The sequence below is a fragment of the Echinops telfairi genome, unplaced genomic scaffold (assembly GCF_000313985.2).
Source record: "Echinops telfairi isolate 266 unplaced genomic scaffold, ASM31398v2 ScPeMD7_3;HRSCAF=10, whole genome shotgun sequence".
Lineage (NCBI taxonomy): Eukaryota > Metazoa > Chordata > Mammalia > Afrosoricida > Tenrecidae > Echinops > Echinops telfairi.
Window position 1 is genome coordinate 10,041,924 of NW_022103899.1, and position 72,089 is coordinate 10,114,012.

Consider the following 72,089-nt stretch of genomic DNA (forward strand, 5'->3'; position numbering starts at 1 on the left):
AGTTAACTTTCTGATTTTTGCTTCTCTCCTTTGCTTCTTTTATCCTCACCCCATCTGGTTTTCTGTCTGCTCCATCTATCTATCTCATTCCAAAAGATATTGCAGAAAGAGGATTTTAATGGATTTGCAAAGCAACCGATTCCCATGAACTTAACTTTGACTATTAGTAACAGAAGCAGAGGCCTGAGACTTCAATCAATGCTCACAGAAGCAGCAATGAAGAAATCAAATGATGGTACATTGGGCAAGTCTGCCGCAAAAGATCTTTTTAAAGTGTTGAAGAGGAAGAATATCATTTTAAGGATTAAGGAGAACTTGACCCAAGCCATGATATCTTAAATCACCTCATATGGATGTGATTTTGGATAATAAACAGAGAAGACTAAGGAAGAAATGATGCATTTGAATTACCGTGTTGATGAAGAATAGTGAAAGTGTCGCAGATTGAAAAATGAACTAAGACATCTGTCCTGTCTTTAGAAGGGAGCTTGGAGCAAGCTGCTCTCCTGTGATCACAGTAGGTAGTCCTTGGTAGCGGCTCAGCGAAGAAGAGTAGCTGCAACATTGAGTTAAAACAATAACTTTGAGGACAGTGCAGGGCCAGGCAGTGTTTTGTTGGAACCGATCTGATGGCCCCTAACAACAACAAGAAGACAACAGAAATTCAACCACAGCCGCTTAAACGATTGCAGTGGCATTTTTCTTACATAAGAAAAGATTGGAAATCAAACCCAGTGGTGTTGTCTTCCAACTCATAGTCACCTTATAGAACAGAGATAGAAACCTTTGGACAGGAGGTTACTGCAGAAATAAAAGAGCTTCAACACTTATTTGTGCAGGACTAGAGGGGCCACAGTGTGCCCCTTCCTGGTCCTCTTTCCTGGGCAGTGGGTTCTTAGATAGTGGTAAGGCAAGAAAAACCTATAGACCTAGGTAATAATGGCAGGAATTAACTGGCAGCAAAAGCTTAGAAGGGTCCAGGAGGAGAGGTTCAGAAAACCCAGTGCAGGGGTTTTCCATGATCTCTAGGCTTGTGGTTCTTCCCTCAATTCCTCCCCTTCTTACTGAGGGCATTGTGGTGATAGCCCCAGGCAGCAGCATTATGACCAGAGCTTCTGGCTGAACCACAGCACACTTGGTGAAAGACATTAGGTACAGTCTTATGTAATTTGGGGAAAGGGAAGGAGTTTCCCTTTGAGAATCGGTTATTGTTTAATGCTTCTTTTCCATAAATGAAAATGGCTTTCATTTTTCCAACGGTATGTGTCTCTTGTGCCCAGTTTGATTACAGATAAATATAGTACCCATAGAATGATTGATGCTAATGTATTATTCCTTTTCTTTTTTTCATGGAAAACTCCATTATATATTTATTTTTATTATTTGGGATTTATTACATATGTTAGACCACATAGAACAGAGAAACAAATCCAAAGACATGTGTAAGAGAGAGCTTTATATCAAAGAGCAACTGTATATTGAGAAAATATTCCAGTCCAGATCAAGTTTATAAGTTTGATAAAAGCCCATAAGTCCAATATTAGTCCATAAATCCCTCTTCAGACTCATGCAGTCACGGGCAATGATGCAAAATGCACGATCACAGGACGGTGGCTACAGAGTCTTGTGGGTCCATTGGAGGTGGAAGCATCTCCATGTGGCATCTCCAGCTCTCCTAGTGTAGCTCTTCAACAGGAAGGTGAAGCAGAGAGAGAGAAGCCAGGCTCCAGAGACCCATTTATCTTGGTTGCCATCCAATCAAGTTGCAACCTGATTTACAGACTAAACTCCACCCTTTGCTCTTAATACCCTGAAGTTGCATGAGATTTGTAACTACCACTATACATCTAACATATATTGATATATGTTCCATATATAATAATCTCAAGAATTGTAGAATTCACTTCCAAACATTCTTTTTCTACAATGGGATATCATCTCCCTTTCACCCCATCACCACTGTACCCCCTCCGCTGAACCCCTTATTTTACTTGCTGTCCTATAGGTTCATCAATCATGGGTTTTATATACCAAAAAGCAGAAAATCATATAACAGCTTCAAGAGGGTAACCTCCATTGACAGCACCTTTGAGGTATACTCTACTATGAACGAACTAAAAGCAAACCCCGAATACAGAACATTTTGGAAACCAGATCAGGTTCAGCTTGCATCACAGAGGGGATCTACTGACAAAAGTTTTATCTGCTCAGGTCAGATGTATGCCTTTGATCTTCTATACCACTCTCTTCCAAGTACTCTGTTTGGTGAATATGTCTCATTCCTAGCAGTCTTCTTGCTACCTGAAGTTTTGAAGTACAGCCTGTCTGCAGGTGCAATACAGAGAGGCAGACATGTACGTACAGGGAACAATAACCTTCCCCATTGCATGTCTGTAGTCAGGATAAAATCTAGTATTGTAAATCATACAGTGGGTTTGAAATCTCACCCTATTTAAGTCTGGCTCTGTTGATCACTGTTTGTCTTTAAGTCTTAGATTCCTTCCATGTAAAAATATGTTGATTCCTAGTATAAACACTTTATCTCAAAGCACTTAAGCTTTAAAAATGACAGGCACATAATAACTGTCAGACAATTTATTATCCTTTCTTAGGCCATATGAAAATAATCCATCTTATTTTTCAGTAGGGCTATCAACCAACCTGAGGATGTGATTGTGATAGATGTATCCATAGACATTCTATTGCATGTTATCTGGATTTTAAATGTATGTTTTGTTTAAACAGTAAAAGGGTGAGTGCTTTGGCATTTGTATTGGGAATTGTGAGTTAAATAAACTAAATAGCAGTGTAAACAAGTTCTGTTAAATTCAAATGGCTGAATAATTCATGCACTTAGAATTGGCTTTACATACGTGTATAAAGCTTATGAATTTTCATGAAATGAGTATTTCAAAAATTTAAAGGCTGATTACTTTTTTTCAGACTGTGAATAATCAGTTAAATATACATTAGCCTCTCAAGTCATTCTCGGATCATACAAAAACATATTTATAAATATAAGAAGAGATTCTATCGATTACTCAGTATTTCATCCCATTTGTTTTCATTTATAATAACAATCCTTCCTAGCTATTCAAAATTACTCTTAAACAATTATTGACAAAAATGAGATGAGATTCAGTTTTGTGGCTTCTGGTTTTAGAAAGGAACTAGACTATTGATTTGTGTTCTTTTAAGTTTCTTTCTTTATTGATTACTCCATTTTGCCTTAGTCCAATCTTTGACACCATTTCTTTAATTGACGGAAAATAAATACAACCACATTAAATTTAATGTTTGCTCAAAACTATTTTATCATCTTTAATTTTTCCTTCATTTTTACAAAATCTTATTTTCTACCACTTCTGTAATTCATAACTTCCCCCTAAACTTTTATCATTCCTTTCTCAGAGGGATACTTTAGAATTCCAGATTGGTGCAGCTCTAATGATCTATCTGTGCATATCTTGCCCCTCATGTTAGCATTGAAGTGAAAGGTAGAATTGTAAATGACAGTGATTTTCTTTTCTCAGAATGCAAATGTCTGGATTATCTATTTAGAGACATAGTTGTAGGTGTGTTTATAATACAAATTACAGAGACTTTAAAAATAGCGTACTTAATAGAACAGAGCTGATTGTACATCTTAATAAATATCCTAAAGGCCACAAAATAGCTGCTGTGTTTGACACTGAAGTGCACACATTCCCATTGATGGACTCTCCTGTTATTTGACAGTAGCACCTACCACCACAGCAAACATGGAGCTGCTTAGTTTGCGCATTATCCTGGGTTTCCTCCCCACATCCAGCTCCCAGCTCTGTCGCCCAGTTTTGTTGGGCTTTTAACCGAAGCAGAGTTCTCCGAAGACCTATTGCCAGTCCCACCCTCTCCACGTGGGCCATTGTTGCGCCTTCTCCTTGAAAGAAATGAGTGAGGCAGGTTTAAGAAGGGCCCCCCAATAGGCCGAGGGGTCCAGGAGGAGACAGGGCAGGGTGGTGGCTGCTGTGGCTCCCTTCTCCTGCAGCACCCAGGAGTGACCACACCCTGCCCTGGGAAGGGTGCTGGGGATATTCCAGAGGAAACCTTCTACTCCCTCCTTCCCCAGGGCTCAGGTGACACTTCCTCTGAGCAGTTACTAAGCTCTGGCTCTTGGTTTGTATTCCAGTCCCTCCGGGATCCTGGGACACCGTTTGCTTCAGAGGGCTCCACCCCACCTACTGGCTTCCAGCAGGTGGCTGGGGTGCACGCAGAACAACCCCCGTTGATTGACTTGCCCCGTGGCCTGCAGGTTGCCTGAGTCCCAGAGCCACCAACCACCGACTGTCCAGCCGTTGGTCCCGACGCTCCCTTGGGCACTCTTTCTGAGAGCAGGGCCTGGGGGTCTGGAGTGTGGTGGGGTGAGGAGTGCGTTATTTGTATTTTCCCCCATCTTCTCTCTTTTTATGAGTTATATCCCTCTGATAGTAGGTATAAATATGTGATTGTGTGCTTCAAATGTGGCTAATAGTGTTATTCCCATAGGACTGCAGGGAAAGGTACCAGGGGTCAAAAAGAAGAAGCAAAAGTTAAACCAGCTTCGAGCCTCGGTGGTGTAATGGATTAAACTTTGGGCTCCGAACCGAAAGGCCAGTGGGTGAAACCAGTGCACTGCTCCCGGGAGTGAAACAGGCTTTGTGCTGCCCTCAATTGTATAGCCTTGGACACCCACGAGCACGTCCACTCCGACTCTGGATGGACGCGACAGCAGTGATGTATTTAAAGCAAAGATATCACTAATCTAGGAAAATTTCAAATCCTGATAATTTTATATTACTATCCTTTTATCTTTTCTACTCACTTTTTGTCTCTTGTGTAATGAAGTATACTCTGATGTCATATGTTATACATTCTCTTTTTATATCATACTGTACTTTATTAGGGATATATATTTTAAAATATTAGTAAGAAGAGTTGCACACTCAGAGATACTCAAAAAGGAAAGTTAAGAAATTACTACAAATTATTTTGACTCTGAATTTGTAGACTTTAAGTCTTATGGAAAATATGACCCCAGTATTTCTTTAGCTTTTCAAAACCAAGTGAAAGAAAGCTTACGAAAGAAAGAAAAGGAATGGAATAAGAAGGCGGTGGGTAAAACATTATGGAGGTGGGGAATACATAGGGAGGAGCGCGAGAGTTAGAGGCAACAGAAATATAATACGTTTACATATATATCTATAGATACATATAGATATATATATGACACAGACATCTGTACATGGGTATTTACCTTTGCTGCAAAGAGATCTAGGAACATGGCAGAGTATAAAGATCATTTGACATAAAGGTCATTGTTCACAAAGCATATTCTACATCTTACGTAGTTGAGCGGTCACTGGGGGCTTCCGTGGTCAACAAAGTTACAACTGTTGGTTTCTCCCTGTTCAGGGAAAGAAGAGGGGTGCAATTTGAAGACATGCCAGTCTCCACAACCCTGAGACTGGATTTCAGATTCAAATTCTTGTGAACAGCAGTAGCAATGAAATAAGTTAAAAACAAATGTTTGCAGGAACTCAGAGAACATCAGCCATCGAATATAGAATAGTCTAAGACAGTGATGAGATGCAGGTTCGAATTACATTTCCATATCAGTTTCCTTTTCTACGGCCCCCAGTTCCATCTTTCCCCTCTTCTCTCAACTTCAATTGCCATTTTGAATCGTATCAAAACATCTGAGTTTTAAAAAGCAAAAGCGCATTAAACGGTAAAACTGTATAGATTCTTGCATATGCTCTGATTTTTAATAGGAAAGACGAGCAAGCAAGTCTTGAGCCATGAAGAATAAGGGTGATTGCTGCCTGGAATTTAAGCACAGGGGTCCTCGGCCCAGAAAGAAGCTGCAGATGACATTGGAATAACAGCAAAGGCCAGGACCAGCCAGGGCTGCATTCTGTTTCCAGAGTTGCTCTGAACCGACACTGCCTCAATGGTGGCTAACAACAGGGCTTTTTATCAACTTCGGATCCTACACAGTTCATGCTGTTAAGTGCTTCTTGCCCATGACAGTTCTTTTTAAAAGTTGCAGCATAATACAGTTTTTAAAATGTTCTGCTAGGAGACAGTTATGATTTCATAAACAGTTTTAGTTATGTTGTTATAAGACATAATCACATATAAAGTTATACTATATAATACATATATACAAAGTTATAATCACAAATTATGACTTATTTATGCCTCTTGATAGTCCTTAAGCAAATTTAGTTCATTAGGTCAATCCTATATTGTGATTTCTAGAATAAATTAGTTTGTACATATATTAAGGACCTACCTAGATAATATGACTGCCTGATATGTGAAAAATTAATCAATGCTCACATGAATTCTATAACTACAATCTAATGATTGTATCCCTTTTGCCATTAGTGAAGCCAAAGCACAGAAATGTCAAGTTGAAAAATTGGGTACAGGACTAATAGTATGCAAGTCGCTGAGTCAGGGTTCAAAGTCAGAAACTGTGGCTTTAGTGCTTGTGCTCATACCTGCTAGGCATACAATCAAAAACAAAACTATAAGAGCAACAAAGCAAATATACTTTAAACAGGGAAATGTATTCACCTGGTTCTTGTGGTTGTAGGTGCCTTAGAGTTCGTTCCTACATTTAACAGCCTTGTGTCCATCACAATGAGACTCTCAGTCATCCTCACAGTGTTTGCTCCGCTTTATCCCAATGTTGTGGCCATTGTGCCAATCCATCTCATTAAGGGTCTTTCTATTTTTCACTGACCCTCCACTTGACCAATCATAATACCTTTTTCCCAAGGACTGGTCCCTCCTGAGGAAATGTCTAAAGTACTAGTCTCAGCATCCTTGCTAATTTATTTGTTCTTCTGGTTGTCAGTCCAGAGTCCTTCTACTATTCTTCACCAGGACCAGAATTCAAGGGCACCAATTGTCCTCGGGTATTTCTTACTCATTGTCCAGCTTTCATATACATAGGAGGTGATTGAAAATACTAGGGTTAGGTCAGGTGCACTTCATTTTTGCAAAGGACAGCTTTGCTTCTTAACACTTTAAAGGAGTTGTTAGCTGCAGATTTGTCTAATGCAATATGGCATTGGATTTCTTGGCTGATGTTTCCATGGATAGCGACAATAGATAAAAGTAAGATTGAACTCTTGACAACTTCAATCTTGTCACCATTTATCAGGTACAACTGAGAAATTTTTTGTTTCTTTACACTGCATTGCAAACCATTCTGGAGGTCACAGTCTTTGACATTCATCAGTAAGTACTTCCCAAGTTTTCTTCCCTTTCAGCAAGCAAGACCACTTGGTGACCAGCGTATCACAGGTTATTTCATCAGGGCTCAGCTGGGCATCTCTTCTTATGTATGTAGCATCACCTGGAGGCATTCTGAAATTTAGCTGGTAGTTCAACTGGTCGTGAGTATCCAAATAGTGTTATACACATGCCTCATGCCTAGGTTGGGACAGCTAGAAAGCTGAGCCTAACTGGGTCTCTCTTTCGCTCATTGAACCTTCAAGAACTTCCCCTGTGGTATGATAATTGGCACCCATGCATGGCAGCTGAGAACCCAAAACCAAGTGTTTCAAGAGGCAGGAGGTAGAAGCCAACTGTTTCTAATGGCTGTGTCTAGAAATTGTTAACACTTCTGCCATTTTGTTACTCAAAGCAGCCAGAACACTGCTTCCACACATTCCATATTCTTAATTGGATAACTACTAAAAATCTGTGGCTACCTTTAATTTTCTATACTCCCTTCTCTCTTTCTCACCTCTTTACCTCCCTGGTTTCTGACTGTTGTTGTGCTGTGTTTCCATGAACCAAGTAAACTACTTTTTCTAAAATCCTATGCCAGTGTTCATTTCAGGAGGAATCCAAACTAAATAAAACAGATATATAATAGGAAAAAATGTTTTTAATTTATAGAATATATATGTATATATGCACACACGTACATGTGTAGATGTATATGTGCGTGTGTGTACACAATTGAACCCCACTTTTCACATGTCTTTCCTTTCTGTGTGTTGAGTGTGTTATTTCTGTAGTCCCATGATGAGTTAGCCTTTTTTTCTTTCTCCTTAATTAAATCATAGGTTAAAGATGCTTGCTGATTTATTTATCAGCAGTTGGTAGTTGAATAAATATTTTCAAACTCTAACTTAAATGTTTTTCTCTTAGAAATAAGAAGAATAAACCTGAATGCAGTCAGATTAAAAAAAGATCAAAATGAAAAAAAAAAAAAGCCAAGCTGGTTTTTGACTCAGTTGAAAAATCCAACTCAATTTAATAAATTTTCTTTTTTGATATTTATCAAATGAATCTATCAGTTAATTTGAAGTCAAAGTTTCAGAATTGGCTTGCTCAACTACATATCCATATGTTAAAACAGTACTCTTTTATTTAATATGCAGAAGCAATAGGGGAAAAAGGGAAAATTAACTTTGTATACATTTCCATGTTTTCAGAAACAGTTCATTTGCTTTACACATCTCTTTTGTTTAATCCTCACGTGCGAGATAATATCTACATTTCATAGATAAAGAAAGTTAGGTCTGGGTATTAGTCAGGTGTAGTGTAACTGTCTGTTTAGTAACAGAAACAGACAGATGCAACTACACTTCCTGAGTCCTAACCCAGAGAAGAAGACGCTTAGTGAGGCTTTCTCTGAAGGGGCGGGGAATTACAGGATCTTGGGTGCCATGATGTGGGGTACCAGCCCTCACAACTGAATGGGTCCAAGGGGGCAGTTGTATAATTGAGGCATAAAATTAAAGAGACATCAGACAAGATAGGGCATGCGATTGCTCACCTCCAGGACAGCCATGATCTCAGCCCCAAGGTGCACACAGCGAGAGTGAATATATTTCCAGTCACAGTTTATGTTCCTTTTGGGGGATGTGCAGGCCCCTCTGAGTACATCATAATGGAAGGGGTTACATACAATAGGAGGGGGACGAGCAAGGGGTGTACACACAATAGGAAGCACAGCACTAAGGGTACACAAGTGACAAGATCAGGGCAGACCCTAGATTCAAGATGGTCACCTAACCTTGGTCCTCCTTGAGTTGGCTTGACCTTGTCTTTTGGATCTCCTTCAGGGAAACAATCCACCACCCTTATCAGCAGGGAGTGGGCCCTACTTAGAGTCTGATTGCTCTAGATGGCTGATGTCCTTAGGGAGATAACCTCTAAGCCATTAATTAACCTCCAAGTGTACAGTCATATACCATGTGTTGCAAGCAGAGTCTTAGGTTTGGCATGTAATATCGGAGGTGGAGGGGCAGGGTGGGGGTGGGGGCAACCTGGGGACAAAACTTTCTGTATCCCACCTCATGAGACTTATATACACAGCTACTAGTTATTATAGGGCCCTACCAGGGTGGTTGGGGCAATCGTCTTCTGGGGTACGTTCCTGGATTTTATTATTAATTTAAACAACTAGTAGTGAGATCAAGTTCAACATGCCCCAGATTGCTAATCTGCTTCTCCTTATTTTCTGTCACTTTGTTTACTCTGGATTGGTTGCTTTGTTGCTGATTTTCATTTTCTAAATATTCATATCCCAAATTCCAATTATTGCTCCTAAGCTTAATTTACTTTGAATATTTCTTTAGAAATATACAACTAAATTCCATGTAGTTGTGATTGATGTAAACAAGTGAACAAAAGAACACACACACACTATCACCCACCAAAAAAACTACCGAAATCAGCTCACGTCCATCAGTGGATGAATGAATAAACAATGTACTTCACATTGCATAAAGTGGACTACTCTTCAGCCAGTATGAGGAAATGAAGTCTCTACACACGTCAACATATGGATGGAGCATGACCACGTGATGGTGAATGTAACAGGTCAATATAAAAAGAGCAAAGTCTCCAATGTCTATGGAAATACCAGAATTGGCACATTTATATTCCAAAGTTTATTAGTTGCTACCAGAGCCTGAATCAAACAAGAAAAGTGGAGATTATTCTTATGAAGTATTGATTTTGAATTTATGTTGATATAAAAATTGCTTGGATTAAAGGTAGGGTTTCACAGGAGACAAATGTAATTGCATTTAATAAAACGAATTAGCAAAATTTGTCCAATCCAAAGATTTACATCCATGACCAAACAAACCCCCAAAGAACCAAAACAACAGCTCCCGAGGTTGTGCAACCCAACACTTCACGGGACGGCACCTTGGTTTGGGTGCTCAGGCTAAGGGTTTTGTGCTCTCACGGCTTGTTTGGTGCTTCTGTTCTCCTAGCTGGTCACTTTGCACCTTGGATCTCAAAAGCTCCCAATTGGTTGTCAAAGGGACAATCATTGATCACTATTTGTCTGGATGAACAGTGGGAGAAAGAGAATGGGAAAGAAAAGAAGGAATCGAACGTATGGTTAATTGCCTCCAGGAATAACTGCTCCCTGTACCATGAGAAAAATGTAACTTGATGGTTCACAGCTACCATCCAAAATTCTAAAGAAGAATCCTTATCAAATGTGAAGGAGAAGGGGCATGCAGAAAGATATATTCTCAGAGAATTCGGGCTTTCTGAAACCATTGAGGCTGGAGAACTCCCAAAACTATTGCCCTGAGATAATCTTTAAACCTTATATTTTAAACCAATAGTATCTCCAACATCTTCTCAAAAGGAAACAAGTGTTTAGCTTACTTGTTAAGAAATGTCTGCATTGACCATTGCACTTCTTTAAGAACACTCTATGTAACATCCAACCGACCACAGCAACTTGAGAGTTTAGATGGGAAAAGCAGGGACACTGTCAATGAGTATCTGTTTATGATTGGGGAACAGTTTGCATGAGGAGGGTGGAAATGATTGCACATACCACGTGAAGAGGGTAATCAATGTCACTCTGCTATACCTGTGGAAATGGGTGACCTGGTGTATGTTCTGCTGGTATCTTCCCAACAACAGCAACTAAAAAAAGCTCTTCCTCATACCTTTTCTAACACAATAATGTTATGTCTTTTACATTTTTTGCCATTCTTATGATGAAAAAATAGTATGCTAGTATCTGTGAAAGTTAAAGTTTGTGTCAACTTGGCTTGGCCTTGATTCTCAGTGGGTTAGTAGTTCAGATGTAGTAATGCCCCACAATAAAATCTAATATAATACAATCATCTCCATGATGAGATCTGTGAGGCGTCAATTAAGTAAAAGGAAGTGTACTCAGGGGTGTGATCTGTTCTCAACATGTGTGAACATTCTGGAAAGCATTGCTTGTGTTTTTCTGGATCTGGATTCTGCATCTGGATCTGCCTATAACCTTTGGTTCTTTGGGCTTGAGCCACAGGCCTGCCGATCCTGGGGGGCTTCAGCAGCCTGGTATTTTTTGGGCTGACCTTGGATTCATTTGTCTCTACAGTCAGAAGCCTGTTGTCTGACTTTCTGTTTATTGGGTTCATCAGGACCTGCAACTATGTGAGTCAGAAGAAACACCAATAATCCTACAATTCTTCCACCGAAGCTTCAGTTTAAGGGCTACACAGTTCTGCTAACATTAAAGCAAGAACAAAGGTAAAATTTATGTTGAAACATGAGTTCAAGAATGATGAAGTCTTTGATGCTTTACCAAAAGTTTATGGGGAACATGCTTCCAATGATATTAGCATTTTATAATTGGTTATCTCATTTTAAGAAGGGGATGAGATGGTGTAAGATAGTGGTTCTCAACCTTCCTAGTGCTGCGACCCTTTAGTACAGTTCCTCAGGTTGTGGTGACCCCAACCATAAAATTATTTTTGTTGCTACTTCATAACTGTCATTTTGCGGCTGTTATGAATCAGGCGACCCCTGTAAAAGTGTCATTCAACCTCCAAAAGGGTCACGACCCACAAGTTGAGATTTGCTGGTGTAAGGTAAACAGCCACAATGGCAGGCCATCCACATTAATTCATGAAGAAAAATCAACCTTGTTTGTAACCGACAATTGTAGTCTCACAACCATCAAATCAGTTTGACTCATAGTATCCCTAAAGGACAGGGTAGAACTGCCCCTGTGGATTTCCAACACTGTCACATTTTATAGGATTAAAAAGAGTACACCACTGGTGGTGACTACTAGATCACCAGAACTCCTTAATTAACAACAGAAATGACAGCCAACAGTATAGACATCACAATTGATTCAACTTACCCAATTCAAACTGGAAAATAAATGTTACGATAACGTCGTGCTCAGCGTTATAGGGGTATTTTGCCTACTCCAGTCTTTCTTTGTGTTCTTCCTGATACTCTTATCACATATGTGGTGGTTATATACTCTCCTGTCAACTTGTAAAGGGGTGGAGTCTAGCCTGACAATCAGGTCACAGCTTGAAATAACCTTATTTGGAAAAGCTATGGAGATAAATAGCTCACTGGAGGGCCGACAAGCTCTGTGCTTCGACACTCCCTGCTTCATATTCCTGATGACAAGACACATGGAGTTACACTAGAGCCCCGAAGCTGGAGGAGCCACATGGAGGCCCATGCCAGTGCTGAGATGCTTACACCGCCACTGGATCCACAAGACTTTCCACCTACTGGCCTGTGATCTTCCTGCATTGGGCATCATTTCATGTGTTTTGTGTCCAAAGAGGAATTTATAGATTGGAGTCGGACATATGGGCTAATATTGGACCTACGGACTTGATCTAGACTGGGCTGGGATGTTTTCTCAACATCCAATTGTTCTTGTGTATAAAGTTCTTTCTTATACACATATGACTGTCGATGAATTTGCTTCTCTTGTCTACCTGAACCAACACATTATGGTGCCAGGAGTGAGGTATGAATCCACGTGGACAATATATAAATTAGACATTTTAGTCCATAATCATATTTGTAAACCGTATCTGTTTCTACGTTCTGCTTTCTCTACTACCTAGTTTCTATTGATCTATGAGTATGTTTATAATTTCCTTTTTAACTCTGCATTATTAATATGATCATACTGTCAATTTTTCTTCCAGATATTTTTATATTTCAGGTTTTCCATTTCCCTTTCGTTCTTTTTATAACTTCTATTTCTTAGTTGATTTTTCCTGTTTTGTTTTTAATTTCATTTATTTTAACAATGCTTCATTTCTTTGAATACAGTTGCAGTGCCTATTTCAGGATTATTGTTACATAGGTCAACATATCTGAAATCTCAGGGTTAGTTGCTAGTAAATTCCTATCTTTTATTCACAAGTAACATTTTCTTGTTTCTTCCTAGACTTAGTAATTTTGAAATTTATCCTGAATTTCATAAATGATGTTCTATAGAATCCATATTCCGTTAAATTTCCCAGAAGAATAGGAATATATTTCCATATAGGCAATTAAGCTAGCAGCACTTAACTTGCCTGCAACAGGCAAGAAATATCTGCTTAGTTCTGTTAACCTTAGCTTGGCTGCTTGTAAACTATACATTGGAGTTCAAATGTTAGCCAGGCATTTGGGAACAGTTTTCAATAGAATTTTGGATTTTTGCCATTCAATTATCTCTTTTCCAGGATCTCACCTTTGATTTCCTACTGTTATAGTTGCCTGAAATTTGTTGCTTAGTTTTTCTTAGTTTTAGTTAACCTAATTGCAGCTCACCATAACAAACCCTAATGGTGCTGTTGTGTAAGTATTGGATTGCTAATTGCACGGTCAGAGTCAGGATGTACAAGGCCATGAGGGTGTTTGCTAGAGCAAAGTAGATTTTCTTCTAATATCTGTCTGCTTTAAGTTGCTCACCAGAGCTGTAGATGGCTATTTTTATGGTCAGAGTAGGATATACAAGGCCATGAGGATGTTTGTTAGAGCAAAGTAGATTTTCTTCTAATATCTCTCTGCTTTGAGTTTCTCACCAGAGCTGTAGATGGCTACTTTTATTCTTTCCAGGGATTTCTTTTATTAACTGTATGAGGGCTGATCTCTGGGCTATGGAAGTCACAGCTATACAGTAATGATTAATTGCTGTTACGTATAGTATCTTTACCAATTTCTTGGAAATTTCCACATTCATTTTCTTATAAAATAATTTAAATCACATTCTCAAGTTTAAATATAGCATATTAGAATTTAGGTAATAGTTATTTTATTAAATAAGTTTATAGAGGTATATAGATATATACTTAGGTTTTGTTATATGTATATGTTCAGTAAACTTTGGCTCATTTTTTTCATATTAATCTTGTATCATACTTGTTCATTTTATTCTTAGGCAATTCATAGTTTTAGTTTAAATGGTGCACAGTTTTGAGTTCTTATGCTCCCCCTCAATATTTCTGACTCTTGCTTATCATATAGTGGAAAACAACTTACTTTTCCATATTTACTTCCTATGCAAACACATCACTATTTCAATTATTACTTTAGTGGTTTTAATAGAACCTGGAGGGATCACTAAATACAAAACCCAATACAGTGATATCAAAGGAGCTCTGGCAGCATAATAGTTAATGATTGGCTGCCGACTGAAAGGGCAGCACTTGTGATGCCCCAGCTGCTCTGCAGAAGAAAGATGTGGCAATCAGCTTGCATAAAGATTGCAGGTTTGGGATGATCTTAAGTGGTTTTATTTTGTCCAGTAGTGTTGCTATGAGTTGAAATGGATTCAACAGAACACAACATCAACAGTAATATCATCAGAACAGAATGTTTCACACCTTTAAAAACTATATATGTATGGTTACCCCTCTACTCTACCTTCTTACATGAACAAAAAACCTCTTTAATATGTCAGATAATATTTAAGTAATAATTTTTAATTTGATTTTATCTTATCCAAATGAATATATATAGATTATATATGTATGTACACACACACACACACACACACACACACACACACGGAGGATTCAAAAAGTGTCGGAAATTTCCATTATCTTTTAATTCTACAGACAGAAGTCCCCCAATATTACCTATAAAATATAAATTTTACATCTTTTTAGAACAAGTGACATTTACCAATTATAGTTAAAAAGTTGAATTTCTGAAATACTAAGAACTACCATATTGCTAATAAATGGGAAAATAGTTGAATAATTTTTTGTATAGTTGTGTTAGTCTGGGTACTTTAGAGAAACAAATCCACAGAAACTCATGTATAAGAGAGAGTTTTATATAAAAGTTAAGTGCACATCAAGAAAACATCCCAACTCAGTGTTGCCCAAGCTCACAAGTCCAACATTAACCCATTAACCCATATGTCCAACACAAAGTCCTCCTCCATCTCACTAAACACACTCAGTGATGCCGACTGCAGGAAGAAAGCTGAATCAGTGGATGTGTAAGCATCTCAGCATTGGCAGGGGTCTCCACACGGCTGCTCCAGCACCCAGGGCTGCATCGGGGTGGGTCCATGTAGCGTCTCCTTGGGGATGCCTTGCAGGAAGTGAGCCTTGCCAGCTAAAGCAGGGAACTGGCTAAGGCAGCTGCACACTGGTCTGATAATCAGAAAGCAAGAGACCTGAGAACTAGAAAGGCGAAGCTCACTAAGCAATTTATCCCTCCACCCTTCAATTAACCCCACATGTGTTTATCGGCCAAGTTGGCACAATAAACTAACTACCTCAATAGTCAAAATATGAAACATTATACATTCATTAAAATTGGTTATATCTCTGATTTATTCACTTAAAATAATGTGAATGTTATGTCATAAAACAAATGTGATTGGCTTACATCTACATTGTATTAGAGTTTGTTGCAAAAGAAAAAATATATGCATTCATTTTTTCAAGTATTTGCATATACACACACAAATCGTGATGTTGATTATATTTGAGAGGGTATAAAATTGAAGTAGAGGAACGGTAAAGTGTTTTTCTTTATGTACAAAAAAATTACACTCATGCTTCATTTAAGGACATGATTAAATTCTAAACATCAGGTTGTTTTACAAAACTGGGCATTAGGCAAGTGTTGGTGGCTATGCCCAGTGTTCCAGGCTGGTGTCCTGGTTCACTGGCAAAATGGGAGTCTCCAGCATGTGGCACAGTGGCCCCTTCCTCACAGTGCCTCTTTCCCACCCCTCCATAGGGATGGAGTTAGGGGTCAGAACAGTGGTGACCTGAATTTGCTCACTGGCCTCAGGAAAACCGGGGATGCACCATCATCTGGCGGCTCAGCTCTCTAGGACAGTTTATAGGATAGGCCTGTCAATGGATGGCTCTGGGGCCTAAAGGTAGATAAGGCCAGGGCATCTGGCCCTGGTGGATGCTGCAGGAGCGGCAACGAGAGGCCTCAGATCTATGTCCCACCACCAGCCAGGTCTAACAGTCCACCTGATCTGAGTGACACAAATTGCTGGCAGCCCAGGAGGTCTGCTCTCTCTCAAGCCTCACCTTCTTCTTCTTCCTCCACTGCACCTCTCTCCTTGGTTTCTTCTTAGCCCACAAAATAGTTGAATAGTTGATATTATCATTATCATTAATGCAACATATTGCATAACAGGATAGTAGATAAGTGAGGAATTGGTATAGTAGATCTTCACATAGTATTTTTCTAGCTGAAATGTCTGGCAAACATAAAGCTAAGAACCTTATTATAAACATAAATTCAATAAATAAATGCATTTTTGTGATTGGATTATATTCCTTGCTTTTATTTATTTATTTATTTTTTTAAACATTTTATTAGGGGCTCATACAACTGTTATCCCAATCCATATACACATCAATTGTGTAAAGCGTATTTGTACATCATTTCTCAAAACATTTTCTCTCCATTTAAACCCCCGACATTAGGTCCTTGCTTTTATTTTGTAGTTCCCTTTTAATAGCTTTTATAAATATGTATTTCCAAGTTCATCCCAGCATTATTTATTGATATTTGCACTTTTAAATGATTAGGTGCTTGTAGTTTCCAAGATACAATTTTAATATTTGTCCAAAGTATTCATGGGCAACACTCAAAGAGCTTTCAAGTCAGTACAAGATTGATTTTTAAACATATATTGCAGATGCACAAATGTTCCGTTACACTTGACTCAGTTAATTTTGAATATTACCCAGCTGACAGCGGCCTTCTGGCTGGTCTTGCAATTAACCTCAAACCTATTGACGACAACACTTTTCATTATTATGCCTTATGTTTATGAAATAGATGATTTTCCCAGAAATAAGGAAGTATTGATTTGAATCGCCATTCTAAATGCAATTGAAAATCCAATCATTTTTGCCAAGCTACTGAATATTCATTTATTATGCTTTTACGTTCCATCAATACAATGCAGACCCTCTTTCACCCTATAAACTTTTGACAATATTTTATTCAGTATTCAGTAGACAACAAACACTAGGACCTGTCATTTTGCTGTTTAATAGATAGTTGAAAGAGACTGATTGTGTATGGCTTCTGTTCCTTTTTGCTGTGATTCATCAAATTATATTTGAAAATGGCAATTTATGGTACAATATACATCTACTTTAATCATTTAGAATTTCCATACACAGACTCAAATATTGTAAGAGATGTTAGTGTTTTTTAAATGACTTCATGTGCTATATTGAAGATATTGAATTTGAGTAATTTATAGGATCACTGTTTGCTTGAATATATAAAATTTAATTTTATATTGTTCTGTTTATATAGAATTTAAAAATTATGACCTATGATTCCATTCATTTAAAAAGAAATGTACCTCAATTCAATTAATAGATTAAAAAGTACAAGTTTTCAACTTACCCTTTTAGCTAATTGGTGACCCTAGGCAGTGTTCCTTGAGAACTTACTGTAATACCAGAACTTGTTTAAAACTGAGTTAGATTATTTAATTTAATTATAATTTAAATAAGTAATTTTAGTATAGTAATATAAGTAAAAACATATAAATGTTTTTTACTTCAAATTTATCAAGAAATATACAGTAAATCAGAATGAAACTGATATTACTAAAAAGATAAGTATTACTTTATTTTTTAAGTATTAAATATGTGCATAGTTATTTATGATAGTGAAACTGACACAGATTCATTTTTTCCTGTGTATTGAAGTCTAGAACATATGACACTTCTCATCTATTCATGCACTTATATCTATTTGTTCAATAAATATTTACTATGTGCATATTATCCCTATAACACCTGGATTTTTAATTTCATGGAAAAAATTTTGTTATTATTCTTTACTTTCATAGTTATCAATATATATATTAATATATACATTTAAATTAAATGTTATGAAAACATCACACTCAGCGTGCGCTGCTTAAATGAAGATGAATAACAAACTATGGTCTGACAAAACATTATGTCTAGTAATATAAATAGGAAAAATCATTACAATTCATTTGGACAAGTGTTATAATAGTCATAAAAATATAAACATTGAGCATGACAAAAAGGAATTACAATATGGAATGGCCATATGTGATTACTGCCACTTGTAATTAAAATATTCCTAACTAAATGAAGACATAAAAAAGGAATGTAGACAAATGTAATCGTCTGCGAGTACATTTACATATGAGAAATAAGACTTTGTAGCAATAGAATACCACAAACATGTTGAGTCCAAAGGGAAGATTTAATAATCAGAATAAGACTGTACAAAATACGAATGTAGGAAGCTTTGTTCTTCGGTTTTGAGTCTTTTCCAACTTACAGCAGCCCTCTGTACGACGAAGCAAACACTGTCCAGTCCAGCGCCAACCTCACAAGGTTACGTTTGAGGCCTTAGTTACAGCCACTGTGTCCGTCCATCTCCTTGAGAGCCCACCGCTGTCTCGGTGACCTTCTACTTTACCAAACATGCTTTCTTATTCCAGTCTCTCCTGATCACTTGACCAAGGAATGTGAAAGGAAGTTTCTCTGTCATTGATTTTAAGGATTATTCTGGCTGTATCTCAGCTGTATGTATTCGTTCTCCTATCAATCAAAGGTACTTTCATATTTCTTTGCCAACACCATAATCCAAACTCATCAGTTCTGCGACTTCCTTCTTCCCTGTTGAACGTTCACAAGCACGTGAAATGGTTGGAAATACTATGGATTGGGTCATGCACCCCTTAGTCAAAGTGACAACCTTACTCTTCCAGCCTTTAAGGAGATCATGTGCTGCATGTCTGTCCACTGCAATACATTGTTTGATTTCTTGACTGCTGTTTCCATAAGCATTGATACAAGCAAAATGAAATCCTGGACAACTTCAATCTTTTCTGTTTATCATGTTCCCTGTTGGTTCAGCTGTGAAAGTTTTGGTTTTCTTTCCTTTGAGTTGTGATCCATACTGAAGGCTGCAATCCTTGGTCTTCATCCACAAGTGCTGCAAACCTTCTCACGTTCAGAGCAGATATGTATCATTTGTGCATTCCTGCCTGTTGGTAAGCCTTCCTCCCATCCTGATGCCGTATTCTTCTTCATGGAGTCTAGCCTCTCCAATCAGTTGCTCAGCATACAGATTGAATAAGTATAGTTGAAATGAAGTTTACTTGATGTTATTGACTATGCAAAAGCATTTGTGTGTGCAGATCATAATAAATTATGGATAACACTGAGAAAAATGGGAATTTCAGAACATCTCATTGTGTTCACCTGGAACATCTACCTGGACAAAGAAGCAGTTGCTTGAATAGAACAAGTGAATACTGTGTGACTTAAGTCAGGCAAGGTGTCTTTCACCATAGTGGTCCTTTTACCATAGCTATTCAATCTGTGTGTTGTGCAGATAAGTAGAGGATCAGGAAAAATTTAAAGTTATTGAAAATGATTTCGAAAGCACAAAAAGCAATATCCTAGGCATTATTGAACTAAAGATTACTTATATCAAAACATCTGAATCGATCATTTGTTCCACTATACTGGAAGAGTTGAATTCCAAAGGTATCGATATTGCAGTCATCATTAAATGAATATTTTTAGATTTTTCTTGAAGCATAGGTGCCTTGGTGGTGTAGTGGGTTATACATTGGTCTGCTAGCCACAAGATCAGCATTTTGAACCACTGGAGAAAGGTGAGGCTTTCTACTCCCACAACACGTTACAGTATCAGAAACCCACAGGCAATGTGTTTCCCTGTACTGTAGGGTCACTATGAGTTATACCTGATGAGAGAGCAGTAAGTTTTTTGGTTTCTTGAAACACAATGCTGTCTGTGATAGAAGATTTCTATATGCCTACAAGGAAAATCAGCTAATATTACTATTATAGTATTCAAATATTTACACAAATCACTAAAGTCAATAAAGAATAATTGAAAAATGTTACCAATCTAGTTAGTCTATTTCATCAAATTTGTAATCTAGCAATTATTAATCAGTGGTGATTAGAAAAGGAACCTTGATGATATAGTGGGTTCCATGTTGGACTGCTAACTGCAAGGTCACTGGTTCAAAACTACCATCTGCTACTCAGAAGAAGGAGTTAACATATTATCAAGACCTCAGGCTATTAAAAGAGAAATCCAATTTGCACTGAAAGCATTGGCTAAAAAACTAAGCTCCAGAAATTTACAGACTATCGATTGAAGTATTTCAGCACACTGATATAATAGTGGATATACTCCATTGTCTATGTCAAGGTTTTTGGAAGACAGCTACCTGGTTAATTAATTGGAAGAAATTCATATGTGCCCATTCTAAAGAGAGGTGACCCAACAGAATGTGGAGATTGGCAGACATCATTAGTATCACATGTAATTATTTTGCTGAAGTTAATTAAAAAATGATGTAATAGTACATCAGCAGAGTTGCCCGAAAGTCAAGCCAGATTCAAAAGAGGGGCTGGAAAGAGGCATATTGTTACAGACACGCATGCATGTGGCTGCAAGCGGAATACCAGAACTATGGTTGCCTATTTTCTTATCGACTATTCAATGAAAAATGTTTTTTTAATTATTTATTACTTTTTAGAAAAATGCTTACTGATTCTATAAATGACTACGCAAAGCCTGATCATGATAAAGTATGGATAGCATTGTGAATAATGGAAATGCCAGACCACTTAAATGTGTTCCTTCATAACCTGTATATAGACTAAAAGATAGCCATTTACACAAAACAAGGAGATAAGGAATGTTTTCAAATCTGGGAAGGTTTGTCCCAGGGGTATGCTCTTTGACCATTCTGATTCAATCTGTATGATGAGCAAATAATAGGAGAAGTTGCTCTGTCTTAAGCTGGGACCCCTAGAGAAGCAAAACCAGTGGTATATGTATAGATAGATGTACATATATACAATTGTATATGTTTGTAAGTAGATTTCATGAATTACCCTGTTCTCTCTTTCTATCTACAGATCTGTATCTATATCGATGTATCTCTATCAATTGTAGAGCAACAGATAGATATCTGTAGGCATAGAGATAGATAGATAAAGAGAGAGATCAAGAAAATAGCTCATATGGTTATAGAAGCAGGACAGTCCAAGCCCAGGCAAGTTCCAAGTCTGTGGGTCAAAAGTTAGGCTGGAGACTTCTCTTGACTTTCCCTACTGTAAAAGCTGATGATTAGCAAGAAGACCACATGTTTGTAGCTGCCAAGATGACGAAGACAAGGTTGGTAGGTCAGATAACAGTTGCAGACAACTCTCAGGGTTGGCAGGCATTGACTAAGGCCATAGAACTGGAGGTTGATGAGCCAGAGGCAGGATCCAGGCCCAGCAAAAGCACGCAAATTTCGAACAGTGTCCACTTAAATTGGAAGCAGTCCCCACTCACGGCAATTAGTTCCATTTGTGCCGTGACCACAGTAAGGATGTTGGATTCCACCTTAATCTTATCCCATTAATTGACTGTGATTACATTGCTTTAAGGCAGATTGTGGGGAATTAATTGATGTTCATTACCACATCACTGAGAATTCTGGCCCAGTCAAATTCCCACCAAACCCGAACTATTTCATGCGTCATGGGAAGATTGTGGCATTAGGATTGAAGGAAGGCACACTAACAACCTGCTATATGATGGTATCGCCTTGCTTGCTGAAAGCCAAGAGGACTGGAAGCACTTACTAATGAAGATCCAAGACTAGCATCTTTGGTATGGATTAAATCTCAAGGGAAAGAAAAAGAACTTCACAATAAGACCAAGAGATGTGGGAAAGTGAGGACGTGGATGGACATGTATTCGGTCTGCCCTAGCACTGCACACACGACCACGGGGTGTGACACACCCACCGTCCCTAGCGCGAGGCACATCTCCACAGTCAGAAATATGGGGAAAGCACCTTAGTAAACAATATTCTTGGAAAGATGTTTCTCCACAGCACATCTGCCCCCCATAAATGCTTAAATAAAGGTCTCTCCTACAGACGCCTGACTACTCACGTATGCAGTTAGAGTAAACTTTTCTCAAAGAATATTTGCTCTCCTTGTCACTTTTCTTAAGGCGTGTTTGTTCCTCTTATCTCTGGTGTGCTTTGCACTCCCCTTGAAACATTCTCTGTACTGTGTTTCCCCGAAAGTAAGACATCCCCTGAAAACAAGACCTACTTACTGTTTTGCCTCTCGCTGAAATATAAGGCATCCCCTGAAAATAAGACCTCCCCGAACATAAGGCCTCCCAGATAATAAGGCCCCCCGAAGCTACTGTAACTCTGGACTCTGAACCGTAGCGGTGGGCGCCGCCACGCAGCTCATTGTTGGATCAGACAGGAATTAAGAGTAAATATACCATAGATTATGAGTAAATGTACCATAGATTGTTGTACATGGAAATAATGGTAGTAACAAGAAATTCTTGATACTGTAGGATTCACAGTGTTTGGTTATGCTGGTTTGTGATGACAACTACTACCGTACCATATACAGGTAATACATTTCCTTTTTTGTTGTTCAACAATAAATGTGTACCGTATTCTTCTTCATGGAAAAATAAGACATCCCCTGAAAATAAGACCTAGCACATCTTTGGGAGCAAAGATTAATATAAGACACTGTCTTATTATTGGGGAAACAGGGTAAATGCTTGGAATACCAAGACTAGGATAGTGCCCATTTTTTGGATGTAGATTAGTACCAAAAGGCTTGTATGCCTCAAGAACTATAAAAACCCTTTGCTGAAAAGCTCCGGGCTCTTCTCCCACAACTGGCTTCCCCCAAGAATGGAGTTGAGTCCCCGGCACCTCCTTTTCTGTCTTCTTTGTCTTAGTTGTCTACGTTGCTCCTTGGACCCATTTGATTGTGGGGCTGAGCCCCACAAATAGACATGATGACAAATACAGAACATTGTAAAGTTTTCATAGATTTCACTTTACATAGTTAATGGTCATGGAAGCAGCAGTTAAGAAATCAATGTTCTGTGCTGGTTCACACCACCTCTTTAATGTGTCAAAGAGCAAAGAAGTCACTTTGAAGAGTAAGGTGTGCCTGCTCCAACCTATTTGCAACAGCCCCATATGCATGTAATCTGGCCAATAGATAGGGAAGGCAGAGGAAGAATCGATGCCTTTGAATTATGGTTTCTGCTAAGAATAGTGAAATTGCTAAGGACTGTCAGACAAATAAACAAATCTGACTTAGAAGATAAATATCTATAAACTTCTTAGATGCTAGAATGGCTAGAATTCATGTATATGTTTTCAAGTATATCTAAAAAAAAACCAAAAAAAAAAAACCCCCCAATAAAACCCTCACTGCTTTGAGTCAATGTCAAACCACAGGGACCCTATAGGACAGGGTAGAACTCCCCCCCTTTGAGTTTCTGGAACTACATTTGTTTGTGGGAAGAGAAAGCCTCATTTTCTCCCTCAGGACTGACTCGTCCCTGGAAGGAACATTGTGCTCACTAAAGTGGAGGGTGAGCTAGAACGAGGAAGACTTTTGGACTATGAGCTGGGATCCAGTGAATGGGGGTGGGAATGTGAGATAGCTAGAGAGCTGTGAGAAAGACACTGGAAAATTCAGTCTCACGATCATGAGAGATATTAAAGTGGGTATGCAGCTATAAAGGTCGTTGAAATACAGGTAGTATGTGTGGTCAATGAGGGCAATTGATAACAGCAATAACAAGGTCCTTGGCTCTTATTAGACAGGTTAGGAGGTATAAGCAATGGGAGAGTTGGCCTTCATAAAGGTATGATGAGACTCATGAAGCACCCTTGCCCTAGACCTCACTAGGAAACAGAGTTTCAAGTGCCAAGCAGGAAGACCGAGCAGACAATACAATCTACCAGTTTAATGATAAACTGCCTGCGCCTGCGTGTATGCCTTAGTTCTCCTTACGCTTGACTATCTACGTGAGATTGAGCAAGGTGTCAAGGAGAATGATTTTTATCTCATGGAGTTTCAGTTTTATCAGCTTTGAAACTGAAACATAATGGCTTCTATCTCTTAGAGTGCTTTTGAGGTTTAATAAAAATTAAGCACTTATAGCATCATGCTTGGCACATGATAAGCAGGCAATAGAGGTATCTCAATATTGTTATTAGGAAAATTGGTCAATCATTCCAATAGATGAAACAGCCAAGTGAAAGATGTCTTCATTTGATATGACAAGCAAGTTGAGACAGGTGATGTTTTTAAAATTTTTATTATACCTTTTCACACTGACAATATATGGTATAGAAGGACACTCAAAATGTATAGTCTCAAAATGTCTTCTATTTTATTATGGGAAGAGTGGAGGGTAATCTTGCTCATTCAAGCTTGTGAAAGAGATATAAAAGTCTGTTGCTTACAAGAATATGTATGCACTTAGGGGGAAAGCATGTCTGTCGGAATAGAGTAAATCATCTATTTGAATAACTGCCTTCACAACCCATCTTTGGGTTGTGATATGGTTTAAATGGCAGGGTAATTGACACTGTTCTTCATGATGCTCCGATGAGAGTGTGAGGCCATGAAGGATGTTTCACAGATAATTCTGCTCTATCTCCCTATCACTTCTCTTGCCATTGGCCTCCTAGATTTCTATTGCAGATGGCACAAAAGAAAAAGAAAAGTAGGCAACGTTTGTTTTAATACCTGACTGCCTTGTAAAGACAATTGCTACTGTTCTCAGCATCTAAGGCTTATGTTCCTCTATGAAGGTTACGGGGAAAGAAAAGCAGAGGGGACAGTGGCCTGACGAGCACTACCCAAACAGGAATTTAATATCTTTGATTAAGATTGCTTTAGATATACACAGATTACCCTCCAGGAGTTAAAGTTTAATAAAATTCAGAAAATATATAATACGTGTCTGTAATGATAATGAATAATGAACATGTTTTGTGAGCCTGATAAGATAGCATTCCAAAGAGAGTAATAATGATGTGTGCTGTCTTTCTGTAGCAAGCTGTCGAGAGCAAGTGTAAATTGGGGTTCTTCAGATGTTGATATCTACACAAAACCACACGTAAAGGACGACTTTATGTTAAGACATTAATAATTAACAGAAGGATCACTGAAGAATTAATCAACTATGAACTGAGCATTGTGTGCCATTTATAGAAGCATGAGTATCTGTTTGACAAATTGGAAATGCTATTCAGATTTTATCTGATTCACAATGGAGTTCCATCTGATGGCTCAGATGTGCATCAATGTTCACATAGTCAAATGTATCTCTCTTTTAAAAGATAAACTTTCATGACTAATGTTTTATCATTGCCAGTATCTTTATAAATATGATCTTTATCTGTCTTTGGGGATTGGAAACATTATGTACAAACATCTGCAAGTGAATATCTGAGGATGATAGCATCGAAAAATTAAATGTTACAATATTGTACGTAGTGATGTAAAAACTAACAACAACAAACCCTCCATAAACAAAATGAATGATAAAAGTGTGGTGTGTTGTAGCTCAAATATGTCATAAATTGGTGACTACTTGAAATGACATTTCTATATTAGGTTCCAACTTCTTCTCTCTATGTGTTTGGTGAAAACATCTTTTCATGTCTAAAAAAAAATGTGCATTTTTTTTTCAGTCCTGCCAGTGTCCATGACTGAATGTCGTGCACTTTTTGGTGACCCACTATTTGGAAGCTGAGCGCATTCTATAGTGAAGTAGTGCCTTAGCTGTTCAGAAATCTAAGAACACTGACTGTTACTGAAGACACGGGCCCTCTGTGCTGGCCCTGCCAGAACCCAGCTTGTTCATCTTGAGGGAGTCATCCAGCCACTGTAAATTCTGGACTCTACAAATAAGGTGAATGATAGGGTTTCGAAGTTGAAGAACGACATAAAGTAATCTCTGTCAATTGCCAACTACAATGTTTGATACATTGTTTAAGCTTTATTACTATTTGCCATTGATAGTATTATCACCATATTGATCATTTTCCCAAACTATAAAAATGAGAAACAAAACATCCTAACCTTTATAGCAAAACATAGTCAAAGCTCAGATTTTTATACAATAGACTCTAATCTCAGACATTTTGGAAAGCCGCTGGGAGAGGAAGACGTTCTCATCACTTGTTGAAGATGAACAAGCTGGGTTTTGTGTAGATCTCAACAGCTGAAGAACCCCAATTTACACTTGCTCTCAACATCTTGCTACAGAAAGACAGCACACATCATTATTACTGTCTTTTGAATGCTATCTTGTCTCTTTCCTCTGGTGAGTAATTCTTGGACCTTTGTTCTTTATTCCTTTACCCAGTATCTGATGGTTTACAGACTACTTTTTTGGAAGGAAAGTATAACTCTTTGCCTGATATTGCTCAAAATGTGATTTCTCCAATTTTGGAGACCCCTGGGTGTGTTCATACCTTCTGTGTTTCAACAACACGGATGTGAACTGCTTAATCATTTTATATTCATAATCAAATCGGCTAGGTACACAAGTACAACAACGCAAAGGAAACGCATTACTAAGGAGTGGATTCTCACTCAGAGGGACCCTATAGGACAAGCAGAATGGTTCCTGTGGGCTTTTAAGTCTTTTAGAAGTCTCACCTTTCTCCCAGCAAGATCCGGTTACACTTTTCTTTTTCTTTTTACAATTATGCTCTTTGTTTATTTTTCATTTTTAAATGCTTTTCATCTTTTAGAAACAGTTTGCAAATGAAGATGCAGGGACAGCAAGGAGGTTACAGGGATAAGAAAGCAGTCATTTTTCTTGTGATCACCTCGCAGGGATGATGGGGCTTTAGTGTGGCAGTGGATTCGCTTTGATTTTTTATTTCCCTGGCTGTGATACTGCATTAGACTCCCTAGGGGAAAGGGCTATTTTATAAGGCGGGAGCTATAACTGGAACAAAGGAATAACTTGAGTTCTGCTCTAGACATGATTGATGATCGCCTTTCAATGAGGAACCCAAATTATCCATAAGAAAGACAAAAGGTGTGACTTTTCTTTAGCTACACTAGCTGGATCAGCAAAGAACTTGACAGAATGCATCATTGTCATTGTAAACTTTCTCACTTTTATGCAGAATTAAAAGATTAAGAGTTTTTATTGTGTCCACATAATGTGAGTAAAGTAGACATTTTAAACTTCATAAATTAAAACCAGATTTTCTACCTGGATATGAAGGTTAAGTTGAAGATTGAAGATTGTTCTGTTCTATATTAATTAACTGATTGCATTTCCTTGTGCATATAGATTATGTTTTCTTCAGTGAAACTCCATTATCCTGAAAATGGATTATTTCCATCAGAAAGAATATGAAACATTATACAATAGGCTCATTTGGTTACTTATTTAATGTGAATTAAAAAGAAAATCTATTGGCACTGTGCTATATCTAAAACTTGAAACAATATAATTTTCATTCTGTAAAACTGTAATTGCTTGTCTCTATCTTTTATTAATTGTTACTTAATATAAGTACACCTTCCATCGTTGCCCTTTTCATAATCAATATGTAACACTCTGCAAAGGATATAACATATGGAATCAATCGCATCATCTCGCTGAAGCTGCCTAGAGAAAAAATCTTGGGAAGATTTGAACAATTAAAGCAATACTACATGTAAGCTTTTTTATATAATTTACTAATTTTTGCTATAATTCAAATCTGTTCATATGCGTATTGTCTTGAAGCTATTAGACTATCACAGGTTGTGCTAATAAATATTCACATGATGTTACCACAGTCCAGCTAATAGTCCAAACATATAAAAATTAACACTTTTAATCCAAATGGTCACCCTAAGAAGCAGTAGCTCTTTTAATCAAAACTTATAGATAAGAAAACTGAGACACAGAGAGGTAAAATGAAGGTACTGAGTCAAATTCCAGCAATTTGGCTACAGACATTTTGTTCTTAGCAACTTAGCTATTTTATCACTATACAGATATAGTCTGTCAGAAATTTTTGGAAAGAAACCGAAAATGGTGGTGTCTTGCAATCGAGTGGTATATTATTGGGAAGCTTCTCATCAATTCTGAATTGATGGGAAAGAAAAGATTGAAATCTCTCAGAACTTTTGTCAAATAAGGGAGGTCGATGTTCAAAAACCAAAGTTTGAGTTTGTGGCTTCTCTTCTTTAGAGCTTGGAGCTCTGGTGGCGTAGTGATTATGTGTTGGGCTGCCATCCGCAAGGTCAGCAGTTTGAAAACTCCACCCATCAGCAGAAAGACGAGGCTGTCTACTCCCATAAAGAGTTATAATCTTGGAAACCCATAGGGGCAGTCCTATTCTGGGTCTCTATGAGTCAGAAGTAACTAGATGGTAGTGGGTTTTTTTTCTTCCTTGTTTTGTTTTGACTTTTATAGTTAATAAGCAGGGTATATTTTACCAATTTCAGTTGTACATAAGTTCTCATGTTCTTAAATAGAATGGTGGTTTATGTTGGATTTTGTTGACATCTTGCCTTTATACTAAGACTCTGGACTAGTCCAAGTGAAAATAGATCTGAAGTCAGGCCCCGCGGTGATGCACTGGGAATCTCCTGAGTAATGTTGGATTCAAGGATCACCATTGATGGTCCTTTTTATTTCTGAAACACTGTGCTCCTTCCAGACTCTTCCAGGCCTAACTTATCAGAACTTGTTCTAAAACCAAATCTTATTCTCTGAGGGACGCTGTGTTTTGTTAAGTGATCAAAACAGTTATTTCAATGAGGGCTGGTTTTTAACCCTGATATAACTCCTCAAATGACCAGAATATGTGATAAAGCAAAGGTTAACCAAGAATATTATAAAATGGAGCAATGTGGAGCATTGGTTCTCAAAATTTTCAAGGAATTAAAATGACATTGGGGGGTATCCTTAAAACACAGCTTTTATGACACAGCCCCCAGAGTTATTTCTAAAGATTAACAGTGATGCCAAGACTGAAGCTTCTGGTTTAAAGAACTGTACACTGGCAACAGGTTGTAAGTTAGGATCCCTTCGCCTCCATCACCACCATGCAACACCAACAAGCTATTGCTTTCTTGTACTTCAAGACAACTTAAATTTACATATCATTTTATTTCTACCTAGTAGGAAGTAACAAAGGAAAATTCAAAATCCGCTCCTGTCTGCTACTTATCCGTCATTTATAGCCACAGACGTTTATGAAAAAGAAAAGAAAATTAAGTTTTTAGATGTGGGCAGGAGTGAATCAGAGGTGAAAAAATGGAAAATGCTATGCATTGGGGTCTTTAGAAGTTCACTGAGTTAAAATATATCAGTAAGTAGGAGGTTTGCAGGAAGTGGAAAAGACAACTTCCTAAGACTGCTTCATGAATATAGTTTTTTTCTAAGAGACTGTGTAAGTAAACTGTAGAAATGTGTGTATTGATTTAAAATAGTAAATGTGGTAGTTACATAATCTGTTGTCAATTTGAGACTTAAGAGTGAAGGGGTGGAGGTTAGCCTGTCAATCAGGTCACAGCTTGATGACCTCATTTTGAGGCACTAAGATAAATAGCTTGCTGGAGGCAAGAGACAGACTCACTCCCTGCCAGACATGCTTGCTGACAAGATACATGGAGCTATGCTAGAGCCCTGGAACTGAAAAAGCAACATGAAGACCCTTGCCAGTGCTGAGATGCCTCCACCACCACTGGATCCACAAGACTTTCCACCCATTGGCCTATGAGCTTACTGCATTCAACATCATTGCATGCATTTTGTGAGTCTGCAGTGGAATTTATAGATTGGTATCAGACATATAGGTTAATATTGGACTTATGGACTTGATCTGGACTGGGCTGGGATGGTTTCTCAATATTCAATTGCTCTTTATATAAAGCGCTTTCTTATACACATATACATGTTTATGAATTTGATTCTCTAGTCAACCCAGACTAGCACAGCCAACTTTGACAAACATAAAACAGGAATTGTGACAATATTTAAATAATGAAGAACTTTTTCAGCTGGTAAACATTTTAAAACATATTTTCTTTTTTAAATAGATCGCTGGGAAGTAGAGTACTGGTGGTGAATTTTGTTTTTTGGATTTGGCGGACACAGTTTGCACTCAAATATCCACCAAAAGATTGGTGGTTTGAAACCAGCAGTTCTATGGGAAGAAAGGCTTGGTGATCTCTTTGCATAATGATAACAGCCAAAGAAAATCCTTTGGGACTCAGTTCTACTGTAATATATCAGTTCACCATGAGTGGGAGGCTGACTTGACAGTAGTTGATGACAACCATATGAATAGTAGCTGAGAAGATAAAGGAATTATCTTATTTAAATCAATTGATTTAAAGAGTCTATTGCTCATTTGCTGTGCTGACCTGGGGGTCAATAGTCCAGTGCATAACCCTCTATGCTACTAGGGGTCCCTCATGGAGCAACCTGATAGGAAACAATAACCATGGTCCTAATAGAACTGTGAATTCCATGATCTTTTCTGAATCCTTCTGGAAGATCTCAATCACTCTGAGAGCAACAGCAATGCTTATAAAACTGGAATAATGATTTGGTAGAGATAATCTATCATTTGACTTGTTCTTCCTTGGATTTTAAAATAAGAATTTGTTAAACAAATTAAAGGTAACTACTTAAGTGATCAAAGCTTCGATAAGATAGTTTATAAAATATATGTGCTTTTACTTTTGCAGAAAGAAACACACAAAGATGGCCTTCAAACCTTTTGTGAGCTAATTAAAAAAAGAAGAATTATTTTTGAATATTTTGCATAAGCTAAAATAAGGGAATGAAACTCATTTTATTGTATTCAGCCCAGGAGAATATCAGCCTGGTTGCTAATAGCAGGCATTGCTATAGATAAAAGTATAACACACCCTCATATTTCCAAGGGAACTGCAGTTAGCAACTTCTAAGATCATATTACATTGATTGTTTTGCTAATTTGTGAACAGTGTAATGCATTATAGATAGTTCCTGAGTTTTAATTGGAAGTGTCCTGGTTGCAATTTTTGTTGTTTGTTTTTAAAAATTTTTTTCCTGGTTCCAATTTAAACTTAACCCAAATATTTCACACAATTTCAAAATAACCTTCCTGATTTCACAAACCTTCACTTTTTTTTTATGAGGTTGATTTTTTAATGGCTATTCTGAATAAGTGTTTTAAGTTAAATTCTGAGTGACCCTACATGTAAAGATTTAGTAATTTATTGTGACAGTATTGTAGAAATATAAAATAATGGCTATCCTATCTACCTACCTACCCATTAGCTACCTACTTATCTTTCTAGCCAATATTCTATTAAAGCATAAATAATTAAAATGCTACCATATCAATTGTGTTCATAATTTCTTAGGGTTATAATTTATAGGATGACAGTTTTTAGAGTTTTCCTTCTAACCACTTTCTAGCAAAGGCATATCTTTGCTGTTATTGTTGAGTGCCTTTGAAAGGGGTCCAGCCCAGAGTGACCCAATGTCCATCAGAATGGAGGCGCACCCAGTCCTGCATCGCCCCAGCAAAGATTGTTATGTTTGTGGCCATTGTTGTAGCCACTGTCTCAGTTCATCTTTTTGAGAGTCTTCTTTTTTGCTGGCCCTATAATTTACCAATTATGACGTCCTTCTCCAGGGACTGATCTCTCCTGAGGACATGTCCAAAGTACATGAGACTAAATCTCACCACCCTTGCTCCTAAAGAACATTCTGGTGGTATTTCTTCCAACGCAAATATATTCATCTTCTGATAATTCATGCCATCACTATAATTCAAAGGCATCGATTCTTCAGTATTCCTTATTCATTGTCCAGTGATCACAGCATTTAACGTAATTGGAAATTCATGGCTTGCATCAAGTGCAGCTTACTCTCGAAAGTACATCTTTTCTTTTGAACACTTTAAAGAGGTCTTTCACAGTACATTTTGCCCCAACACCCTGTGTCATTTGATTTCCTTAGTCCTACTTTCAAGAGCACTGATTGTGAATCAAATAAAAATGAAATATTTGAAAACTTCAGATTTTCTCTGTCTACTGTGGGTCAAGTTGTGATGGCTTGTATTTTCTTCCCGTTGCTGTGCAGCCATATTGAAGTGCTTGCTGATCTTTGCCAGCAAACACTTCAAGCCTCTTGGCTTTCAGCAGCCAAGCGTGTCTTCTGATGATCACGGGCTGTTAATGAGTCTGACGCCAACCCTGATGCTGCATGTTCTTCATCTAGTCCAGTTCCTCAGATGATTGGCTCATGATACAGATGGAATCAGAAGGGCCAAAGGATACAGCTCTTAGCACGCCTTTCCTGCTGTTAAACTGTGGTGTTGCTTTGTTCTGTTTGGTGTCCATTTAGATTCCACATGAGCAATAGTAAGGGTTCTGAACTTCTTATTCTTTGTAGATTATTCATAATTTGTTATGACTCACACTGTTCGATGCCTTTGAAAAGTCAGTGGAGTTCAGGTAAATATATTTCTTGTATTTCCTGCTTTCAGAGTTTTTTAATGCACGCTTGGCCTTATAGATAGGTAGAAGAGATTTAAGGCATAATATGATTATTACTACTTTTCTCTGAAACTATCCTGAGGAAATGAGAGAGAGAGAGGGAGAGAGAGAGAGAGAGACCAACATTATGAACTGCAAAGAGTAGAAAATACTCCCTGCTCCCTTTTAAGATGAAACTCCCAAGTTATTTTTAATCATGATTTTTCTCATATAGTTTAAAACTGACACCAGATCAAAACCTACTTTTAGTGTTAGAACTATTTACTTTATAATTCAATAAAGTAGCATACCAGAGAAATCACCTTAATTTCAAGCTTATGAACACTTTGGAACATATATCAGTTTTTATCTAATTTTCAGAAAGTAGCTAATTTTTTCTCCCTAAATTAAGCCCAAAGGAATTTTAAAAGTTTGCATCCAACTCCCATCCACACCGCTGTGCATCATCTGGTCTAACCAGGTCTGCAAGGCGAAACTGGGGTCCTGGTAGTTGGGGGGAGGAAGCGTTCAAGAACTAGAGGAAGGTTGTGAGTTTCATTATTGCTATACTGTACCCTAAAAGCGCAGGGAATCTAGGACGGAGGAGCCTCTCGGGACCGGGGGCGACGGTCGCGATACCAGGAGGGAAGGGGGAGGTAGCAAGGGGGAATGGATCACAGGGAGCCGCGTATGGCCTCCTCTCTGGGGGACGGGCGCAGCGGGGTGGGTGAGGGGAGGCGCCGGACAGTGTAATGTAAGATACAAAAATAATTTATAAATTATTAAGGGTGCATGGGGGAAAGGGGAGGAGGAAGGGAAGGTGGGGGGGAAGGAAAATGAGCGGATTCCGGGAACCCAAGAGGCAAGAGAATTTTGGGAATGATGAGGGCAACAAATGTATAGATGTGCTTTACACAATTGATCTATGTATTGTGATGAATTGTATGAGCCCCAATAAATTGATTAATTAAAAAAAAAAAAGTTTGCATCATATCTCTTTTCCAGGCACAACTCTTTAGAAAGGTGCAGAACTTTTGATTTCAGTCAGCTTGCTTTTGTTATTTCAAAGGCAAATGCATTAATAGTAATATTTCTCTGCAAACATAGCATAAGCCAGTACTATCAAAGCTAGCGCATTTGAGCTAGATTGTCCCATTTGGCAATTTCTTGTACATGCATCTATATGCTTGTCACATGACGTTTCAGTAGGAAATTCTAGAATCTTTAGGAAAAATTCGAACGCACATTTTGACTGTTCACTTTCCTTGTTAACTTGCATGAATAGCTACATGCTGGATGATGGTTTCTACTTGGAATCGATCAAAAGAAGAATGCTGAAGCGAAGTCCTTCTTGTGCTTGCGTCATTGCTAGAAAAGCCTTTTCTGAGGTGGTATTTGCGGACATGATGTGCACCTACGTGTTCCCATAATTTAACTTCACCTGGATGGGCCATGCTCCTTGGGGCTAGTCTTATCGCTATGTTTAACGAGAACAGGCCATAATGTAAAGAAAAACAATTTGAAAGTAGAGCTACCCACACGTGTTTTTCTGTAATTAAACAAAAATCTGTTGTAGTTACATAAAATATTTGAAGACATTTAAGTCTAGAAAGAGAATCAACAATTACACTTTTGCAGATTGGTTCTATGAACGTTGGCAATCCAAAGGCGGAGCTGAGTGGTTAATTGGATAGATCCTATTCACCAGTTTTCAGGGCCCGATTTTCAAAATAAGTCTTCTTAATATATACATATTGCAAATAGTTCCCAAAGATAAGCATCCAACACAGCACTCTAACACAGAGAATCACCCAGGTGCAGAGAAATTGAACGCTTCCTAGTATACTGGGACACAAAACTCTATCTACTGCATTTCCTTGTACAGGGAATTAAATTTGAAAGAGGTGAAGAATAATGGTGAAAGCTAGAAAAAGCTATGAAAAATCGTTCTATGTTTTCAATTTCATCCCGCTCACCACTCTTGGACTTAAAAGTGATTTATCCATGTGTAAAAGCAGTATCTCTGCTTCACATCGGCCGAGGCCTCCTGAAATTGTAGGGGCTGCTTTTCCACGTTCCAAGTTCCCAATTCAGGTGGGACCATCAGACTTTACCAGAAAACAAAGAAATATTTGATATTAAAACTGATTTTTATATGAACATGCAATTGTCTCCTGATAATCTTAGATAGTTGGGTATTTATGTATATCTGTATTCTATTTTATAATAAAACTTATGTAGTTTCTTCTTCTTTTTTTTTTAAGGCTGTTCCGTGGCCCATGTTGTTATGATAGGGACACATCATATATTTGCTCATGATCTGCTGCTCTGGCTTTGCTTCGCTTATATTTGGGCACCAACAAGGCAGAAGCCTGGATTCACATTGGCATCACAATTTGCATCAATGAAACCTGCACCAAATGACATTGCTTGACATGAGGGGTTAAGTCATTGTTTATCAGTAGCAGATACGAGGGGCAGCCACATGTAGTCCACACCGATTGCTCTCCAGGGGAAAGTCCCTGTCAGGGAAGATGAAAGGAATATGACGACTCAGGGAAGACAAAGGCACTATGGCAGTAATACAGAATAAAATAGCGGAGAACGCAAGCAAGGTCAGAGTGAGCAGCTGTGTCTATCGGTGGATTCACACACGTTTTACAATTTAAAGTACCCCAGTTAGAGACCTGTCTTATTTGCATGTAGGGACTTTAGCTATACATGATGACTCCCTGGTAAGAAAGCACTTCATAAAAGAATGCAAAAGTTGTAACAATAACTCCTCTCAGTTGTGATTTTTTTTTGAGAAGCATTCCAAATATCAAATACCACTGTGATGCTTCAGTGATTGCATACAATTATATTTAAGCCTCGAGGCACGGCGAAAATGCTGAACGGTTTCATCAAGTAGACAGTATTAGACCATGTTTCCCAGCAATGTTTCCCTCTGAAATATTGTGTGATTACGTAGATCCGTATTTGGAGTTTATTTGACAGGTCTCCATGTCTGAAAAGCCCTGTAATTTTCCTATGATATATATATTTTTGTTTGAGGCTGCCTCTCTCAAGTTTAGGGACTTGGGAAAGCAAAACAAAGAATAAACCATTATTATTGTAATCACTTTATATGGGTAACTTTTAAGAACATCCTCATTCCTGGGGACTTATATAAAGTTGGAACACTTTTGAGGCAGGAATAGTTGTTTGGGCTAATTAGATATACTCATAAAATAACTAAGCTATAACTAAAATATGCATTATTGGAGCTAGAACAGGGCATAGTCATATATTTGTTGGGAGAGAGTTCCAATGTATTGAATATTGGATTGGATATGTCTATAGATGTTAGAATATTATAATCCTACTTTCTGTTCATTAAATGCTCTAGGAAGTTCATACATTTTGCAGCATCTACATCATAATGCTAAAATTAATTAAATGAACAAAACGAAAGTAAATTTAATGATGTCAGCATTTTGATATTATATTGTGGTTTTGATACTTTACCTCTTTCAATTTTATGGGAAGCGGCATACACCTTGTAACCACACACCCTTAAAATCAAGTATAATCAGAAATAGGCAACACATAGTTGTTTTTTCTCATGAGGAAGTTTGAAAAGAAATAAGAATATATTACTCTTGAAGTTTACAGAAAGTAAAGAGGGAATCAAACTATGTATGGAGAAAGCAATAAATTCTCAACATTTGTTGAAAATGACAAGCTTTGTATGAATTCATTTTTCTTTGGTGTTGAATGAAGTGTTATCAAGTAAGTAATCAAGAATTAAACTGCTTTTAGTAATTTTCACCTTAATAATTTCTCTGAATAATGCTGATGAGTCAGATAATTCTGGGTCATAGTAATCTTACCAACAGATAATGGTACAGTGTCATTATATCATTTACTTAGTAGTATAAATGTTTGATTTGGTGTAATAAATGCCTCTGTACTGAGGGAGAAACATGGTAAAGACCGGCTCATGCTGTTACCACCTGAAAGATTCCCTGATACCCTAGTGTAGTTAAAATATCCATCTCCTCTTGATCTTCCACCAAAAAAAAAAAAAAAAAAGTAGACTTTTGCAAATAAATGATTCAACTAAAGACAATCTATAGACCCCAATTCCTAAGTCCATGTTTGTTCCACAATTGAATTTTATTTTATAAACCAAAACCCACTACCATGGAGTTGATTCTGACTCATGGTGTCTATACATAGGGTTGCTGGCACTGTAAATCTTTACAGGAGCAAAGAGCCTGCTCTTTCTCTGGCAGAGTAGCTTATGGATTTGAATGGATGGCCTTGGAATTAGCATCTCAATGCTTCCCGGTCAGCACCACTAGGGATCCTTTATTTTATAAACAGAAGAAATATTATAAGAATTGAAAATACAAATGGATTAGAGTGAGAATATATTTTCAAACTTTGGCTCTACCTTGGCAGGGGATCACTGCTGCCTTTCCTTGGTGATGGTGTTCAGTCTCTCTCCTAACTGTACCTATTGCGTCATTCTCATCTTATTGCTGGAGAGCGGATGCCAGTGCTACGCAGCTCCGTAAAGCAGAGCTGCCTCTAGGGGTTTCTAAGGCTGGAATCTCTACAGAAGCGGACTGACACATCTTTATCGCACCAAGCTGCAGGTTGGTTTGAACTGCCAACCTTTTGATGAGCAGCTAAGGGTATAAGCAAGGTATCACAAGGTTTCCTTATTACAGAAATAATATAAAAGTCAAGAAGAGCTTAAAAGATGGGTACATTATCAAAGTTTCTACTCCTATAACATGTCAACTCCTTACTATATATCTGTGAACCTTTCCATCTCCAAAGCTGTGTGGTAAGATCATTCTTTCCATTTTCATTTCCCCTTTGAGGCCTCCCAATCTTAAAAGGGAGGTTTCTGACCTTACAAATTACTGCGTTGATTGCGGTGGGGGAGGGCGGGGGAGGATATGGGATGGATCGCCTTTACTAGCCGTTTTCTTCTATCTCAGCAGCCACAACTTTGATCCAAGATTTGGCTATCAGTTACCAAAAGAGAATGACAGCACTGCCATAGTTGACTTTTGGGGAGGAAAGTGTGTCATGCTTTTATCTGTATTGTATATATTGTCCATGGTTTCTTTAACATCGGTATCTGTAACTTCGTTCCTTCTTTTCAAAACTATGAGCCAATTCTTGAAATAGCGCTATCTAATAAAATACATTGATTTCTTTCAGACCTTTAGCCCCAGGGCTTAACTGTGTTATTATTTATCCATTAAACAATTAACTTTCTTCAGATCGGACTGTATAAGAAGAGACTACAATGTTAGGATCAAAGCTATTTACAAAATTGACCTCTTATGAAATTCTTATTGACCAACTAGATTTGTTCTACTACTTGTAGCGCATTATTCATTAGTTCACTATATGCACATCCATTCCAGGCTGCCCAACCCTTGTCTGCACCCCTAACTTCTCTCCTGCCCCAGCCTTTAGTGACAGTCATTCATCCTTCAGGTTGTATTCAGATCCTTTCCCTCATTGAAGCACAGTGAACTCAGCTATCCTTATGAATGACCTTAAGTTCCCTTTCGTCTCTAATGCTCTTAGCACAGTGTGCGATACTCACTCATATGTGTGTGCCGAATAACCGATGCTTTAATCTTTACTATCCGTTAAATCAGAAAAGGGAGTTAGGCAATAAAAGAGAGGACAGATGTTTACTCTGACTTCTCAAGTTTTGTGAGAAAGTATTCATTTTTATTCCTATAGTATAACAATAAACCAGTGTTTGTCAAACATTTTCTTCTGCATAAAATCTACTGAGAAAAGAGGGCTCATTTAAAATGTAAAATCTCCAATTAATTCCAAGAAGTGGTGTTTTGGAATCTGTATATTTAATCACACTGCAGTGTAACACCATTCTTTGGATAATTATATTCAGAAAGTGGATAAACAAGAATCAAAACAGAAGAATCACCATGTTCAATGGACATAAAGTACACCACTGAATATGGCATGCATGTACAAATACACACACACATACACATATGAGGAGAGTTCAACAAGTCTATGGAAATTTCTCATTATCTCTTAATTTCCTGAACTTTTTAAAGCTCCTTCATGTGTGTGTGTGTTTGTATGTGTACACGTAATTGTTTGATGTGATGCATACTGAATCAATTTGCTTGCTTCCACTTCCTTTATCACTCTTAGATATAGGAGACAGAACTTAATCTAAAAAAAGTATCTTATAATATGGCGAGATGTATTGTCCTCTCCGTGAGCTTTCAATACTGTGGGGAGCAGTTCTGTGTTTCACTGAGCAACTCAGATCTAGGCAAGGAGCTTCACAAGCACTCCCTTTGTCTGAAGACATGATCTGTAAGAGAGACATAAACGCATCCCGCTTCACAACTCCAGACCTGAGGCCCCTCGAAGTCAAGGTAGTGCCTCAAAGCCAATATCTAGGTAAGTGACTGAATCAGAAGGGAAATTTGACTCTAATTTCATGTTTTATTTTCTCCCCATAATGCCATGTAGTTACTTGTTTAGATTAGCTGGTATGTTACATAAATTATGAATCTGGAGCAGGACATTTTGGTGATAGTACTTTAAAATAATTAAGTCATTTTTCTTTTCATTTTAGGAAAAATAGACTTAAAATATCAATATAGATAATAATAGGCAAGGTTTTATATATATATATATATTTGTTTGTTTGTTTGTTTGTTTGTTTGTTTTTGTGAAACACCTGTAAGGTAGTACTCATGAATTTTACCATTAATATTTTTGACTCTGTGTAATCCCTTTCCTTTGATTGCAATTTCTAATTAATGTATTAATCATGTTTACATGATTGTGTAAGATTGTGGCTTTGAAATAACAGGCTACTATTAATGTTACATCTGCAAAGCCGTACATCATATGAACAATATGAAAGAGTCTGCAAGCCAATCTTTCCCTACTTGAGCATCGGATGAGAATTCAACCCTTGTAGGTACCATAATTACCACAATGTTGTTTTTATTGTTATGGTTAGGTACCATCAAGTCATTTCCAATTCATAGTGCCCCTATGCACAATAGATGGAAACACTCCCTCCTTCTGCACCATCCTCACAATTGTTCTTATATTTGAGTCCATGGTTATAGCCACCGTATCAATCCATCTTGTCAAGAAGAGCCTTCTTCTCTCCACTTCCCCTCTACTGTGCCAAGCATGATGTCCTTCTCCAGGGACTGGTCTCTGCTGACAACATGTCCACAGTATGTGAGTCTTAAACGGAGCCCTTAACTAGAGTGAACCTTAAATAGAGGGCACTGCTATGTCGTGCCTAGTCTCCTGCCCACAGACATTTTCAGATAATAAACTTGTTTTTCTCTTTTAAACTTGTGGCCATTTGTTAGGTAGAATAGAAAACTAAGGCGATTATATTTGTTATAATCCTTTGAATCTAATTATTGAGTAACTTGATACTGAGTTTTGCTATTTTGAGCACATACAAGCTGATACAAAGTGAGACAACATTTTTCTTCAGTGTCTTAAAACAACTATCTGAATGAATATTTCTGTGTTTCACTTGGCTTCCACTGAATATAGTAAGCTTTAGTTTTCTTTATCTGTTTGCTTCTTTTATCCTCCCAAAGCCCCTCATTAATTGAACAGTCTAAGCATAACGTTACGCCTCAGTGAGGCTATTCTGCAATACCAATAGTATTTTCTTTATGTTTCCCTGCAGTTACTATTTATGGTGTTTCTGCATCTAGTAAGGGTATCATATTATTATTTTTTCCTGTTATTTAAGCTGACAATTTCCTCAAGTTCACTGAGCTAGAATTCAAGAGGCCCATTGTTCTATGGCACATACGTTCATGACAGTGCTTTTCAAATGCCTGATACAGGACATCACCAGTGGAGCTCCTGACCTCTATTTTCATACTCCCAATAATTTCTCCAAGACCCTTGTCCCAGTGGAATACAAATATCAATGACAGAGTTTAGTTTGGGTATCCAAATAAACTATGGTAGCATACTGTATGTGCCTGCTATGCATACACTTTACATACACTCATATGATCACATTTCAATTTGGAAAGATTGGTGATGAAATTTAAGAAAAAGGAAGATCAATGAAGAATTAACGCATTTAAATTATGGTGCTGGTGAGGGATATTGAAAGAGCCCTGTACTGTCAAATGAACAAACAAATCTGCTTTGGAAAAAGTACAGTCAGAATGTTTCATAGAGGCAAGGATGGCGAGACTTCACCTATATTTTGGACACATTGTCTGGAAAGACCAATCTCTGGAGAAAGACATCATGCTTGGGAGATGGATAGTGACAACGAAGAATGCCCTCAATGAAATGGAGTGGCACTGGCTACAGCAATGGGCTCAAGCCTAAGAACAATTGTGAGGATGGCACAGGACTGGACATTGTTTCTTTCTATTGTGTCCAGCATCTCCCTGGGTCATAACCTACTTGATGGCACCTAACAACTAAAGACACAGATTGAATATGTGTGGTGAGAGGATGCAAGCCTGCTGCACCCTGCTACCACCTTCCCGGACCTTAAACCGTGTGGTATGCCCTTGTTCTGTTTTCATAACTGTTCACAACTCTCGAACCATGTGCAAGTTCTGCATGAACACCATGTAGTGTTCAAGGATTTCTGTTCTTCTAAAAGCTACTCATAGTTTGTTATGGTCCACACAGTCGAATACTTTGTATAGTCATTTTTCTGGTTTTCTCTGCTTTCAGCCAAGATGCTCCTGATGTTAGCCTCGATATCCCTGTTCCATATTGCCACCATTGTTGGATGATCTTTAGCAAAATTTTACTTGAATGTGATATCAATGATATTGTCCTATAATTTAACCTTCTTTTTCTTCACCTTTCTTTGAAATAGATATAAATATGGATCGCTTCCCATCAGTTGGCCAATTTGATAACTTCCAAATTTCCCGTCATAGATGAGTATTTCCAGTGCTTCATCAGCTTGTTGAAATATTTCAGTTGGTATTCCGTCAATTATTGGGTATTGTTTTCAGTGCAGCTTGAACTTCTTCCTTCAGCACGATTGTTTCTAGTTCATATGCTCCCTCCGGAAATGGTGGCGTGTCAGCCAGTTCCTTTTAGACTTGTGACTGTGTGTATTCCCATCTTCTTTGTGTGCTTCCAGCAGCATTCAACACTTTAGCCCTAGAGTTTGTCAATACTGCAACTCGAGGCTTGACTATTATTTATTTCAGTTAAAGATATACTGAGTGTATTCTGCTTTTGATTTTCTAACTTCAGGTCTTTGCATAATTCCTTATGATATATCACTTTTTCTTCTCAAGCTATCTTTTGAAATTTTCTGTTCAGCAATTAGATGTCACATTTCTTCCATGTGCCTTAGTCGCTCGATGATTAAGAACACGAGGTGTCGAAGGGATCAGGGATCAGACATCATCAGAACCAAAAATCTTACCATAGTGAATAATGGGGGGAGTGCGAGTGGAGACGCAAAGCCCATTTGTAGGCCACTGGACATCCCCTTACAGTAGGGTCTCAGGGAGGAGACAAGCCAGTCAGGGTGCGGTGTAGCAACGATGAAACATACAACTTTCCTCTAGTTCCTAATGCTTTTCCCCCTCCCCCCGCCACTATCATCCCAATTCTACCTTGCAAGTCTGGCTAGACCAGAGCATGTACACTGGTACAGGTAGGAACTGGAAACACCAGGAATCCAGGGTGGATGATCCCTTCAGGACCAGTGGTGTGAGTGGCGATACTGGGAGGGTAGAGGGAGGGTGGGTTGGAAAGGGGGAACCAATTACAAGGATTTACATGTGGCCTCCTCCCTGGGGGACAGACAACAGAAAAGTGGGTGAAGGGAGACGTCGGACAGGACAAGATATGACAAAATAATAATTAGTAAATTATCATGGGTTCTTGAGGGAGGCACGAGCAGGGAGGGAGGGGAAAAATGAGGAGCTGATACCAGGGGCTTAGGTGGAGAGGAAATGTTTTGAGAATGATGAGGGCAATGAATGTACAAATGTGCTTTACACAATTGATGTATGTATGGATTGTGATAAGAGTTGTATGAGCCCCTAATAAAATGATTATTTTTAAAAAAGAGCAAGTTTCAGAGTCTCTTCTGGTGGCCCTGCTGATCTTTTCTTTCTTGCCTGTATTTTAATGACCTTTTACTGTCTTCATGTATAATGTTCTTGATATCACCCTACAGCTCATCAAGTCTTCTGTCTGTCTTATCTGTCCTCGAGAAGTTCACAAAATTGAGGGGGATATGTTTTGGCTCTCATGGACTTGTTTTAATTTTCTTCAGCTTCAATCTGAACTGGCATAAGGGCAATTTATGACTTGTTCCACAGACAGCCACTGGCCTGGTTTTAGCTGCTAAAAATGATCTTCTCTATCCTAGACTCCCACAGACGTGATACATTTGATTTCTGTGTGTTCCATCTGAGGAAGACCTGGTGTGTGTTTGTCGTTGGTGTTGTTGACACTTGATATTTGCAATGAAGAAGTCGTTGGTCTTGCAGAATCCTATCATACAAGGTCTGGCTTCGTTTTCTATCACAAAAGGCATAATTTCCAACTTTCTATTCCAATCACCAATAGTTATCAATGTATCTTGATTTTGTGTTTGATCCATTTCAGACTGAAGACATTTGTAAAATTCTTCAATTTCTTCATCATTAGCTTTTAATGGTTAATGGTTGGAACATACATTTGAATAATTGTTGTATTGATTGCACTTGAAGTTTCATAGATAGCATTGTAATCCAAGATAGAGCATGACATGTCCCTTTGACAATAAATGCATTCCTCTTGATTATTTCCTTCCCAGCAGAGTAAACTACATGATTTCCTCATTCAAAATGGCCAATACCAGTCCATTTCAGCTCACTAATACCCAGAATATCAATTTTATGTGTTCCATTTTTTACCACTTATAGTTTTCCTAGATGCATACTTTGTATAGTCTAAGTTCGAATTGCTAGTGGATTTTGCCACTGTTTCTTCTCATTTGGGGCACCACCCTCAGCAAATGAGGCCCCAGTGCTTTGCTCCCTGGGATTTGCTCTTTGTAGGTCACGGTGGTCAACTTCACTGTGAGAAGGCAATTCTTTCCCAGGCAACGTGTTTTGAGAGCCCGCTGACTGGCACGATCTCAGACAGTGTTCTGCTTCTTTTCATGAGGTTTTCAGTAATTGACAATATTTCAATTCTGTCCATAACGTTTTCAGTAGCTAGTTCCTCCAAAGTGGATTGCCTTTTCCTTTCTTTTAGTCTGTTCTTAGTCTGGAAGTTCTCTTGAAACTCTGTTCAGTTTGGGTGACCCTGCTGGCATTTGAAATACCATTGACATCGTGCCCAGCATCATAAGCAACACACAATCCACCACAGTATGACAAACTGACAAGTAAGTGGTGGAAAATAAAATATAGATCAACATACTTGAACATAATTGTGTTAGTCTGGGTAGACTAGAGAAACAAATCCATGGACACACATATGTGTATAAGAAAGAGATTTATATACAAGAGCAATTAAACATTGAGAAAACATCCCAGCCCAGTCCAGACCAAGTCCATAAGTCCAATATTAGTCCATATGTCTGATACCAATCTATAAAGTCCTCTTCAGACTCATGAAACACATGCAGTGATGCCAAATGTAGAAGATCAGAGGCCAGTGGGTAGAAGGTCTTTGGTTCCAGTGGCATTGGAAACATCTCAGTGTTGGCAGGGGTCTCTGCATTGGAAACATCTCAGCGCTGGCAGGGGTCTCTGCTTCAGGGTGGGTCCATGCTTCTTGTCAGCTGCTATGTTTCCTTGGGAGTGGCAGTGAGAGAGAAGTGTCTTCCACATCCAAGAGGAAGTACCAGATTTCCCAGAATTCTCAGGAGAAGGCTATGCCCACACAGAAGTCTCATTGGCTCTCTCCAGATTGACAGCCTAGACTCCACCCCTACACTCTTAATCCTTAAATTGACACCAGATTAGGTGACTACCACAATAACCATGTAAAAACCTCATAATACGTATTTACATTCTGCATAGCAACTAAATTTAAGAAAAAAGTATGCTTCCTAGGTGAGAAACGGGGAACTGACTGCAATGACCGAGGCATAGTCCCTTCCCCAACCCCTGGGGGTGGGTGGTGGATGAACAAGGTGAAGGGAGACAGAAGTCCATGTGAAACATGAAACAATAATCATTTATAAGTTATGAAGGGGTCAGAAGGGTGGGGAGGGATGAAGGGAGGGAAAAAAGAGGAGCTGATACCAAGGGCTCAAATAGAAAGTAAGTGTTTAGAAAATGATGATGGTAACATATGCACAAATATGCTTGAAAAAACTGATGTGTGGAATGTTATAAGAGCTGTAAGAGCCCCCAATAAAAATGATTTTAAAATTACACTTCTTGAATCAGGATGTTTTACAAAAGAAAAATATTCATATTTATCTTGAAAACCTTTAAAAATATGAAAAAATTTCAGGTTTTCTATGAAAAAAGATGTGGCTTTCTGCACTGGTAAACATTTACAGCCTGGAAACCCCTTTGCAGTAGTTCCATTCTAACCCATGGGGCCACGATGGGTCCAATGGACTGGATGGCAGTTGAATGGTTTGGCTTTGTTTTTTCTGATGACCATGGCAATTAACAATTCAAAACTGCTAGACACTCCTCAGGAGAAAGAAAAGGTGTCTGCTTCTGTAAAGATCTTAAGTCTCAAAAATCCAAAGGAACCTGCTGCCAGCCCTGCAGGGTTACTGAAAGTTGCAGTCGACTCAATGACAGTGTTTTCGTTGTTTGTTTTTTATAATCTTACCAGATACTTGTCTATGTCTGAATTTGTTTCTTATATGTTTCGACAAAAATATATTGCAATTGATGGAGTGCAGAATCTTAGATTTAAGCATTCATCTGTTATTTGTTAAGCAAAATATCAAAGGAATTTGCAAAAACACCCCCTCTATTTAAAAACAAAGTGCTCCTTACTATTTACCTTCTGTTTCAAATATACAATTTTAATGTAAAAGATCTTACTATGTAATATCATTAGTACTGATATTTTTTGGGCCAATAAACAAACATTTTAAATGTTCTCAGTTTAATTTCTAACGCAGTAAATATCAATAAGATATTGTCCATGTAAAGGAAAGCTATCTGGAATCCTCACTAATTTTTAGGACAAAAAAATCATCATGCAACCAAGATGTTTGAGAACCATTATTTGTGAAATTAATAGGGACAATCTGAGAGGAGTATACTTATAGCCTGAGACAGTACAAATTAATACAGAAAAACCTACTTTCTAAGTAGAGTTTTAAGATTAAGTACCAGCATGCTTATTACTGCTAGTGCTGAGTTAATACCTTGAATGATGTACTGACTTCAATGAATCCTCAATGGTTCTCTACTGATAAGCTTTGCTAAATTTCATAAATAGTGATTAATGAATAAGTAATGATCATTTAAAACCGGCAGCTGTTATACACATTGAATCATGTTACTTTCTTACTTGAATCCCTTTAAGGGCTCTCTAACTTCTCATTAGGATACTCTAGTACTCTATTAGTTACGTAATCTGGTGTCAGTATGAGAGGATTGTGAGTGCAGGGGTGAAGTCTGGCCTGTCAATGAAGATATAACCAGTGAGGCATCTGTGTGGGCGTGGCCTTCTCCTGAGAATTCTGGGAACTTCTGTATTTCCTCCTTGGAAGCAGGATACACTTCTCTCCCTCTGCAAACTCCCTGGAAGACATTGTAGCTGGCAAGACACATGAAACTACACCAGTGCCTGGAGCTGGAGAAGCCACAGGGACCTACCCTGATACAACCAGACCTCTGAAGCCAGAGATGCCCATAGAGACCCCTGCCAGCGTTGATATGCGTACAATGCCACTGAGTCCAAAGATCTTTTTACCCACTGGCGTAACCCACTACCTTTGTGAACATCCTGCATTTGGCATCATTGCATGTGTTTCATGAGTCTGAAGAGGACTTTATAGATTGGTATCGGACATATGGGCTAATATCAGACTTAAGGGCTTGGACTGGACTAGGTAGGGATGCTTTCTTGATGTACAATTACCCTTTAGATAAAACTCTCTCTTATACACATAAGTCTTTCTATGGATTTCTCTAGTCTACCCAGACTAGCACAACTGCAGTGGGTTACACATTTGGGCTGCTAACAGAAAGCTGGTGATTCGAACCTACCACCAGATCCTCTGACAAAAGATGAGATAGTCTACTTCTGTAAAGGTTTACAGCCTTGGAAATTCTAGGGTGCAATTCTAGTAGTCCTATAGGGTTGCTATGAGTCAGAATCCATTTGATGGCCATAGGATTAGTTGGTTTAGCTTCTTGGCATGTCAATAGGAAGTCAAGGACTAACGGCTACTTCATGATCTTGATCTTCCTTCTTGGCCTTTATATATTGCTTGCACTGTGGTGTTAACAAAGAATATTAAATATAGCATGAACTTCCTGCATAACAAACAAGTATAACAGCCAGAATGCTTCTTAAATGCAAGCTTGCAAGACTTTGTCTCAAGAACATTTTGTTCTTCCTCAAGATTTGACTAAAGCATATTTCCCTATGCAGCTTCCTCAAATAAATATTGAGACTCCTTTTCCTATTAGTTTAATATGTGATCTTTATCCAAAAGTAGCATCCGTCTCTCACTGCCATCAAATTGATGCTGACTCATAGTGACATTGTGATGTACTGGTTATTAGTGGGGTTTCTTGCCACAAGATCAATAGTTCGATACTACCTACCACTCTATGGGAGAAAGATGGGACTTTCTACTCCTGTAAAGAATTAGGGTCTTGGAAATCCACAGGGGCAATTCTACCCTGTCCTATAGATGTGCTAAAATAGCATGTATCCCAATAAATCTCATTTAAACTCTATCCCTAGACTCTAAAAATCTACCACACAGGAGTATTTGTTTATATCTTAGTGTCCCTAGCTTAGCCCATATTTCTAGGCATTATTAAAAATAAAGGCATACTGGTGGTGAGTTAAAAGTTGAACTGCTAACCAAAGTTGAACCCATCAGGTGCTGTGGGGGAGAAAGCCTGCTTTTGTACCAGTTTAAAAGCTCGCATGTTTTCTGGTAGAGTTCTACCCTATGCCATAGAGCCGGAATCTATCTGACAAAACATTAGGAATAAACATAAATTAATAAATCAAGTATGGTAGATACAGGGAGGGGCATCATTACTTTAAGCTTTGAAATTTATTATTACCCAGAGTGTGTACAAATCAGAGAAGCATAAGAGTAGAAAGAGGAATTATAAATTGAATTTACCACTTTTCCCCACTTACTCAACAATCTCTAACTGGAACATGGACAATGAAATACTTGCTTTAACAGAGAGCCCCTGCTGTCAGGTTAAGATAACAGAGGAAATTGAAGAAAGGAGCCAAAATTGGCAGGCTATTAACAAAACTGCTCCTTCTAAATTACAAGGTCAGACAAAGCAATACTTAGGTCATTTAACTTTCCTCTCTAAGCTTATATGGATTTCTTTTTCACCTTGGGCATTTTAACTAGAAATATTCAGGAACTCAATTATCTTTTTAAAAAGTTTAGCCATAACAAATTAATAGTTCTCGCATCTTTTCTATTTTGTTTTTACTCTCAATTCCTTCTCTCCTTTTCTTGATTTCATCTTCTTTTCTAGTCCAGGCCTCGCTTCCATGTTTCCTCTAATCTGGTCCGAGGCGCTCACCTTTGACACCTCCTTTCTCCTGAATTCCAATCTCAAGGCTCCACTCTCGGAATGCAATTAATATGGAGTGCTTCCTTATCATCTGCACCAAGAACATTACAATAGCCTTCTAAGTTGTCTTCCCTTCTTTCCTATAGAAAATGTTATTACTATTTACAATCTTTGTTGTCCTTTCTAGAGGTTTCTATATCCCTCCTCTTGGAATGTCAGATTTCACCCCATGACTTCCTGTGGTGAATGAAATGTGATTAAAAGAGCTCAGGACACTTTGACACAGAGGTTAACAGCGAGAACTTGGTCCACTGTGCTGTCTTTACTCTTAGTCAGGACATGGTATTGTCCGATACAGCAACTGGTCTCTCCAGCTGGCTCCCAACAAGTAGGCAGCATAGAGGAAAGCCACGGCTGACTGACAGCTGACTCACAGTGAGAGAGAGAAACCAAACCAACCAAACAAAGAACACGGTGTTCGTGCTTCTGACTTCTCTGTGCTGCGTGCCATCCACGTTTAGTTTATTTTACATAGGTGTAAACACGTCTTCTACCACCAGAACCTCTTCTCAACATTGTAGCTGGGATAAGTCCTTTAAAATTATAAGTCAGGTCATGTCATTCTTCTCATATAATTCTGAAATGCTACCCACATCTTGCAAGTGTAAAGGAAAAGAGAAAAAAAAACTCTTCCAGTGACCAACAAGGTCCTGCCTCCTGCCCAATTATGACTATCTAATGAGTTCTGAAATATCAAAATGGTGATGATTTTATCATACAATATTTATAATAACTGTAATATGATATAAATATCTGCAATTTCTGTTGGTAATAAAGTCATGGCTATTGTTATTCATGCCACATTTTCTTTAGATATTATTTCCACTGAAGAGGGGATTTTCTTTTCATCTAACTTTATAGAAGCCAGGTTAAAATAATGCAGACCCTTTTGCATAAAATATTTTGTATTTCTTAATCTTACCTAATGACACAAAATTATATAAAATATGAATTAAATGGAGGGATATACCAATACAAAATTATAAGAAAATGAATGTTTTGATGTTCCATTTTTCCTCCAGCTGAAACTAATAAGGCTTCACATGGAAAGCAATGTATGCTAACTTACAGTGATTCTCAGTTGTCAGCGAGTCAATGGTGACTCATAACAAGCCCCTTTTTTGTTTCTGAGACCAATTTATCAAAAACTTTAAAAGTCCATTTATTAAAATTTAATATTAAAATTTCTTAATTTGAAATTTTCTTAGATAAATATGAGATGCATATGAGATGTTTATTCATTTTGAATATGTGACACACATTTATCTTTGTAAAGTATCCAAGTAGGTGAGAGAAAATATTCATGTATAACATTTGGGAGTGTGAAAAGCACAGCATACTCTGAAGCCTGAAAAGCTTACTGCTAGTCTTCAAACTCAGACTGTTCCCTTGTAAATATCTCTAATTCCAATTTGGCTCAAGCACTCTCTGTTTTGATATCTGTCTCCCTTATCAAAGTAATCTTACAACACACATTAAAGGGACAATATTTGGGAACCAAGAGAGCAATCTAATTGACCAAAGATCTCAATTGGTACATGTTTCAGCCTTGATGTGGTAGTCAAAGCGTATTAGTAATATCAACCTCTTCTAAATGTTTCTATTTAGCATATTCTCTTAAACACCAAAGTACTCTTTAGAGCCCACTTCCATTTTATACTTACTCAACATTAAACAGAGCCTTTGTCTTTTTAAGCTTTTATTAATGCAAGATGCAATCTTTAGGCAAATCCATAATTTTCAAAGTATCTGCATTCATTGCAATTGCCTCATGCGATGTGGATCATAAGAGTCCTGGTGGCATAGAGGCCACACGCTGGGCTGCACTGTGGATTGTAAAGTGTTTTAACTTTCATCTCCTATTTTAAGATGAACGGATTCCATGTGAGATAGGCAGAAGAGATATTATTCTCATTTGACATTAGAAAAAGTTAAAGTAACTACCCTTCAATTAATTAGATAATAGTAAAGTTGAGACTTGAATACATATTTCCCTGTCCAATATTGATCTAGGACTGTTGCTTATGATCATGCCGTCTGTGCTGAACAAAGAGCCCCATTCAAGGGGAAACCCAAGCCAGTACAAGGCTAGTGAAACTGGGTTCGCTGGCATTAGGTTATATCCACCCATCTCTGACCCGTGGGCAACTGTGACCTGTGGATTTAGTGTGGCCCAATGTACCATCTCCTTTTATAAATAAAGTTTTACTTGAAAGCATCATAACTACAATGTGTTTGGTGTTTTCTAGCTATATTGTCAGAGTTGAGTAGAGTCCTCAGAGACGATGTGACTTGCATGTCTACAATATTTACTTTTTAAAAAAATCTATATAACATGTTTTCAGATTCTTGATCCAAAGGAATGGGCAAGTTGAGGTCATTAGAACAACTGTGTGATATATATATAGTATACAGTCCTGCCTTGTCTCAGCATAAAGTTTTGGGGATTTATTCTTGTTGTTAGATTCATGTTTTGGGATCTGTTCATGTTAGTATGCATGTATTTTAATTGCTGCATGCAAATTTAATAACTACAAAGGAAAAATACTAGGACCACGCTGGAACAAATGATGCTGTCAGCGTCATCCTTGAACAAATGATGCTATCAGCATCATCAGTCATAGGAATGACACCATCTTCCCTCCGAAATGATGCATTGTGAAAGATCTAATATCACTCTGTGGTATTTCTGTGAAAACAGTCTGATTTGAAGTACATATGAGGGAATATTAGGCAAAATTAATGCAAAGCTATCTAGAAAATAAGTAACCATCCCTCTTCAAAATTGTCAAAGTCAGAAAAGAAGACAGAATAAAGAATCACCACACCTGGGAGAAGACTACACAAATCTTTAAAGTACATTTCATGTAGGGTTAGCCACTGGATCAACAAATGTTAGAGGAACAGTTGGTAATATTCAAATACACTGGTGTATCGTTGTCCGTTTCCTGGTATTGATAACTGTACATTGTTAACCTTGTACAATGGTCTTGTACATTCTTAACATCAGAGAAATCTGAAAGGCAAGAACACAGCAATTCCTTGTGCCATATTCACAACTTACTCTAAGTCGAAATTTATTACAAAATAAAAATTTTCCAGCAAAAATTAATCATCTCTATTAAATTCCACAATGCTTTACAGCTCTACATTTTTATGCCAAACTGAGGAGCCCTGTATGGCTAGCAAATACCTCATATTGCAGCTATGTAAACAATCAGCTGACACATATTAAGACCATCTCATTTCTGTGATAAAGAGTATTTGTTAAAGATTATTTAGGCTTATAGGAATGTAGAACTGTTACAAACAAATGGAAGATATGTATTTTTAATATCGTGTGGAAATTGTTTAGTTAGTGCACCTAAAGATCATACTAGGGGACAAATTTAATTCAGGCTGGATTCAAAAGAGGATTTAGATCTTGGCTCAAAGCAAAGAATACAAGAAAGAAGTTTACTTGTGTTTTACTGACTATGCAAAATAATCTATTTGTAGACTGTAATAAACTATGGATAACCTGGAGAAGATCGGGAATTCCAGAACACTTAGTTGTGTTCATGAGGAACTTGTACAGGGATCAAGAGACAATTGTGGAAACAGAACAAGAAAATACTGCATGGTTTTAAATCAGGAAAAGTGTGAGTCAGGGTTGTATTTTCTTATCATACTTGTTCAATCTGCATGCTGAACAAATCATCAGAGTAGCTGGCCTATATGAAAAATAACGTGACATCAGGATTGGAGGAAGGCTTATAAACAACCTGCAATATGGAGATGACACAACCATGCTTGCTGAAAAGGAAGAGGACTTGACGTACTTGCTGATGAAGATCAAAGATTGCAGCCTTCAGTATGAATTGTAGCCTTCAGTATGGATTAAAACTCAATGTAAAGAAGACCTAAATCCTCACAACTGGATCAAAAGATGCTAAACATCATAAAGAAGGTTGAAGTGGTCAAGGATCTTTTCTTGCTTGCATCCACAATCAATGTTCATGGAAGCAGCAATCTAGAGACTAAGCAACATGTAGCACTAGGTTAATCAGTCGCATGAGACCTTTTTAGAATATTGAAACAAGGAAGTTACTTTGAGGACCAAAGTGTCCCCGACCCCAGCCATTGTATTTTCCATTGTCTCATATGCATGTGAAAGTTGGACATTGAATAAGGAAGACCAGATAAAATAATAATAATTTATAAATTATCAAGGGTTCAGTAGGGAGGGGGGAGCTGGGAGGGAGGGGAAAAATGAGCAGCTGATACCAAGGGCTCAAGTAGAAAGCAGGTGTTTTGAGAATGATGATGGCAACATATGTACGAATGTGCTGGACACAATTGAAGTATGAATAGATTGTGAAAAGAGTTGTATGAGCCCCTAATAAAATGATTTTTTTAAAAAGGAAGACCAAAGAAGAATCAATGTATTTGAATTGTGCTAGAGAAGATATTGCAATAGCCATGGACTACTAAAAGGACAAATTGATCTGTCTTGTTTGCTCCTTAGAGTCCAGGATAGCAAGACTTCATCTCCCACCCTTTGGGCATACTGTTAGAAGAGACTAGTCTCTGAAGAAGGACAACACACTTGGTCAAGTGGAGGGCCGGTGGGCGTGAGGAAGGCCCTCCTGTGTGTGGATTGGCACAGTGGTGCAGCAAGGGGCTCGGGCATGGGAGCAATTGTAAGGATGGTGCAGAACCAGGTGATGTTTCTTTTTTTTGCGCAAAGGATTGCTATGTGTCATAACAACACTGAGCAACAACATGTTTCATTCATTATTGGCGATTCAGTAAAGTTCTAGATTTGGTGAATTTATATATTCACTTGAATATTTTTCATTAGGAGAAATGTAAAAATCTAAATAATTTCTATCTTGTGTAAAATAGTACCCAAACATTATAGCTTTTTGCTTTGTTGGAAATGAACCTATTTCACATCAGAGAGCTACCCAGTTTTTTAATATTTCTTAATTAAATTATTGGACATATGTAACTCTTCAAATGTCTTTGATTTGGCCCTGTGATCTCATTAATTTTCTCATTAGTTAAGGACTTGACTAAAATATTTATGATCTGTTCAATATATATGTATAAGAATTATATTTTTGACTTTTAAAAGTTACTATGAAGGAAATAGTGGCTTTATGATTAAACTTATAAATCTTTTATCACATGTCTGTTCAACATTAGTTCATTTCAAGTACTAAATAAACTTTTTAATAAATTTAATAGACATTTTCTATCATTTCAGGTTTAGCTGATGGTCCAAATCTGAGCACAGAGACTATTAACTTCCCATAATTTCAATTTAAATGTGAAAAATTATCTTGGACAAAATCTATTCATGGGTGACTAACAAATATGTCAATGATCTTTAACACATTTTGTACCTGAGGAGCGTTTAAAGGGAGATTGCGCTAAATGAAAAAAGATTGGAAAGTGGCCTTTTCTTTCTTTTTCAGAAAAATCATTGTTGGTACACCATGGTACAAAGGGACTTCAAAAAGCCCCAGGAAAAATTCCACAATCTCTTAATTCCATTTTCCCACAAACTTTTTGAAGCCCATTCAAATGTCCTCATCATTCACTTCTTCCCCTATCTTGAAATTCTTGAGAAGTGCTTAATGTATATTTTCTGGAATTTGAGAAGTTCTTACATGTTACCTGATTTAGACCTGAAAGAGTCAAAAATTCTTTAGACTTTTTAGAGCAGTTTAGGAAAAGAATCTGAGAAATGATTGCATGGGAATTATCTGCCCTTTCAGGGCTTGTCGGGACAAAGTTCTTTGTTTCTTATGGGCCATGATACTCAATGGAAGGAAGCCATCCTTGGTTTAAGTCAAAAGGGCTTATCATGAAGATGACTGCCTGTCCCTGCTCAGAGCAGTCAAGGCACAGAGAGGACCATGTGGCCGGCCCCACCACGAGACACGACGTCCCTCACTGACCAGAGCCCTACAGGGGACAACACTGGAGACACAGTGTGGGAATTGCTCCCCACCTGACCCTACTACGCCAAGGAAAACACGAAGGGCGTACAACAGAACAGCAAAGGGAGTAGAGCAAGGACGTCCTGAGGGAGTACCAAAAATAGACGTTGGGGCCAGGGTGTGGCACCCCATTAGACTGGACCAGAAAACTCCTGAAGGTGAACAAACAGACCTTGAACGATTGACAGGCTTTTCAAAAAGAAGAAGGAGAAGAGGTGACTGAGGGCAACACCACAAAGGGGCTGGAGGTTACCATGATTTAAAGGTCAAATCATCGAGGAAACAATGAGTCTGCCTGATGGATATTTTACAAGAAATTAATTTTAAAAATTCTTTATGATAAAAATGACCAGAATTGAGACATTTGTCATACTAGTGGCTTACTAGTCAGATGACAACCTTAAATTTCATATAAGGCCTTGACAACAGCTTTTCCACCTTCTAACCCAAAAAGTAACAAAACGAGAAGGGAGAAGGTGGTAAAATAAAGTGAAGAAACAGTGAAGAATCCAACCATGGTCTGTCCAATGAAAAGTTTCCTTGCCTGAGACAGGCTCAAGAGGGAAGGCAAGGAAACAGGGCAGGGATCAAAAATGCAAGCTTGGGTTATGAAACCAAACTGAAAAATGTTTGTGGAGTTCCTCGATGGTATAATCAATATATGTTCTTAATTGCTAATGACAGGGTTATAAGTTTGAGTCCCTCTCAGGAGAATGCCGTGGGGCTCTAGTTCTGAACGATTCCCACTCACTGCCTATGTCTCTTCTGACTCACGGCCGTCCTGGGGCGCAGGGGAGAACTGCTCTGGTGGGTTTCTGAGACTAACTGTTCCCGGGAAGGGAAAGCCACACCCTCTCCTCCAGAGCGGACTGGCAGATTCAAACTATGGAGCTTGTGGTCAGCAGTTCAACCTTGAAAAAAGCCCTGTAGAACAAAAATCTGCTCTGAAACATTTTGGGTGACCAGTAAGTCTTAATCAACTTGTCAGAAGCTAAATTTTGGAGTTTTAGCATTTTGCTTCTAGCAAAAATTATTCCATAGTATGTTTAAAAGGCATTGATGAAAGATTTCCAGTTCATTTTCTATAAATACATACCTACATTTTAACATCCTTTCGTGCACGATAATCATACATCAACAATGAGAACGAATCTTTTCTGTATTATCTTTTTATAACAATTAAAAAAATTTCATTCACTCTTTTGTTAAGTTTACAGAAAAATTAATCTCTCCTTAAGCTTATTTCAAGTCCTGGAGCGTGTCGGATATTATCCTTGCCATGAAGCAGACTTACTTAAACTGCCAGCTGCCGCGGTAGTGCCCCTGTGTCTTCCCGGGTTCTTTTTGTGGATTAAATAAGTGTCTTTGAACAAAACAAAGATTCAAAGAGACAACTGCACAATTATCAAAGTAGTTTTAAAGGCATTTGACTCAATGTGGAAAGAAAGTGTTATTTAGCTAATCCTACTTATATTTTTTGTTATGACACTTTTATGTCACAGGGAAACTGGTCACTAGAGATTAAAATTTAGGAAATGAATATTTTTACTGAAGAGATGCCAAGGAGTTACCCATTATTTTGTATGGAATCACGACTCTTGACACATAAACACAGTATTTCATTTAAAAAGAAAGCAATGTTTCTCATTGAAGCACCTCATACCATGGATGAGTCTAAAGGGCATTATGCTTAATGAAATAAGCCAATCAGAAAAAGACAAATGTTGTATCAGGCTAGAGTTGTAAAAAGCCATGTAAAGGTTTAGACACAGCAACAAAAATGATTTCATGACATCATGTGATGGAGAGAGGACGGGTAAATCACTAGCAAGAGAATAGCAAGTATTAGCTTGAGTGAAGTGCAAGGCAGCAAAGGCAGAGCAGGACAGGATGACCAAGGTCAAAGGAAGGGCCAGGATGGAAGACAACAACGATGAATTCTGTCACATACACGCTACAACAATAGTAGCAAAACAAACAATAGGTACAAGTAGATACTTAGGAAAACGGAGTAGACGTGGGAAGGAGTACCCCCAAATGTATTATTCAGGATTTCAACCAGAATGGACTTGTGGACTTAATGAATTCTACAATTGTGAGATGTTTCTTGTTAGAATTTTTTGCTCTTGTTCTTGCTCTTGCTCAAATATATACTACATTAAGTCCATGCCAACTTACAACAACTGCATAGGACAGAGTGGAACAGCCCTTGTGAGTCTGTGAGACTTTCATTGTGAACAGGAGTAGAAATCTCATTTTTTCCCCTCCGGGGAGGGGCTTCCAGGGAAGCAAAGCATGTACTATACAAGGGAGCCCGAGTGGCATAGTGATTACCTATTGGACTGTCATCTGCAAAAGCAGCAGTTTGAAGCACCATAAACGTTTGTGTGATGCAAATATACCCAAGTATATTGTGGCGCATACAGGGGGCAAAGCTCTAGAAACTTCTTAACTATAACCAAACACCTACAATGAATGAATCAATTCCCTTGGGAAGTTAGGATGACAGCAGAAATGTTTGATACTCTATTTTGGTTGTAGTGACTGGAGGATTACAGGCTTGCAATGCCATGATTGGTATTTACCCATCCAGAGCAAAGATGGGTGGAGAAAATCAGACTCGGTGAAGTGATCTGTCCAAAGGAATGAAAAACCAAGCCAACCACAGCCTCCCCTAGCCTGAGACCAGCAGAACTAGATGGCTCTTGCCTCCTGCAACCAAGCACTTTATCAGGCTCACTCTAAAAGTTCCTGCACAGAGAAGGGGAGAAAATGATAATGAAGCTCAAAACCTCCCAAAGACAAGACTTACTAGAGATATAGAGATGGGTGGAGCCCCTGAAATGGTGGATCTTAGACACAGTTCACGCCTGAAATGGAACTCATCCTGGAGTCAAAGAGAAAAAGTCCTACAATGTATACAGCCTAAAGAGCAATACCGTTTAATTAAGGCTGTATCACACTTAACCCTGTAAGCTTATGGGAAAGAGATCGGTTACATGAATAAATTCAGAAAAAGCCAAAAATGGCCACATTTAAATTACTCTCAATCCTTGGATTTACATGAAGACTGAATAATGCCATTTGGTGTACGCTTTTTATGGATTAACTCAACAGGTACTTAGTTCAGCCATTTCTCTGAGGGCAGAGCTTCAGAATTTGCATAACACCGTAATCTGCCTAAGTGGTTCAACTGGTTTTACATCAAACAAACTGTCCACAACTACTGACATTTTAAAATCTCAATTACTAAAACAGAAGAGGGAGACAATTACTTATACATTTGTATGAGCAGGTCAGTCCAGCATAGTTCAAATTCATGGATCAGATGTTTAGCTGGGGGCTCCTTCTGAACCATACCGCTGCCAAAGCCAAAGGACCAGGAAGCATGCAGACAAAGCAGGGAAACCACTGCTGATGGATACCAGATCAGGCTTGTGGCTGGCAGAGGTGAATGAATCCAAGGTCGGCAGGCTCTGATGGCTCCCAGGGTCAGCCAGATGTTGGCTTACGAACTAGAGATCAAAGCAACAAATGTGAGGTCCAGGCTGGCCAGAGAATTTGAAGTTCTGCATAGAGAATACATAAATATCAAGAGATATCTTCATGATTATGAAAAGAGAAACTGCTTGGCTCACAGTAGATCCAATAATAGAGCTTATTACATTATAGCAGATCACATATGTGCAGGTGGAAAGGTGCTCAACTGCCAGTACACTGAGAATCCTGCCCCAGCCAAGTTATTACAAAACCTCTCATAGGCTTCTGGACTCTGTCCCATTTGGACAAGTGCCACAAAGCTCCTCTGGTACTAATACATACCCAAAGGCCACTCCATTCTGCAAGCTAGTCCTCCCACCTGAAGGCATTCAGCTTCATTTGCTCTGCGGGCTGGGAAGCTCACCACCCTGTCTCACGCTGCTACCACTGCTTCTCTACATAGGGACCCCAGAAGTGCTCCACGTGTGGCCCTTCTCCCTTGATTGTCAGAGATCTCTTTGTTCCAGCCTCAGATGCAAATTTGACTCAATCAACCATAAAATTTGAGTTTATCTTCACCATTGAAGTACAATCTATTTTACTTTAGATGCTCTGCCATGTAATAGCTGGCTGAAAGATAAAACCTGATTTTAATATTTCCATTTCCTTATACCCTTGCTTGACGTAACATGTTGAACTGCATTCCAAAATATCTACAAAGACATCTGCTTTGTCTTTCTGTCTATGAAATTATAAGTTTGATAGTTTTCATTGATTTCTTCAAGTTTTCATTATGTATTTCTAATTCTAGGCCGTATTTACTTCTTTTTTATAGAGCTCATTAATTCATTTGTTTTTTTCTCCATCCAAATGTACTCTGATAAATGATTTGATCAAATTATTACACATAATGTGTGAAAAATCTAATCTAATGAGATAGTGTGTTCGCTCTCTCAGTGATACTTGCAGTAACTTTAAGAAAAAGAATGTCCAGTATGAGCAACCCATTGATGAAAATGTAAGGTGATTTTAGTAGTTAAGCATTCCCGTCCTAACAGAAAGGCTAGTGGCTGGCACTAGCTGATCTATGGGAGAGCGGTGTGTCAGTCTGCTTCAATAACAATTAGTCTTGCGGTCTATACTTTGTCCTACAGGGTCACTATGGGTCCAACTGGATGGTGGTGGGTTTTGAAGTGATGATGGTGTCTTCTAAATTCCCAGAAACCGTACGACAAAGTGATGGACTGTTCTCTGCAGCGTTCCTAGACTCAGGGCGGCATGCAGTCACTCTGTCCTGATGGTTGTTTGAGGGAGTCAGGAGTTCAGATTATAAAAGAAAAGTACCAAAGGATAAGCCAGAGTCAAAGCTCAAGAGCATGTGCATAAACCCCAACACCTAACGAGATGCTGCCAGAGACCATGGATTGCAAATTGTATAATTGAGCAAAATAATTAGTTTTACCTTGTATGCAAAGGGATTAAACACGCACTCATCGGACTGTTTGCATTGCTACAAGCAGGCACAAAAATGGGGCTCAACAAAACAAAGCAGAAAAACAAAAACAACAAAACAAAGCAGAGCCAAAAGCAAACACTCAGCAAAACCAAATGACACAGATGTACAGTAAATATTAATTAAGTGAGGTGGGCTGGTGATTTTTAAGAAATATACATAATAGGGTATTTATGTAGCTAATTTAGTTTAAAAATCAGTTTGATTTAACATATATTTATGTTTATTTTCCTGATCAGATGTCCCTGGAATATTACCATGGGGGAGGTGAGGGGGGAGAGGGAAGAAAGCATATCTTTAACGAAAATGTATAATAAGATTTTTTTTATAAAAATAAAAATATATCAAGGGTTCATGAGGGAGGGGGGAGCAGGGAGGGGAGGGGAAGAAAAATGAGGAGCTGATTCCAGGAGCCCAAGTAGAAAGCAAGAGTTTTGAAAATGATGAGGGCAACGGATATATAAGTGTGCTTTACACAATTGATGTATGTGTGGATTGTGAAAAAGTTGTATGAACCCCAATAAAATGATAAAAATAAATAAATACATAAAAAGAAAAAAGAGAAATAATGTATTTATATGAGTATAGAAAAGTATTGTTAAAAACTACCTATAAGTTTGGATTCTGATTACCTCAGGTATTATGGGATTAAATAAGGAAAATTAAGATTGATAACATTTACTTTTTACAGTTTTATAATATTTAATCTCTTACAATAAACTTGTACATATTTTATAATTAAAAATTTTAAAAATACGTGGCATATAAACCCAAAAGATATGATTTAAAATTTTATCTTAATAAGGTAACAGGATGGACAACAGAAAAGTGGGTGAAGGGAGACATCAGACAGTGTAAGATATGACAAAATAATAATAATTTATAAATTATCAAGGGTTCATAAGGGAGGGGAGAGTGTTGAGGGAGTAGTAAAATGAGGAGCTTATACCAAGGGCTCAAGTAGAAAGCAAATGTTTTGAGAATGATAATGGCAACAAATGTACAAATGTGCTTGACACACGTATGTATGTATGGATGTATGGATGGATGGATGGATGGATTGTGATAAAAGTTGTATGAGCCCCCAATAAAGTGATTAATAAAAAATAAGGTAACATTTCTTGACTAACGTGAATGATCTGAGGAAGCAGAAATGCCCAGATCTTGAGTGTGACCCATAATTTCTCTCTCAACAGTTCCTGGGGAAAGGAACAAGGACAGCATCAGTTTTCAGAGTTGATTCCTTAGCACTCAAGTCTCCAGGGAGAGCCTCTTTCTCCAGCGCAGTTCCTGTTGCTTTGTAGTATAAATCAGAAAGGCAGTAGAGTATAGGGTCAAGATGAAAGGAATCAGATTAGGATAAATGAAGACTTGAAGTGAAGAGAAATTGATGTGAAAAATGAGAGAACACCAATAGTATGTGAGGAAATAAAATAGAAAAGAAATAGAGTATATTAAAAATACTGGCTTCAAACTGTTGGAAATATGTAAATATAAAGAACTTGAGTTAGTTTGAACCTTTTTTGACTTTCAGACATTTTTACTTTAATACCTGGTCAGTGTTCTCGAATTGAAAAATGGAAGTCATGGCTCTTTTTAAAATACCATTTTCCTTTAAAAAAATGTTGTCTTTGCGCAGAAATCCTAATTAAGACATTTTTGATAATATGATGTTTCAGTAAGTTTTAATGATATTCCAAACAAATATTCACAATTTGGATAAGGGTTGCTTGAGTCAAAATCCACACTACAGTAGTGGGTTGGGTTGGGATTGGGCCGAGACAACAAAGACATTTCTGTATCACTAGTCTGGGGTTGACTGCCATGATCTACCAGGACAGTTCATGCCTGTGCCACATGTTTCTCATTCTGGGACCCTAGTAAGATCTTCTGATGACATGGCAGGAACACAGAAGCACAAGTTAAAGCCTACACACTAATTTATACTTGTAGTCAACCCCTGAGTTGGTGGGGCAGGGGAATATCCCACTGCATCAAGTCAATTCCAACTCATAGTGACACTGTATGACCGAGTAGAACTGTCTGTCCCTCTGCGTTTCCAAAGCTGTAAATCTTTATAGGAGCAGAAAATCTCATCTTTCTCCCGCAGAATGACTGGTGCAGTGGAATGGCTGACCTAGGGCTACCATCAAGTCAATTCACAGAGCAAAACCGCCCCTGGGGTTTACCAAGGTGGTAACTCCTGGCAGAAGTCCACAGCCTCATGTTTCTCCCTTGTAGAGAGCGCCCGGTGTTTTCAAACTTCTGACCTTGTGATTACCAGCACAATGCATATACCACTCTGCAACCAGGGCTAAGTCACATGGCAAATAGAGTATTTGAGGAGCGAGTAAGGACAATAATTTAGTCTTTCAGAGATGAGACTGAATTATGTGAAATATCCTTTTCTTAAACTTGTTAAAAAGATAGTTCTTTCTGTTTTCCAAATTCCTTTTTCACCACAATGTTCAAAACCTTTGCTTGACTCTTACCTCTATGATTTAAGATAACAATAGGAGAAATGAAATAGAGAGACATTGAGGGAAGTGTGAGACATCAGAGTCTCCTTCTAATACGGAAGCTCTTGTTTGCAGGTGCCATCAAATCAGTTCTGACTCATGGTGACCCTTGTACAACAGAACCAAACGCTGCCGGGTCCTGCACTGGCCCCACAATCGCTGGTATGTGGGAACCCATTGTTGCAGCCTCTGTGCCAATCCCTCTTGTGGAAACGTTCCTCTTTTTCACTGCCCCTTTACTGAGCCCACGTGATGTTCTTTTCTAGGGATGGGTCTTCGCTGATACCATGTCCAAAGTAGGTGAGACAAAGTCTGCCCTCCTTGCTTCTAAGGAGCATTCTGGCTGCACTTCTTCCAAGATCGATTTGTTGGTTCTTTTGGCAGTTCACAGTACTTTAAATATTCTTTGCCAACACTCTGCTTCAAACGCGTTGATTCTTCTTTCGTCTTTCCCTTTCAATGTCCTACTTCCACATGCCTATGAGGCAATTTTAAATATCATGATTTGGGTCAGGTGCATCTTAGTGCTTAGAGTAATGTCCTTGATTTTCACCATTTTAAAGAGGTCTTGTGCAGCAGATTGACCTGATGCTATGCATCCTTGGATCTCTTCACTACTGTTTCCATGAGAATTTGTTGTGGATCCAACCAAGATTAAATCCTTGATAACTTCAATCTTTTCTTGGTTTATCATGATGTTAAATATTGGTCCAGTTTTAAGGATTTCAGTTTTCTTTATATTAAGTTTTTATAGCAAGCACTTCAATTCCTCCTCACTTTCAGCAAGCAAGGTGGTATCATCTGTAGGTTAAAGTTTGTTAATGAACTTTCCTCCAATTCTTTTTCTTTCATTTCCCCCTCCAATTCTAATGTAACGTTTTTCTTCGTATAGGCCAGCTTCTCGGATGATTTGTTCTGCACACTGAATGAATAAATTGGTGAGAGGCTACAATCCGGACACTCACTGTACCTGATCTTAAATCCTGCAATCTTTCCCTTGTCCTGCTCCCACAGTTTTGGAAGTAGATTTACCATTTCTTTTTTAAGGGACAGAATCCACCAGCAGTGAAAAGGAGCCTTGCCTATATGCAGCCAGTATTAGGATGCACTTCTAAAAGGACCATTTGATTTCAAGAACCCATGGCCATCCAGCCAGTTTCAATTAATATCAACCCTATATAGTTTCCAATAAGAAGAGATATGATAGTTGATGTTTGATGGATCTTAATTCAAAGCAGAGAATACAATAAATATATTGTGTTTAATTGACTATACAAAGTATTTGACTTTATTGACTATACAAAGCATTTGACTGTTTGTACAAAAACAAACTAGAGATAGACTTGGGAAGAATAAGAATTCCAGAACACCATTGTGCTCATTTGGAACTGATACATGGGTCAGGAGGCAGTTGTACAAAAAAAAAAACACCCTAAAAATAAAACCCCCAAACCAAGGGAGTACTGCATGGTTTAAAATCAAGAAAGGTGAGCAACAGTATTGTATCCTCTGTCAAGACTTATTCAATCTGCATGCAGAGCAAATCATCAAAAAAGCTGGATTACGTGAAGAAGAATGTGACATCAGGCCCAGAAGAAGATTTATGAACAACTTGCAATATGCAGGTGACACAACCTTGCTTGCAGAAAGTGGGAACTTGAAGCACTTGTTGATGAGGATCAAGGATTGCAGGCTTCTGTCTGGGTTACAACTCAATGTAAGGAAGACCAAAATCCTCACAACTGGACCAATAGGTAAGATCATGATAAATGAAGAAAGGTTTGAAGTTGTCAGGATTCTGTCTGGCTTGGATCCACAATCAATGTTTATGGAAGTGGTAGTCAAAGGCTTAAGGTATTGAAAAGCCAGGCTGTTACTTTGAGCACCTGACCCAAGCCCTGATATTTTCCATTGTCTCATATGCATGTGAAAGTTAAATATTGAAAAAAAAAGACATAAATAAATGACTAGATCTTTAGACATAAATAACTGAGTAAGGAAACAAAAGAATGTCAAAGTGATTTATTTTACATAATCTCTGCCTATGTCTCATAAGCAGAAGAGAGTGGAAAGAATGCTGACCAGTCACTATATAGAAGGTAATTGTACCTCACTTAATCATGTTGATACAGTCCTAGAATTATAAGGGTGAAAGAGGCAAATGATTTTTATACAATGTGTTAATGTCCTGGTAAGTATATTCTCAAGCATTTTAATGACTTAATCATAAGCTGAACCCTGAAAGCGTGGTTCAAAACGCGACTTACTCTTGGATGCATACATAATACATATTGCTAATGAACAAACTGGAGAGTTTTAAAATGCCAATTAGCAAGAGCTTTCTTAAGAAGTAATTTTCAATACTGGATTAGTGAAAGTTCTTGTAGTTTATTAATTTGAATCTCTTATTGAAATATTTTAATTTATTATATTTCTTACATTTTAAAACTTATGAATCTTTTGAACTAAAAAAAATCTTCTTATCTTTTTATTTGCTGTTGAATGCCTCACTAAAACTTGAGGGTAAGAAAGAAAAAAGAATTCATGAAACACCTCATAAAGTGTATAAACCAGGAGGATGTTATGCTGAGTGGAAAAAATCAATCACAGACACATTATATGAGTCCTGAAACTGAGCACACCACCGTGGCTCAACTTTCAGCCAAATAATAGACAGGCTTATAGGGTGAACAACATCCCAGGGAAGTATGTACTTCAACCATTGGAAGTCAAAAGGGCATCATTTGCCAAGGATAAATTTCAGAATCTAGAAATCATTTTGAAAGAAGGTGAATGGGAAATGGTAAGCCTAGGAAGTAGAAGGGACTATAATATCATGAAACAAAATGTGTTAACAAAAAAGAAAATAAAAACTTGAAGTTAAGGAAAATATGATTAAAGCAGTTCTCTGTGTTCATTAATTCTTGTACAACTTCAATGAGTATGAATATATACTTGCACATATATCACTAAAGTAATTAGATAAAATAAAAACAAAGTTCTCTTTTTAAAAAGTTTTTGTCATAAAATAAACAATACTATTCTATATTTGTTTGTCCCACAAATGATTTCAGTCTGCCTAAGATAATAGGTGCAATAAAAATGATTAGTTTAAGATAACCAGAAATTGGGTAAAGGATAAAAGTGAGTAGGAAGATAACAAAAGCAGGGATTCATAAAACATAAAGATCATTTCATATCATACATCCTACGGAGTTACTGGAGGAGGTCCATCTATTTAGCTCTGTTTTCCTGAAACCAGATCAAGGTGGGGATCATGATCCCATATACGATTCCTCATGGTCCTAAGAAAAGTTAGAAACCAGTTATTAATGATGAAACAGTTATTTAAGGATTTGAGACCTGAGAGACATTTCTCCAGTGAGTCTTATAATGTTATTAAAAGTCACCTTGTAACAGCTAATATACTCAATAGCCTTATAGTAAACACAGTATTGCATATAATATGACAATTTAAAATAATGTTCCTTTAGCTTAATTGATGATAAGATACTCAACAATAGAATCCAGTAAGAATGATTCTATTTTAGGCTAACATGGTACAACACATTTATATCGATATATCTATACCATTAAGCTTCTAAGTATTATGAAGTATTTTAAGAGTTTCATCTTGTGAGAGTTAGATTGAGTGTGCCAGCTAGGCCTTCTGCAGCAGGAATCCCATCTTTCTTCTTCCCTGGTGATCAGCCAGGCTTGCTGCTGCTTGAGCTAGTTCTTTGCTGTGTGTTGTACTACCTGGGGGCTGAGCAAACCCATGGATCCTGTCACTAGAACTTGAGCTTCCTTTGAAACCTGCTTTGTCATGCTGCTAGGGCAAACATCATTGGAGCTCAAGGCTGGTAGATTGGAACTCTTGCTGCCCCACCCTACTTCTGTGGCCTGCATGGTTGATGCTGCCTGTCTTGCCTGAGGGCAACTCCACTTCCTACTTCCTTGACCTTGGACCAGCAACCAGAGTGAATTGAAGGACCTTCAGTATATTAACTGTTCCATGAAAGTGAGTTGAACAGAGTATGTATATATATGTATATATATAATATGTATAATATATATAGATATTATGTATAATATATATATGTATATATATATAAAATAATAAGTGTCCTGGTTTTGTTTCTCTAGAGCAGCAGTTCTCAACCTGTGGGTCGAGACCCCTTTGGGGGTCCAACGACCCTTTCACAGGAGTTGCCCGATTCATAACAGTAGCAAAAGTACAGTTATGAAGTAGCAATGAAAATAATCTTATGAGGAACTGCATTAAAGGGTCGTGGAATTAGGAAGGTTGAGAACCACTGCTCTAGAGAATCCTGCCTAGCTCATATCTGTATTTTAGTTTATAGGAAATAAACATGTCACATTTCTGCTAGACACTTGGTTATAAAGATGAAAACTCGTATATGCTTGCCTCAGGAACTCGAGCTTTCAGGTTGTAAGGAAAGCTATGAGAAGCAGAAGGATTTAAATGCCAGTGTGAGCTGTGATTGAGAAGATTGTGCTCCTTATCAATCAGAATCTTTTAGTGCGTGAAGTGAATGAGATAGTCCATAAAACGGTACAGAAGACACTTTACATCTCTGTGCGCTGCTGGCAGACTCAACTGTGATGCTGTTAATAGTCATCAGTCGGAAGGATTTAGATGAAAATGGAAGTGTTAGCTCTCTTGTGGGAGAGATAGCCCTCAGTCCTTGGCTCAGCGCGAGAAAGTATTCACGCTGAAGCTTGATTGTGATCCAAGTGAGTTTTATGAAATTTGGAAGTTTCAGGTTTCCGCAGTCACCCTCAGGACCCCTCACCCCTATCTGCCTGCCTAGAAACTGCTAAAGAAAGTCACCTGGTAGGCTCTGGTATGCTGCCTTTTCCATTATTCCTTGGGGAGGCATGGCTGATGATCCTGGTTGTCCCCATTGGCTGCATGGAATTCACCTAGCCTAGGTGGGCCAATCCACGTGTAGCGCCTACGCAGGTGTACCTCCCCCTCCTGGCGGGAAGCCTGAATCTCTGAGCATGTGCAGTGTACCACCCTTTCCTGGCTGGTAGCTAGACCCTCTGAGCATGTGTAAACTAAATTAAGTCCCTAAGTCCCAGTCCCTAAACTAAGCTAAACTAAGTCCCTAAACTAAGCCCCAGTCCCTAAACTAAACTACCTAACAGAAGCACGATTGCTCTGGAAAAATAAGGGAATATAAGTATATTTTGAAGGAAGTACAGCATTCCTTATAAACTTCGTATAGGTCAATAGCAGAAAATATTGGAGGTGATGATAAATAATAAATGACTTAAGAATATCTCTGATTAAAAAGTCATAGAGATCCAATAGGACAGAATAGAACTGCTCCATAGGTTTTCTGAGTCTGTAAATCTTTAAAGCAGACTCCCACATCTTTCTCCTGTGGAGTTCCTGGTGGATTTGAACTGCTGACCCTTCAATTATCAAGTGAACCCACTGCTTAACCAATCAGATCTCCTTAAGAGCTTAAAAAAAAACAACAAACAACCCAGCCCACTGCCATCAAGTCAGTTCAGGTTCATAGATATGATGTGTTTCAGAATTAATTCCTTGGCAGTGAGTTTGAGAGATCCTATGTAGGGTTTCTGAGTCTGAAAGTCTTTACTGATACGCATCGCCTCATCTTTCTCCCAAAGAGTAGCTGTTAGGTGTGAGCTGTTGACCTTGAAGTTAGCAGACCAGCCATTACCCAACATTGTCATCAAGAGTGTCGCACTGACATGGAGTCAATGCTGAATCCTGAAGATGCTCTGGGGTTTTCTGAGACTAATTGTTTCCCGGAGTAGAAAATATTTTTCCCACGAAGCTGCTGGTGTTTCCAACTGGTGACCATGAGTACTGCAGCCCAACACATCAGCTGTGAACTACTAGGCCCGCCCCCCAAAAAGAAGCAGTTAAAACAGATTAGGCGAACAACTTTTAGTAGCTACTTTTCTCTGAGTTGCGGGTTTGAAAAGCAACAGCAACAACAAACTCAATGTCATCAAGTGAATTCCGACCCAAAGCAACCCCGTAGGACAGAGTAGAATATCCTGTGGCTTCCAAGACTGTCAATCCTGATAGGAGAAGAAAGTCTCATCTTTTCCACTTGGAGTAGCTGGCTGGTTCGAACTGCTAACCCTGTAATTAACAGCCCAAGGGATAACCTATCATAGCTCCTTGATTATAGATTAGAGGAATGGATTTTGTTGATGTTTTCTATTATTTGTTCTTTTCTATATCTTTTTTTAACGCTTTCTTGAATAATAAACATGTATTAATCCTATATTTAGGAAAATTTGTGATGCAAGTTAATTAAATTGCTCATTTTGAAAAAAAATATTAATTTAATCAAATTTAGTGAGGTCATGAATAAGATTATAGTTGTTGCTAATAATAGTTTTGGCTGGAATACATTTTAACATTAGATCAAATTTGATTTTTATAGAGTGAAAGTAAAGACATAAAATGATTTTCCATTTCTCCCATAGTGAGAGATTAAGCATTCCAAGCCTCATTATTTTTTGACAAATCTATTTCTGATGATTCTACAGTTTCCGAGAGTAGAGAACCTGCAGGTTCTCAGGTAAGATGTACAACCTTTCTGAGCGTCGGGAGAATGGATAGTGGTTTCTAAGACTTCCCTCCTCTTTGTGTGAAACAAATCATGCATCTCCTGTGTCAAATCTCTTTCCGCTTTGGCACATTCCATCTTCCTCTTGAATTAACTTAATTAGAGGATGATAATGTTATTGATCCCATTAATTCTGATGACCTTGTTTCAAGCTTACCAGACTACTTGCTATTGCTGTGATCTTAGAAGAATAAAACAAGATGAATAAATTAGTATTCTTAACAAAATCAGGGAAGTGTCATATAACACTCAACATGATCACATTGACCATTAAATATGATGCTCACATTTCAATTTTGTGGAACTAAAACCTGAAAAAATCTATTCATTAAAAGTGAATTTGGTTGGCTTTATATTTTTTCCTCTTTAACTTTATTTTGTGATTTAGCGGAAAGTTTGTAGAATAGATCATGAGTTTTGCACTCAACAATTTATGCACATTTTGCTTCAACTCGTCTTTTCCAATCCCCTCAATGTATCAACTATTATTCCACTTCCTCCCAGTGTTTTCTGTTTTCTTTTTGTCTCCTACCTAACTTTCTGTCGTAGGACACATGCTGCCCTTTGAATTTAAGTAGTATTTTTGGCACATACTTCAGAAATCATACAATGTAATCATTCAATCATATTAAGAAGAGTGGTTTAATTATCACCACAATTAATTTCAGAAAATTTTCTTCTCGTACTCATTGTGGTTAGCTCTGCACTTCCATCATCCACTCCTCCAATGCCCCTAAATAATTATCAATCCAGTTACCATGTCTATAGATTTGCCTACCCTGAATTTCATATACATAAATCATACAAAAGACAAATAGGAAGCAAACAAAAAAAAATCCAACAACACTGACTAAATAGAATACCTCAGTCAAACGGAAGCAGAAGATATTGAAAGTGGAAACAATTTTAAATGGCTCCAAAGAACAGCAAATGATAAGGTATTACATTTTATTCTAAGTATATGTGTCGTAATTGACTTTATGATGCTCTCTGTGTATTAGCAAGGCTATTCTCATTGCTACGCCAGGCCCATGAGGGATTCACTGGAGGGTTCTTCCTACGTGGACAATGCAAATGGATTCAATGCTTCCGCTGTCATCCACAGCATTTTATAAACTGGGGTTCACAATTTAAGCTCTAATAGCATTTCTTCCCTTGGATTTGGATTATGTTATTTGCAATCCTTAGATCACACAAGCTGGGGTACTTAGTTAATGCCTGACCTACATGGCTCCTTGTTTGAAGACACGCCTTTAAGATGCAAAATTCTACTTTTTTTTAACAGTTTGGTGCCACGTGGTTTCTTCTCCACACTTTGTTATTGCACCCACATTGTCAGTGATCTCTTCATGAGGGAGAGTATTGAGCAGAACCATGTCATAAGAACGAATTGTTTTTTTAGATTGGAGCTGCAATTGTGAGTCCAAAATCCATTCATATATCTATGGTCTATAGTTCTCTCTGGTAAACATTAGAGACATAGTTATCATTTTATGATAGAGAACATTATAAACCATTCCTATAGGGCAAAGGTAAGTCTGTCTATAGTATCATTAATGTTGTCAGTGGAATACGATTTAAAACACAGTTGTGTTGGTCTGAATACATTAGAGAAACAAATCCACAGAAAATCATATGTATAAGAGAGAGTTTTATATAAAGGTAAGTATACATCAAGAAAACATCCCAACCCAGTGCTGCCCAAACCCACAAGTCCAACATTAATCCATATGTCTGACATCAATCCACAAAGTCCTCCTCCATCTCACAAAACACATGCAATGATGCCGACTGCAGGAGGAAAGCCGAATCAGTGAACGTGTAAGCATCTAAGCGCTGGCAGGGGTCTCCATACAGCTGCGCCAGCACCTAGGGCTACATTGGGGCAGGTCCATGTGGCTTCTCCATGGGGATGTCTTGCAGGAAGTGAGCCTTGCCAGCTAAAGCAGGGAACTGGGTAAGGCAGCTGCACCCTGGTCCAACCATCAGAAAGCAAGAGACCCAAGAACTAGAAAGGCGAGACTCACTGAGCCATTTATCCCTTGTCCCTTCAATTAACCCCACATGTGTTTATCAGCCAGGTTGGCACAATAAACTATATCAGCAGTTGAGAAAAAGAAATTATACAAGTATAGGCCGGTCTCAGACTTAAATATATGAATCATTGACTTGTACAGGTGAAACTCTAGAGACTGGACACTATTTGCAGGATCAGTGTTGGCTAATGATGAGGAAAAGTCTCAATAATAGTCATTCACAAAGGCAGAACCACTCCTACTAGATTAATATTTGCCATAATTAAGCAAAGAAGGTATTAAAGTAGTAAATATATGGTATTCCCAGGCCACCAATCATTGAGCACCTTTAAAACAAGGAATCCAAACCAATTCCATAACCTTGGGTATCAATCATTTGCTTCTTTCCACACTAGGGCATCCCAGTCTTAGATCCAAGGGGGTATGTTGATTTATTGAATCTGCTACTAGTGAGTTTGAGATAATATCCAATCACCTTCATAGAGTTCCACATTGAATCCTTCTGGTGTGGCCAATGAAGGATTTTGTGCACCTCAGAATTACAGAGTCTAGAATCCCAGTAGTCTATAGCACAGGAAGATCGTAGGCCAGTGGTGGTGAATGTTTTGGATTCCATGGCAGGGGAAGCATCACAGGGCTCCCGCAGGTCTCAGCATGCCCCGTCACCAGGAAGTGAAGGCAGGGAGAGAGAGAAAGTTCCCAGGATTCTCTTTATGAGAAGGTCATGCCCAGAAGGAGGCCCCATTGGGCTGTGACCTGAAGGACAGACTAGACTCCACACTACACTTCAAGTTGACACAAAATTATGTAACTACCACAGTAGACAATCCCATACTGTCTTTAATTTGTATATAATATGAGAATGTTTTAATTGAAAAAGAAAACATCCATGTTTGTAATTAAAATTTCCATGCTATAACCAAGGAATATTCCACAGTTTATGGCCACAATTCAGTACTTTCTGCTAGGCTAGTTGGGTATTATTATTATTGTTGTTAGGTGTTGTAGAGTAGGCAGAATGGCCCACTGTATAACAATGAAATATTACCCAGTGTCAACCTGACAATGAGCCCTGTCAGCACAGTAGATTACATGTGTTTGCTTACCGAAAGGTTGGCAGTTTGAACCCACCAGCTGCTCTGTAGGAGAAAAATGAGGTAATCTACTTCCATAACATTTTACAGCATTGAAAACCCTATTCAGCCATTCTATTCTGTCCTAAAGGGTTACTATGAGTCAGAATCAACTTGACAGTAGTGTGTGGGCATCATTCTCACAATAGCAGGCCTATCTGAGCCCACAATTGTAGCCACATTATCAATCTCTCTCATTTAACCTCTCTCTCATTTTCACTGAATAAGCATGATCTTCGCCAGGACTTGATGCTTCCAATAACATGTAAGTTATAGCAAGCATGATGAAGTAAGGAAGATGAAGTTGAATGGAGTATATTAATACTCAACTC